Source organism: Ambystoma mexicanum, chromosome 1q (assembly GCF_040938575.1).
Source record: "Ambystoma mexicanum isolate Mex_15411 chromosome 1q, UKY_AmexF1_1, whole genome shotgun sequence".
In the NCBI taxonomy this organism is placed as follows: domain Eukaryota; kingdom Metazoa; phylum Chordata; class Amphibia; order Caudata; family Ambystomatidae; genus Ambystoma; species Ambystoma mexicanum.
In genome coordinates this window covers 1,453,450,796-1,453,522,884 of record NC_090922.1, presented here as the reverse complement: position 1 = coordinate 1,453,522,884, position 72,089 = coordinate 1,453,450,796, and the positions used below count along the sequence as shown (strand labels likewise).

The window sequence follows — 72,089 nt, the reverse complement described above, 5'->3', positions numbered from 1 at the left end:
TCATGAGGGCTCCACCTTGATATCCTAGCTTATGGGTGAGGCTCTACCAACCTCCTCCATAAATTCTCCTCAAGTGGATGGCCTAGTAGAATGATTAAATGTACCCTAAAGAGTAGTCTGTAGAAGCTGGTGACAGACACCTGGAATTGGGGAAGACCAATAACTATAGAGTACATACATAAGACACCTCAGGTTTCCATAGGATTCTCGCCATTTTAGTTAATCTATGAAAGAGAGATGAGGGACGTCCAGGATATGCAACAAAGGTAGAGTGAAAGCCAGGATGCCTGGTTAGAATACCTCCAACTTGATCCAGGATATGGACAGGAGAGTTCTCCTGGTGGTCAACACAAGACATACAGGAGAATTAGCTGTATGGCTAACATACCAGCTTGCGGGAATTTAAGGGAAACAATCTAAACTTGGCTAGTTTGGGGGTTGAGGGGAGTTGATATTTTCAACAATACCAAGTGACATGTGTTTTACAATGTGGCCGAAGTACTGGGAGAATTTAGCTACAGATTCTAGCAAGATGCCTGAAAAATGGGCCCTCACACCCGAGTTTAGCGCGTGAACTGGCTAAAGTCCTAAAAGACTCAAGGAGTTAGAAATTATGTAGATGATAAAAGACAAATCTAAAAACTTAAATAGAACAGTCTACCATGTTGAACAAGAAACAGATCTCAACCACTTACCAAAAATGTTGTAGATAATCCCATACATCTTGTATGTTTTTACTTTCAAGCCAGGAAGAGCTAGTGGTTTCACCCACGAATGGCGATGACAGCCGGGGAGGTTTGTGTAGCTACACCCATTTATTTATTTATTTTATTTCTTGTTACAAGCCACATGCCCGTAGGCTTCAGGTCATACCTCCTAACTGATGCAAAGCCGCCATCCAGGTGGAGGTAAATATAATAAACTTCAGGACACTTTAACCCTCCTAAAGCCATTGGTAGTCTCCCAAGTATTGGGAAATACTGGATCTTGGTGGAAGGACAGCTGGAGTTTCAACAAGATGAAGGTGTTGCTTATGCCACCATGCTCTAGGTGGATACAAAGACAGAGATTCCCCGAGTCAAGTTCATCTCCACATGAGATCAAATGGGAGATCCTGGCAGACCCCACTGTCCTCTGAAAACTTCCTTTGCTAGCCAGGTTATATGGTTTCTTTTTTCTTTTCACAGTTCTAGCCCTTGGCCTCCACGGTGCCCCAGCAACTTCCCAGTGTTAGAGTATATGTAACCTCACTAAACCTATGCAAGATCCAACCTAGATGACATTCATCTAGATCCAGACCTGGGCTGAACACATCCAACATCTACTCACCCAGATTGAGGAAACCAGGATTAACAGCTAATGCTGAGAATTCTCCTCTTGCCTGGACTACAGTGAAGTACCAAGGCTTTAGGTTTCGGTCGGCACCACACAGTCACACAAGGCTAAATTAGAGGCGATACAATAGATACCAAGACCCCAACCTAAAAAAAGATCCTTGGGTCTGGTAGGGTACTATCAGATATGAATCTCTAATTCTCAATGCTGGTAGGACCTTTGACCATCTTAAAGGTGTAGACAGATTTAATCAACTGGATCGCTGAACAAGAATAAGCTTCTGCTATATTAAAGAGAGGGAGGCAATTTTGGGGCAATTCTTTCACAAATACGAGGAAGTGGAACACACTACTCAGTTTATCAGCCAGAGGTTATAAATAGTCTCAACTGGCAACTAGAATTAGAATGCATATTATCTCAGCAGGTATATGTTTGCGCTTGCCATGGTTTATGCTCTTTCAGTTTACCTTTCAAAGGACATGTTATGAGGTGGTTCCTAAACTCAGACTACCGTCTTGATGAACCACTGGGGTATTGTATGGCTGTATGCAAACCTGCCCCATAGTAACACTTGAGAGATCTTTTACAATCTCTCAACCCCAGCAGACCAGTATGAGACACCAGCAGACCCTCACTGAAGGCCCAACCCAGAGAGAGGGAAGATAAGAGGTATAAAACCAGTCACGGGGAAAGCAGGAGTTAGGAAGTTTAGAGACTTGGTTTTCACAGCATTTAAGATAAGAGACTGGAGGAGCAGAGTAAAAAGGTGTCAGGCGGTGCAAAGCATGAAGGGGGAGGAGTAAGATTAGAGGATGGTAAAAGGAGCAGGGAAAGAAGTACAGTACACGTGCAGAACAGGTAAAGGTGGAGACTGAGCTGAAAAAAGATAAATCCCAAATCTACAGGGTGTTAGCAGAGGATGTGGTGGATCAAGCGGGCTGTTTTGCGAATGTGTAACATGAAATAGGCCCCTTGGGAACATGTCATGGCAACAAGAAGGAAAGCAAGATTTGATTAGGCGGCCTTCGGTTCCAGGCCCTTTGCCAGTGAGGTGCCAGACCCCCAAAAGGCAGCCTAAACCTACCTTTCCTGTAGCAGAAACTGTTAACCACTGCCAAGGCCCATGATTGCATACCCCGTCGGGCCCTGTGCTAAATGCAACGTATCACAGGGGCATTGCTCGGATCACTTTGCACACACTGATGCTACCTGTGTTCCTTCTACGAACATCATCATCAAGGTAAGACGTGATGTGGTTAATAATACTGCTGCCTTATACCTGAATGGGCTGCACAACAGCCAAGTGAATGTAGATGCGAATGGAGCCAAACTACCAAAAACACCTCTTAGAAATGGCCACTGTGATTACTACGGTGGCCTCATTTGATCTGCCACCTGAGCTCTCCACGCCCCCAAACACCCCTGATTGGCTGACCCCTACTCACCTGTGTCCCAATGCAGGAAGCGGAAGGCAAGCCTGGCCCCCATCAAAGGCTCACTGCCATTGCCCGTGATTTCTTCCCCCGTCAGGCCACATCAAGCCTTGGAAAGCCACCCGTATCTGCAGCCCCAAATGTACGTCATCAATTGTCCATCAGAGGCAAAGATTAGACTATGTCAGCAAACTTGCCACACTAATCTGCTATTCCTTGGTCCTCCTTTCTCCCCTCTGGCGCCTGTTCCCCTTGTCTCGCCTCATTCACGTTGCCTCTGAACCCTTGAAAGATCTATGCTCCGGAACCTTGCTCCAAAGTGCCACGCGCATTTCCTCACTACCATGTTGTGGTACTGCAAGGCGCGTGTTCACCTTGCTACATGCACCTCACAGCCCACTCCCCAGTCAGGCAAATACCGCCCTTTCGATCCAGAAATGGGAGTGTAGGAGCATGTGCTAAGAACATCTCCATGCAGCAGGACTACCCCTTGCCAGGTTTCACAACCACCATAGGAGACACTCATATCCCTAAGAATACACCCCCCATCCATTCCAAGATGCCTATATCCTCAAAGCTATTGGTGCCTGGCCACTTTGGTCAATGTGCAGCCCTGCCAGCTGTCCCGCCCCCCACAAACAAACTAACTCCACCATGCCGAATACTACCATCTAGCAGACCAACTACTTGCATCAAAATAGTTCTGGACCTCACCCTGGCACACACCACCCCTAATCCTAGTAACACTCTGAGCTCCGTGTCAAGCCATGTCTGCAATACTACTTTACCCACAATCACTCCCCCAACTATCCAGGAAGGAGATCCACCAACCTGCGCCAGTGCTAACTACCTGTGAAATCCACTCTTTTCATTCTGAAGGACCATTTTAGCACCCCTTCCAGCAGACCTACCTTGCTAACCAAACCTTCTCTGAACCATACTGCTACAGAGAGCCCTGGTTAATGCCAGATCCATCATTGCTCATTCATTGGAAATTCTGGACCTTATCACTACCAAAGACTTGACTTGCTTGCCATTTCTGAAACATGGCTGCACGCTGCTTCTTTTGCAAAGACAGAGCAGACACTAGAGGCTGTGGGGTTGCCATCATAGCCTAAGACTCCGTCCCTATCAGAGAAATTAGCAACACTGCCTTCCTAACAGGAGAATCGCTGACTATTAAGATAACTCATACCCACATTGCCAAGGTAACCCTACACCTGATCTATCGTGCTCCAGGCCCGCCACTATCCCTTGATGAGGATATCCTGCAACTCCTTTCATGCGAATCCAAACCATCAAAGACCACTCTTATGGGTGGCTTTAAAGATGACACTGACATGAATGCCCTCTCCTTAGCAAACTTCTTTGAGGCATTAGGCTTTACGCAACGTGTCCTCAGCCCCACCCACGCCAAAGGCTGTATCCTGGACTGGCTGGTTGACCTCAACTGCAACATCATGGTCTCTTCCAATCTGCCCTTCCACTGGACCAACCATAACATTATCTTATTCAATTTACCATCCCCTAACCACACCTCTGCCTTGGGTACACCCTTGCCTTCCACTCATATAAGGAACTTCTGGATCATAACCTCCACCTGTATCCTGCCCTGTTGAGTGAGCTTACCAACCCGCAAACCCCGACCTGTGACCCTGCCATCTTGTTAGTGTCATGGTTTTATAACACGGCACACTCCAGCCAGGGACTCCTTCCCAGACAATGAATGTGGCACACAATAAAAACGCTTTTTATTTTTAGTAAAACAGGGGTTCTTTTATTTGAGTAGGCCTCCAACTCGTCTCGCACCCAACCTTCACAAACACCCCATGTCCCAATGGACTAGGAACCAGGCCAGTGTGTATTAAGATATTTATTAATGTATTATTTAATTAAAAAGTAAAAAATATTCAAAATACAACAGCCACTAATATGTGGCAACACATATGCAATGATTCCTACAGAATAATTAGTTTCAGATATCCTGGCACAGTTTACACAGATCTTTAATGGCAAAACAGGAAAAAAAAAACAGTTTTGAATCAAGTGATAGCATCAAGGTTTAGCACTCCACCCTGCAACACTCACCCCCAAACATCAGCTAACTTAATTCCTTTGAATGGAAGGCAGTGGCAAGGAGTAAGGATAGAGAGAAAAATCAGATTTGGAATAAAGTCCACCACCCCAAGATGGGAAGTTTGAAAAGAAAAAACAGTTTTTGGAGAAAAACTGCAGAATCGGATTTTGCTTATCACTCGCACGCAACTCACAACTGCTATGGGACAGAATAAATGAAATTTGTGTCGCTACACTTGGAGATAGGGAAGCTTAGAGACTACTAATTAGTACACAGAACAACATGGAAATGAGGTAGGACAATCGATTGTGCGGAGCAAGCAAATGCAAAAGGAAAGAATACAAAGGGCAAATGGAAATTCTTTTTACACAGGTTTTACAATGACAAATAGCTAAGGAAAGGGTTTAGCTTTCAAAATCGATAATCGGTTTTCAAAGACAAGGACAGAGTCACATGACAGATGGGATTCTAGGCAAAAGAGATTTCTCTCAATGGAACTACGGTTTGAGGTTTTCAATAGTACCAATGCAAATAGGAATTTGTGGAGAATGCACACAATACACTGACACATTCGGTTTTCAGTGACAAGGAGACTAATACTTTTGAAGCAATACTTTAATGACTATAATTAATAAAAACACTCAACAAGAATGTTGATTTCGAATGGCAACAATTTTGAATGTGAATTACAATGGGGGAATTGATTTATTTCAACATGATAGTAAGGATTTATACAGACAACTGAGATTTATCAAAGGAATAAGCAACATACACAGTCTAATACAGATTCATCTATGGAAAGGTGAATTAATTATACTGGCAATTTGGGATTTACAGTGGGACTTTCAATGGGGTTATGTTGCAAAAGGAAAAGATTATGCAATTTAGGGCTGGGGTTATTTGCTACTTACAAAGTAAGCCTTGGTTTAGGATTCTGGAAAGCCAGCTGGATCTCAGGATACTCTGGACAGCTAGGGCAAAGGGTCTGGTCTCTGCACTCTCCTTGGGATCGTTCAGCTGCGTCCTCTCCTTCCTCCTTCTCCTGTCTCCCCGGATTCTTGTGTGTCTGTGTGTCTCCTTCAAGCCTAGTACAGACCCCCTTATATAGACAAAATGACATCATTCACTTTACAATCATGGGGGAGTATTCTATGATTACCCCTATCCTCTGATATGACAATCTACCCTTCCTCTCCCCCTGGCAACATTGGTTCTAGGGGAGGGAGCACCATCTGTCTGACATTTATTACAGTTCTTTGTTTCTCAAGTCAACTTTGTAGCAAAACTGAGTTATGTTTCCTACCTTCATATTTATACTAACCACCGCCATAAGAAATAGATATGCCGTTGCAGTTAGTCATTGGGAATTAGGTAAACCGATCGCCAACTCTGTGCTTTCCATCAAATCTCATGCTTGTCTCATTTTTAAATCAGCCAGAAACTCGTCTTTACTGGCCATTTCAGTCCACAGAGTCCTAGGAACACGCACTCGTCTCTAAACAACTGCCTGGAAATCACATGGATAAATAGAATAAAATGAAATTACGTCCTATTATGAGTGCTGCAGAAAATGCCTAAAATGAATCAATCCTTTAATGTCAATTTGGAGGATCTGTCACATATGGGAGGGGAGGGCGGTGCTTCATCCCCCACAGCCAATTGTCTTCCACTTTCTCAGCCGGTGACCAAATATAGGATTACACCCTTTGAAGTTTGTCCTTGGTAGTGGGTGCAGGAGGAACTCACTTCACGGGGCAAGCTCTAGCCACACTTGATTTCTTTGTCCTCCCTCCTAATACTTCCTTCAAGTCTGGCAGAGCAGGGAATTATAACGTCTTCAATCACGTGTCATTGCGGAATAGTTCACTTATAGGTGCGACTTCCAGTGGGAGGTGAGGCTTTCAATTGAGTTTTGTGCCTGAGCCCAAAAACTGTTTTTCTGGTATTTTGAGCCTCCTCCAAGGTGATTGAAGAGGGGGGAAACCTAATGTACATGGCTTTAGTCAACACCCCACCCAGAACATATTTCACAGACATTTTCTGTGCGAGCAAAGTTATCCTTTCACAGTGGCGTTTAAAAGTCATTTTTCTTTATTTCACACGTGTGCAAGCCGTTTTTTCATCTACCATTTGAAATGCTGTTCTGTAGGTCATGAAATTCTTTAATTTGTCCCTTTTGATTGAGTTTGCATTTTCTGTTGGTCCATTGACACGGAGGCATAGGCCCCCTGCACAGGGTTCTTTTGATTGGACATGGAATAAAAACAAAATCAAAAGCCAAGCTGTTTTTTTTTCATTTGCAGTGTTTTAGAGCATTGCTGTTCACATGAAAAGGAAAACAAAAGCCGTGCCGGGTTGCAATGTTGAAATCCTTGCCCCTCATGTTATTTAACAGTAAAACAAGGCCATTTTGGATGTAGTGTATAACTTTGATGTAGTGCATAACATTTTGAAATGGGGATGCCTTGCCAGATTGCAATAGAGCAAAGAGAAGTATCACAGACAATGCTGGTCCTTAAAGATACATCGGCTTTTTGGAAGGAAGATTTGGGAGAGTGCAGGACCATTTGTGGTCCAGCAATCCTCATGATGTAGGGATGCTAATAGGTGTTGGTGCAGCGAGAATAACATTGAAACCTGGTGCAATATTACCATAGGTTCGGCAGTACTCCCTGTCCAAGGAGGCAGACAAAAGGGATTTATGAGACCATTATGGCGTTGTTCAAGCAAGGCATTATACAACCCTATGGTCCCCATTCAATACGGCTATCTATCCGGTGAAGAAGGCAAAGGGGTCCAGTTGGAGGATGGTCCAGGATTTGCACCCCACAATAATGTTGAGGTGGAATTTCCAGTGGTACTGAATCCTGCCACCATTCGTAACATCCCTAACTGGGTTTACCCACTTTACGGTAGTCGATTTAAAGAATACATTTATTTTTTTACAGTTTGCTTACACCCCAATTTCAGTATCTCAAAGCATTTAGGTATCGTGGTCAGCGATTCCAATACACAAGGTTGCCCTAGGGGTACTGTATATCCGAGTATTTTAACATGGTGGTTCAGATGGATTTGGGGAATTTACATGTGTCTAGTGCCATAATTCAGTACGTGGATGATTTATTAATCTGTAGTACTTCAAATGAGCAGTGTCGAGGACACTCAATAACACTCCTCACCCTCCTTGCAGGGAAGGGGTACAAAGAGGACAAAGAAATGTAAATACTGTCAGACAGTGTTAATTTATTTGGGGCAAGTTATATCACCCACAGGTAGGAAGGTAATGCCAGAGAACCACCACTATTCAAAATACGCCTGAACCATTCACAGAGAGACAAATGTAGCAGTTTGTATGGCTGTGGCTATTGTAGATCATGGAATATTGCTTACTCTATTCAAGTCCCCTATTGCAGGGTCAAAAGGTAGCACAGAAGGCAAAAAGTCCAATAGAGTGGTCCGAGAAAATGCTTTCAGGGGAACTCAAGGGTGCAATCAGGAATGCTCCACTCCTGGCATCCCCAAATTACAAGAAGCAATTCTTTCTATTTTCCCATTCAAACTGGCAGGTAATGACAGTAGTCTTGACCCAGCATATATTGCTAGGCCACAAACCTTTCGCACATTACAGCGGACTCCTAAATCCAGTGATGCAGGGACAATGCAGTTCCCTTTCGAACAAGCTCTGGCAGCAGCGACTTTTGCAATTCAAACATCTTTAACCATTACGATGAGTTGTACAGTGACATTGTACGTAAAGCATGCAGTCTTTGTGATTCTAGAAAAATCTAAATCCACATTGACCCAAGAGTGTCAGGGTATGAGGTCATTTTATCAAATTCATCAATTCATTGCGTGCAATGTCACCTAGTAAATCCTGTAACATTTGTAGCAGATACAGTGCAGCCTAAGGATATTGCTCACAATTGCACCACGTATGGAGAAAGGTTAATTGTGAAAGCATGTACTGGAGGGGGTGCAGTGATTTTGGTTGATGGGTTTGCAACCAAGAGACAGGCGAGAGGCATGCGGCACAGCCGTCATGGGTCTTGAGGATTTGGAGTAACAGGTCAGAATGAAGAAACGGTTGCCTTCTCATTACTCTGCATAAGCAGCAGAACTTGTCACACCTATAGAGCTGATAAAAATGTAAGGCGAAGACGGTCACTGTTTATTCTGACTTCGCGTATGTCACCTCTACAGTCCATTCTGGGTTATCAAGATGGCAGAGAAGAGGATTTAGGAGATCCGACGGGTCCCCTGTCCAGCATGCTGCGCTGCTATCCCGGTTAATTGAGTCGTTAACCTTGTCAGCAGAGATAGATCTAGTGAAGTGCACTGCCCACACTCATTCAATAGCTTTTGGAAGTAATGTTGTAGACATGGCAGTGAAGGAAGCAGCATATTTTCATTTTACAGATTCCCAGAAAAGGGAAACCATGTAAAAGACAAAACTGTAAGTGCTGGCTTGGGTGGGGGGTAGAGCAATTACTCTACTCCAGAAAGCTCCTGCCACTCTCACATACCTTTCAATGGCCTGCAGTCTAATGTTAACCAGCACCATTGCCCTAGAGAACCACACTGATTAGCCTGCCCCTCATCTAGCCAGAAATGTGATTGTTAGCTTATGCCACACTTAGATGGCTTCTAATAGCCTCTCTGTGAAAGTAGAATATAGAAGTTCATTTAGAAAGTTGAATTTAGAAGTGTACCCAATAGCCTCCCTGTGAAAAGTACTATTTAGAAGTGCGCCCAATAGCCTCTCTGTGGATAGTTGAATCTAGAAGTACATTTGGAAAGTTACATTTAGAAGTATGCCCAATAGCTGTGAAATGTTGCATTTAGAATTGCGCTCAATAGCCTCTCTATGAAAAGTTGAATTTAGAAATGTGCCCAATAGCCTCTCTGTGGAAAGTTGAATTTAGAAGTGTGCCCAATAGCTGTGAAATGTTGCATTTAGAATTGCGCTCAATAGCCTCTCTATGAAAAGTTGAATTTAGAAATGTGCCCAATAGCCTCTCTGTGAAAAGTTGAATTTAGAAGTACATTTAGCTTCTCTGTGGAAAGTCTAATTTAGAAGTGTACCCGACAGCCTTCCTGTGAAAAGTAGAATTTAGAAGAGTGCCCAACTGCCTCTCTGTGAAAAATGGAATTCAGAAGTGTACCCAATAGCTCCTCTGTGGAAAGTTGAATTTAGAAGTGTGCCCAATAGCTGTGAAATGTTGCATTTAGAATTGTGCTCAATAGCTTCTCTGTGAAAAGCTGAATTAGAAATGTACCCAATAGCCTCTCTGTGGAAAGTTGAATTTAGAAGTACATCTAAAAGTGTACCCAATAGCTTCTCTGTGGAAAGTCGAATTTAGAAGTGTACCCAACAGCCTCCCTGTGAAAAGTGGAATTCAGAAGTGTACCCAATAGCTCCTCTGCGGATAGTCGAATTTAGAAATGTGCCCAATAGCCTCTGTGAAAAGTTGAAACTAGAAGTACATTTAGAAAGTTGCATTTAGAAGTGTACCCAATAGCTGTGAAATGTTGCATTTAGAATTGTGCTCAATAGCCTCTCTATGAAAAGTTGAATTTAGAAATGTGCCCAATAGCCTCTCTGCGAAAAGTTGAATTTAGAAGTACATTTAGAAAGTTGCATTTAGAAGTGTACCCAATAGCTGTGAAATGTTGCATTTAGAATTGTGCTCAATAGCCTTTCTATGAAAAGTTGAATTTAGAAATGTGCCCAATAGCCTCTCTGCGAAAAGTTGAATTTAGAAGTACATTTAGAAAGTCGCATTTAGAAGTGTACCCAACAGCTTCTCTGTAGAAAGTTGAATTTAGAAGTTACCCAATAGCTTCTCTGTGAAAAGTTGAATTTAGAAGTGTGCCCAATAGCCTCTCTGTGGAAAGTTGAATTTAGAAGTACATTTAGAAAGTTGAATTCAGAAGTGCACCCAATAGCTGTGAAATGTTGAATGTAGAAATGTGCCCAATAGCCTCTCTATGAAGTTGAATTTAGAAGTGTCCCCAATAGCCTCCCTCTGAATTAGAAGTCTCTGAAGGGCATGAAACCCATCATATCTCACCAACACGCTGACTCTCTCCTTACATCACCACTCAACTAGAACACAGAGATACTATGACACCATTCGGTATAACTGTTCTCATATCAACATTCGCTGCTCACTCCACATCATTCTAAATAATCACTGCTGGTTACACACCCCCCAGCAAGGCGTTCTCCACAGGCCTAACGCAGCCACATCCGATCTGGATTAATCCTGCCAGAACGAACACATACTCCTGACCTCCCAACCACCACACCTACCGCTAGAAAGCAGCTATTACACTGATACTGCACGAGCTGTACACATACCTGGTGCTCACACGCACCTTTTTGACTCTCTTCTCTCTCTCTACTGATACGAACTTCGGTTCCCAAGGGCGTTCAACCTACCAGCGCCTTCAGACCATACCAATGGTATATAAGGCGCTATATAAATGCAAAATAACAATAACAATGTCCCAACAAGTACAGTTACAGCCCCGTACACCGCAGTCCTGGTGCTCCAAATAATAGAAATACAAGGGAAAGCCAAAAACAGCCGCTCTGGAAAAAAAGGTGTTCTCACACCCACAGATTTGCTTTGGAGACAGGTGGGGACTGGGAAGGTAGTAATGGCTGTAGAGCTGCTTATTTTGGCCATTGAGCGACTACATTACCCGTTACATACCTCTAACAAATCGCAGCAGAGATCCAGGAGGATTGGTTTATCCCCAACTTACTAACAGGCAAGTAAATTTGTTGGGAATTGTGTAGTGTGCAAGGAGCTCAATTACAGAAATACCATGGGTCAGTCGGGGGGTGGGAGGGTAGGTTTTGCCCAGGCCCTCGGGTCCATTCAACAACCTCCAGATCCTTTTGTGGACAGGTTAAATCGGCAGTGAGATTTTTGGTGAGAGGCATTTCCGAGGTTGGTAATTTGTGAAGTTCTAAATCAAACATAGCCCACTTTAATGCTTGTGCACAGAACTCACTTTGCTACTAGGAATAAAGCGGGGGTTGTGTTCAGTGTACTGCAGGCCAACTTGGTCGTGGAGAGGCTCAATGGTGTCAATAAGGTCCAGTTTGCCAAATTGTGTGCAAAGTTAAATAAATCCTGGCTCACCTGCCTTCCACTAGCATTGGTTTCCATGCGAAATCAGCCAGAGAAGGACAACCATTTAAGCCCTCACAGAATTTGGACTGGGCATATGCCACATACACGCCTCACCTACACATACGCCATCAGATTCACACGGGACCGCAGTGCTCTTAGGGTAGGAGTTCAAGGAGAATCAAAATTATACCACCACAAGTTGGGTCTTCTCACCAACAGACAACAGGAAAAATCTGCGAGACTAATGACTATCAACATAAGATACAGATTTTCCCCGGGACAGTCTCCATCAGCACCTTCACACACCGCTGGAACGAGCAGCACTTCCACGGGCCACACATTAATCTATGCAACTCTAACTGCCATGAAGGTGGAGGGCACCAAGAGTTGGATCCATATAAAAGACACTAAGGGATACCGGCAGCCCTCCACCTGCACAGGGGTTACATTATCTATATGCGTGAAAGATGATGTATTAAATTTACCAAAATGTAAAAACATACATGTACCTATAAGAAATTCATGCACTTTACAATTAATCAGAACATAGTGGTTAGGCTCTCTTGCAAAATGCACTTTGTCATCTGAAAACCTGTTTAAAAGTCAAAGGCAGGTAAATGAGTAATCCCAATATCTTTTGCAGTCAGCATCTGCAGAAACAGCCTTGAGTGCATTGTCTGATAAGTCTCATAAATGGATATAAATCACCCGATGTTTGAGGGCGTGACCAAAAGCATTTTGTTGTTTATTCTGTCCTTTGTAAAACACAGGAGGAGCTAAATGCCTAAAGCTATTTAGGCGCTTCATTGTGTGATAGAGGGGATTCATCATTTGTTCAGTTAATGGTGGTCTGTAGCCACACAAACTTAGTTCTTGTAAAGGCGCCAGATGTCTGGAATAGAGATGGCCAGATGTCTGGAATAGAGATGGCCAGATGTCTGGAATAGAGATGGCCATCTATAGTTCAACAGAAATAATGGTTAAGCAGATCTTCCTCCATTTGCTAAAATAAGTCGAGCAATACCATGTGCAATCATGCTTGAAGTTGAAAGGTTTTAGGCCAGTTATTGCTAGCAACGAATTTGGTTTTCAATAGTAATGTTTAAACCATGCACCAACGACAGGACCTACTACAACCACTCCCAAGAAGATTTGAGTTTTAAAATATGATCTGAATATAATTAAAAGGAGTCTGACCAATGAAAATGGGAGAATTGGGGCAAGATGGGATTTCTTTGACGAGGTTTTGTCCAATCACATTTGGTTGGTGACGTATAATACATGTATTTTGGGGTGTTTTTTGTTATAAAAAAGTATATAAACTGCCAACTGATGTATTATTGTTAAGCCTTGGGTTAGTTTCACCCTGCAACACTATCCAACCACTCCCCGGAGCTTTTGTACAATAAACATACTTTATGAAACACCATGTAGGGGATGAAATGGTGGGCCACTTTTTTGGTTAAGGTGATTCAAAGTCAACCCCCACACCATCGCACTCAAATGCCTCTCAAGCCCATCCCTAGATACCTCACAGAAAGACAATATAGCTGTCTGCCAGACCTACACAGACCTCCAACTCGCATCATCTCACTACCCCAAGATTCAGATTGTGAGGGGCGGGTTTGGGCTTCCCCGTTATTACAACCAAGAATTTGAACGCTCTATTGTTGATTAAGATCTGTCCGAAAGCACCGTAAAATGCTCCCATTATACCACAAGACCTCTGGGAGACCCATTGCTTAAAGAATTTGTAATCTGATTTGTTATGCAACTGCTCTAGCTAGCGCCTTGAAGCCACTGGGTTTAATGCGCTTTATAAACGTTGAACAATCTGGACCGGCTGGCCTGTACAAAGCCAAAGAGAAGCATTTCATTGTGCCCACAAGCAACTAGAGGAAAGCCTCAAACTGTGAGAACAAGGATCAAGGACAGAGTGACACCAGGAAGACAAGACTATAGCCTTCGATTTGGCCCAGAAAGCTTTTGTTGGAGACGTGATTTCAGAAGACTGCCATTCCGACACCCCTTGAACTCACATCTGTGCTGCATTCCCCATAAATGTTTAATGTAAAACGTGTCCCAAGTCTGTGTTGACTACTTGGCCTCCTGATGGTTTCGGAAATGTAGAATCTGTGCAGGGATAGTTAAATATGTTGGGATGGGGAGGTGCCAATAAAGTTTGGACATGTGGTGAGATTGGTTTTGGCCCCTCCAATTCCTGCTCTGTAGCTCCATAGCAGTCAGCGGTACATAAGTAGCTGGAGACCCCAATCTGCCACATGACTGAAAGACTAGATAGAGCAGGTTGGTAAACCTAGCGGCTAGCTTGCTTTGGTGGCATTTGTAGGGGGAGGAGGTGGGGGCGGGGGGGATCCTGCATCTATAACGTCCAGTGTTTGAGAAGTCATTTACAGAGGTAGTGGAGCCGTTTACCAATTTTTCCACCAATCTATAACTGTCCAATCATTGCTTTTCTTCTAGAAACCATACCAACATGTCTATTTTGATTTCCCTTCCATGGTCTGAATGATGTGGATGGACCCCCCCCCCTTTGGTGGCAACTGTGTGGTGACGATCACAAGAAGTACCCTCAGGTGACGGGGCACGAAGGTGAACCAGAGTGGTGGCATTTTCTTTGCAGAAACTTAGTCTAAAGAATGCCCCAATGTATGTAGGTAATTTTTAAAATCTCATCCAGTGTCAAAGCATCCAGACTACCCAACAGGGTCATTTCTCCTCTTCCAGTATGGTACGGTGTTTGCAATCTACACTAAGGTCAGCAACTGTTTCCCAAAAAAATGAAGGGCTGTGGGGTTGGTGGGACGGGGGGGGGGGGGGACTGTACATTTGAAAGGAAGCATGGCTTTGATCTGTTTGGCTTGAGATGCTGAAGTGGAGGCGAGAATCCGGGATTGTAGCTGGTGATTTTACCATAATTTAGAAGTGATACCACCACCTCTGCTGACATGGTTGGCAAAATTTGATTTTGCAATCCTAGCATGTGGCGTCCCAAGTACTTGTCTAAGCCAGGTTTCTGAAATGAATAGTAGATCAGTCTAGTTTTGACTGAACAGGTCCAAGTGTTGTGTTCAGATAGAGCCTCAATCTGGTGCTGGGCTTGTTTTTGTCCTGTAGGGTTTCTCAGGATGGTTGGATTGGGCCAGTGTTGGATTTCTGAGCACTCAAAGAGGCCGAACAGGTGCTTTGTTCTGGGATGGTCTTCACGGCACCGTGAAGCGGCTAATGAACAGGGCCAAGTTGCCAGTTTTCGGGGGGGGGGGGGGGGGGGGGAGGGGAGGGAGTGGTAGACCGCTATACTCTTGCACAAGGTTTTGTCTTAGATGTGCTGCGCCTGGTGGTTGAGTGGTTCCCACCTAAAACCATCTGGGAATCACCCGATAGCTTGTGGGGCGTCGTGCACGGTCTGTTCTTGCAGTCGGGTCATTGGCATTATCAGAGGTTGTCACTTGTGCATGCCCAAGGTTTATGGTTTGCTAAATCTGGGAGTCTTTTCTCCCGCCTTATGTCCCTTTGCCACGGCACTGTAGGCCGCCGTGGCAGGTTTGTGGAACTGCTCCAAGTAACAATTGAGCAGTGGGACAGGAAGGGGGGGGGGGGGTAAGGATGACCATACTATGGATTGCTGACTGGAGTGTGAAACCAGAACAGTGGGTAATGTGGTAAATGGGGAGCCAGTGACGAGCAATGAGTGGGGAGTAGATTTACATTTGGATGGTGGGGCAGGTTGAGGGCCCTTCTGAAGAGCAGCCTGGAGCAGATCTTACAGAAGCGGATTAACTATGGGGGCAGAAACACAGTGAAGAACATCTACACAATAAACATGGATTGTGGCATTCGTTTGTATTATACTAAACACCGCTATTTTCATGGTCTCCAGGCACTATGGATTATCCCCAACTACTGTGGGTAACACTTGGCACCAAACCCTCATGTGGTTATTCCTGGAACGAAGCTTTGGAACCCCATAGGAGCAAATTAGTAGAAATGGCTGGGGAGCCATGGGGGACTTCGGGAAGATGCCCTTACCTGGTAGGTCAGCAGCCTGTAGCAGCAAATGGCGGTTAACAGTTATCACCCTTCTCCAGCTGCCTTGGCATATCAAGATACGAGGTCTAGATCACGTGACCAGAGGGCCAATCAGGGAACAGGAGTGTATATGGGGAGCAGGTGGCGAGGGCTTGCAGAAAAGCCATAAATGGTGCCCGCAAATCAGGAAATACAAACACCGCAGCTTTGCTCTTCTGATCTGCAAAACACTGCTCAGATAACTATGATGCAAGTAAACCGCCTCCTGTGCAATAGTGTTGCAAGCACCCGGAGATTGACACTTCCTAGTCCCAAAGTAATGCAACAGTGTCCCGGATGTTGTGTCTGTGCAAACCTATTGGGAATTACACAATTCTTAACTATTACAGAAATGTATTACGCTTCAATTTCAAAGCTCCTTTCAAGTCTACTTGTGCCAACACGTTGAGCTTTGCGCTCTTAGTCAGGGCTCCAAATCATTCTTGTCTCCACACCTTTTCACTGAAGTTGATTTACTCCTCAACTTGCATAATGTTCCCATCATGCAAATGGACATCCAGTACAATATTTTACAATGGCTTCGTTCCCTCGACTGGTTTGTCCATGCTATTGTTTATTAAAAAGGTTTCCGTTTAAGGGCGAAATCGTACAGATGCTCCGAACCCCACGTTGTCCACGAATGCTTCTCGGCGTTACTATCCCAATTTCTTAGAGTAAAGAACTTTGCAGAAAATACAGGAAGTGGTTGGCAACATTTAAAAAAAAAAAAGCCTAAGGCATCCTTTGCTGCAACAGGGAAAAGGTGCACAAGTGCAGCCAAGGCTGCTACTCTAGCCAGGGGCGTAGGCGACAAAATCTGGTGGGGGGACAGGGGACATCTTGGGGACTTTTATTTATTGTGTTTTAGTCAAAGAACTGGACTTTTCACAAAATTAGAAGATAGCAGTACATATTCAATTACTAATATCGCTGTATAAAACAAGAGAAAAGAAAACCTAAGAACATTTTAGGATGCAGCAGCAAAGAACATGTCTTTGTATGTTGCATTTCTGGATTTGTCATCCGACTGAGCTCATGGTAAGAGGAAATAAAAATTACTTCCAGTGGGCCACAGCTCGGACGCCAGCTTATCTGTAAGTGGACTCCTGCCAAATAAAGGAGTTGCAGCCTTTACCAACTGCAAGTTGCTCGTTTTTTTGTGTGGGGCAAGGAGACATGTGTGTCTCTTGGAATGGAAGGATGGGGGTTTCGAAGAAAGAGGGGGATGCCTAGTAGGCGGGGTGTATGTGGATCCAGGGGGGGTGGCCAGGGGGGTAGCCCGCTACGTGGCCTGCCCCTCTAGCGCCCCTGCGAGGGCCGGGCCAGCCTCTCACGCCGAGTCTGGTCCCTCTTATTCCATCTCATGCTGGCTTCAGAGCCTAGCCTTTCTTTGCCTTCGTTATTCTGAATGCAGAGCTGGACTCTGTTCCTTTCTCGTTTAACATTTGCTGCAAAGCCTGATCTATTTGATTCTCTCATATGTTACTAGGACGGCAGAGCATTGGTCCTCTGCCCTGTTACATATTCAAAGAGCCCATCTGGCCTTTCTTTGCCTCTCCACATACCTCCTCGCTTGAACACTCAACATATCTCCCTAACAGCAATGGCAGCTGCAGTCTGTCTTACTTCTATTTGTTCCGTGTCTTGAATTGGCCTCTTATCTCCGCTTTTCTGTCTGCAGGGGAAATTTGCCAGTCACTGCCACAGTGGTTCTACCTGGCCATAAGAGGGCATCTAGCCAATATTGGAAGAACATGGGTATATTATGCCGGAGGCTGGCAACTGCCTTCCTAATGCCTACGAGAGACAACTTGCCTTCGTTTCTAACAGCAATTCAGTGGATGAAGAAACGCGAGAACACGCATTGCTTTTAAATGAAAGCAATGATGTCACACTTGGTTAAGACATTGATCACGCCAGGAGCTACTTTCCAGCTGCAATTAAGCAATTATGGGTTTACCCTTTAGACTGGCTTTAAATAACTTTAGTATCACCTGGAAAACACAAAGGTTGCTCAACAGGGTTCCTGGAGCATCAGGGGTTCCCTACTCGTGGGCATGGATGATTGGAGGGCATTCTTGCCCTGGTTTGGAGCCTGGCCCCTACAGCCATGATGGGGGAGGGGCCAATTACTTTTGGTTTTACGTACCCTATGAGGGTGGGCAGACATTGCCTCCTGCTTTAGCCCACTAACAGCTCTGCAACTTTTTCACACATACCTGTCAGGTGGCATGTAACTCAATGATACTAATGTTCAGCCTCAGAAGTCTGGAAACCTTTGCCACATCAACTAGGGTACAGGTTTGCCACCTGAGACTTACCCATATCTGTCACCCTGTGGGGAAGACATAGAAAAAGCAGGGCACAGTGCCCTTGTCGGTTTTTCACACTTCTTCCTCAGGGCGAGCACACTTCACTCCGCAGAGAAAACACATGCTGGGCAACATTCTTCCACTTTTACAATGTCACCCAAAGAGCGAAATTGGCCATTTGAAATACCTGTGTTGACTTATTGCGCAATCCACACTGATTAGTTTAAGCACCTGCTTATGGCAAGCGCATTGACACCCTGTTACCAGCGACATGCCATGCTCAATCATTCTGATCACGAATTGCCATTTATCTGGGATCATGTTGTGTACCATCACACAAAACCCCCAAGCATCAAGGCCCAAAGTAAACTGCATGAGTGGACCACATCCATTGGCGCACGTTTTTACTTTTCCGCCACAAAATGGAAGATTAGTGTAAAGGGCAGGTGAAATCCCATTGCTTTTCCACTTTGGAAGAGTGTAAATACCTTGGGGAATTGACAGTGGCTTCCTCTGGACTCTGCCTGCTTTTACCAGGTTTCATTTCCAAGCAGATCCCAGAGGAATCCCTTTCCTTATTTCCAGCATGAGAATCCATGCTGGCATTAAGGCCACATTTGTCTGGTGGAGGGAGAAATACAAGGGGTCCTGGTGTGTCCAATCAGCTCCCGAATTCCACCCAGAAAATGAACGAAAATCTGGCCAATTAGAAAATGCGACAGTAATAGTGTTTTCCACCACTTTTTCTGAACCAATTGACCTGGAAAATGCTGTGTTGCATCGGAAGCTGAATGCATTCACTCTGCCCATTATCCCACCGGAAGATTAAGCCAGGTACTGAACACAGGTGTTACGTATTCCTGTGCACAATCTGCATTTGGAGCATTAACTAACTGAGCTACCTTACAAATTATATCTCCCCTGGGGCTTTACCGTCTTGGGTATTTCCCCCCAGTGCCAAGGCCTTTTTGGTGATTTTGGTATGTTGCCATTCAATCCCTTGTAACCTTTGTTACATGAGATCTCAGCCAAAGATGGCCCCCTTTTTTCCCCCCCACATGCAGTTGTAACGCCACCCAGGAATCCTAGTTTGCTGTGGGGAGGTGAGAGAAAATGACCAAAAAGGAGAACATGTGTTTTTTTTCTTCAGAAAATGCCAATAAAATGTTGTACAACGAAGCCTGTGGTGTTTTCCTTGTAATAGCTAGGAACAAATGGTTTGCTGTGCAGGATTTGCCATTTTCCAGGCTTTCAAGAACAGATTGAGTGGAAACTAAAATAACATTTTGATATGCTAATCAGCAGTTGAGAGGTAGGCGATTGGTGTTTTGTCCAATAGGACATGCGTGGACGGAATGGAAGAAAAGGGTAGGAAAGCTGAATGGGAAGCCAGAAAGGCAAACATTTCTGAAAAGCAGACAATAGTCCAAGTTCAGGAAGGGGCGATTTGCATGGGTCAGGCAACAACTATGTAGGGAAAGATTCCATATTTTGGGGGAAATCAGGAAAATGACAACTTTTTGCACATTTTTGCACATTTCACTTTGGTCACCCACCAAAACACAGCCAACACCACATGGCCTACCTTCCTGTGTTCCCGATGAAAATGGTACCTCGTGTGGGTGCACCTGCCTGGGTGCAAAGGGAAAAGCCTAAAACACTGTTAACCCGCCCCCCCGTCTTTTCGCGCAGCAGATTCAGGAATATTGCTCATGTGGACAACTTCAGATTTGGGCCCAAGGTGTCGAAGCCACGGAGGAAAACAGGGAACTCCATGTATTTCCGAAAGGAAGACACCCGTGGGAATTCACAGAGGCCTGACTTGCGCGAATCGCCCCATAATTTATGACCCACAATCCCTGACAAAGTCTGACATTTGGTGGAAAACACAATTTTCATAATTGCATGCATCCAGTGATGTTGCTACTCTTCAAAGAAGGCAATAGGTCTGCTAGACATGCTCGGACCCAGTCAGGTTTCCGTTCAGAATTCACACCCTATTTTGGGAAAGTGATGGTATGCTACTCGGGGAGCTTAAGCACAATCTACACACCGTTGTATACGTCCACATAGTGGGGTGGGGCTAGAGGGGGCAGATGGCTACTTCAAATAGATGGCGATCAAGTGAGGGGAGTGTTAAGTCAAGGGTCCTCACACCATCAGGTCAGTATTACCGTAGGGAGACGTCTGGGTGTCTAGTCAATTTAGTGGGAAAACTGGGGGCTAGTCTTAAGGTGGCAAGACTAATCATGTGCACTAAAGGGTCCACGGATTCTGTTGTCAGTTTTGGGTTAGTGGCAGCTAGAGAGAAAGTATGCCTACCTGATTACTTTGAGTTTCCAGGTAATGTGGGCTTACAACTTCCTCAAAATGCAATGGGGCAGTGTATTGTAGAGGTCAGGCAGGATTGAAGAGTTCAGTCCCGTCACAACACCTCTTCACCCCCCACGGAAAGGGCAGTGCTCTTCAGAGGCTACAAAGCAAGACCAGCCACTAGGTGAACAAACTAGAAGCTTGGATTAATATGAAGGGCTAGTGCCAGGCACCCTTTGTCCAAGATTGCCAAAGTAAAGGCTTGGTCACGTGTGGTTGTGGAGTGCAGGGACATGGACTACAGAATGAGAGATTTGGTGACAGAAGGAACAAGACCACCAAGGCCAATGGGCAGGTAACGAGACCTCTGCGTAGTATGACGCCATCTACCCAAATCAACCCTACTGCATGCCAACTATCTGTACATTTAAAAAGGCACCTGATGCCACCTTGTTGGATTAATGGGAGCTGGGGTACAAGTTCGACTTTGCAAGCTTTTAGCAAGGCATAAAAAGTCACACCATTTCATTTCTACACAGCAACCCATTTCTTGCCCACCAAGAGTCAATTACACCAGCTACAGGAGATGTCAAATTGACCCCGACAGGAGGGAATCAGGAAGTATTAACACGTGTGTGCAATTATGAGCAGTTCTTGCTACAAGTGAACCAAGTGGTTTAGAAGGCCTGGAAAATCAGCTGTGGGCACAGTCAATATGCACATGGACAAGAGTCAGTGCTAGGCCATTGGTAGTGTTGCCCACCACATTACCCCAAAATCCCCACCCCTCCTGTCCCACCACCTCAAGCGTTACTTGGAGCAGTTCCACAAACCTGCCATGGTGGCCTACAGCATCATGGCAAAGGGACAAGGAAGCAGAACCAGAGAAGATCTAGCTTTTCTTTTAAGCGACCCATAAACTGGACAAGCGCAAGTGGTTGCCAATGACCCGACTCATGAACGGGCAGTGCAAGACAGCACACAAGACATTTGGCGATTCCCAAATGGGAATATGGTGAATCTCTCCCAATAAAGTACTGTATCCTGCCCCAGTGGTGAGGCTGTGGAGCGAGAACTTCACCCCCGCACTTGGTATGTAGGAGGCTACTGTGATTCGTCATTGTGGCAACATCGGGCATGGGGGGGTGGGGAGATCAGGTTAATTACCCCAGCAATTAGTATGACAAAAGCAAAACATTAAAATTGATTCTGGAGCCCTCTAGGCATGAGCTGCTAGGTCCAACTTAACACCTTTTTCCTTAGTCCTGGAAGGGGGTGGGGGTGTGAAGGCCTAGTGGTGTAATACGCGAGCGAAATATTCACTTCATCTATTCATCAGTGAGTGCAATACAAATTAATCCCATCTGACACCAGCTACACCATTGGTACCAAGGGCTACTACAGGGAGGGCATTCACGTGGCTTGAGGCAACTCAGAATAGGGGGTATACCAACTCAGCCCTCAGATGTTCCTGCTCAAGCAAGCCACATTCAAGGGTGGCATATGGGGGGGGGGGGGGGAATACCACAAATCAAGATCCAACAATACATACTAATATATAAAGCAAGGACAACCAGTTAAGAAACACTAGTTCGATTCTTCATTTTATTTTTAAATATAAAAACATTTTAAATCTGAAAATCTTCCAGATCCAACATAACAAAAAAGTGCAATATAAATAATCCAGTATAAATACATAAATATTTATGCAGATGACGCATAAAGTCATCTCAGTCATGCGTTGTACCACGTTTCTTTGATGCAAATGTTCCCAACGCTCGGGGAATCCATCCCCAATGAACCCCCACCCCTGGATTAATCTCGTTCGTGGCAAGACACTCTTGCACTTAATATACAATCACAGTTCAGAGCAGCAGCATACACAGGCAGTCTCGCGACATCCTGCGGGTGGGGCAAGTTATTTCACTTACCCCTTAAAGCCGAGTTCAAGACTCGGCTACAAAGATGGAGATGGTGGGGGATTAACAAACAGGCTTAGTGCAAAACATAGATAAGGACAAAAGCAAGGGTAGGGGGTGCAACAAGAGAAACCATCTACGGGCCCGTTAGCCGCGTGTTTATGGTTTAGTTAAAGGCGCAGCTTCAAACAGTATCCTGGTTCAAGATTAACAGTGAAGTCAACCCGATTTTTGGCAATGGCACATTTGGTAGTCCATTACGAGCACAACAGGCCATCTGTTTGGGCCACCAAGACACTTCAGGTTTTAAAGCAAAAAGTGTGCCTAGGGAGGAGTGGTCACCCCCCAGGCACTAGACGAAAATTCGATATAGAATTGAAGGGTTGACTGGCAACTAGCATCACAAATGTTGGTGATCAATGCCACGCGTTGATATTGGCTGCTTCCTCGGCATTGAGTGGAGGAAAAAAAATATGTTGGTGAAGAAAAACAATTGAAGCTTAAAGGTCTCTTGGTGCACTTCAGTCTGCATGCTAGCCTCCTAGTCCCGAGGTAGGCTGTCACCATACAGATAGCTGGAAGCTTCAGCTTTTGACACAAGTTCTTAGAAGGCTGACAGAATGGGTTTAAAACCAGCCTTCGACTACTTAATATTCAGTACCCAGAAAACAGCTTTGAGGTCAGGAAGTCTTTTCTTCCTGCTGGGCACGCCTCCCTTTAGGCTAAACCTCGTCCATCCACTGCACAATTGGGCCACGGTCTGCACCTTCATATTCAAGGATCACCGGAGGCAAAGTACCCTGTGGCAAGCCCAGCTATGCAGGCCACGGTTTGGTTATTCTGCTCACAGACCGGCATGTGCCCAAATCATTGGTCCTGCCACTCGACCAGTTGGTGCGGAGCAGCATCCAGCAAGTCCATATCTGGCAGAGGGTAAACCCTGCTTCAGAGCCCAGATGCAGTCACTGAATACCTGCTCATCTACGACTCTGCCTTCTGCTGCAAAAGTTTCAGAGTGTACTTTAATCGGTGCTGCAGCTCCAGCGAACAGCCACGATCCACCAGTGAGCTGAGCCGGTAGGTGTAAGACGTGCGATCTCGGTTGATGTACGTGAGGAGGAAGGACTCTTCAGGTTTGCTTAGTATGATCTTTGTGTGGTCGTTGTAAAAGTTAACCTGTAATAAAAAGGTTAACATTTTCATTAAGACACATAAGGCAGTTGCTACTCCACAACACCACCTCTTCACCAATCACAAATGCCCTGCAAGACCAATGACCACTGCACCCCTCCAAAGGCCCACCCATCACCCTCCCCCACCAAGGAGGGCCACCAATCAACACTGTATTCCGGGCATACCTGCCAACCACTACATGCCAACAGCTCAATGTCTCATCGCTGCTGAAGACCTCTAGGAAGGCTCCTGGAGCCCCACATGGTGGTGTGCATGGAAGGCTTAGGAGGAAATAAGCCAGGAGCCCCTTATGGATTTAGTGTAGAAGCAGCACTTGTGTTACCCCCAAAATGGTGGGAAGACTGGGTTACTGATGCAATGTTGATAACCCCGTCACCCAAATATCAATACCTCTTGCAATTTAGTTAACCTGCCCAACGCTGCCTAAAAGTCCCCGCCACCTCCAATTCTCCTTCACTCACCTCTAAACGTCATTCAGCCCAACTTCCAGCAAGTTATTTCTAAGTTTGCTTCAACCCCCAGTCTACACCATAAATCCGACCACCCGAGGACCTTTAACAGCACTCAAACGTCCCACACCACAGTATAACAAGGCTTTTTGTGTGGCCACATCCCAGTCACAGCAGTCTGTCCTAGTTGGCTAGGAGCCCATAGCTGTGCCACGTCTTTGCAGAGGGTGGGGCTGCTGGCACTCAGCAATCTTTACCTGCAGGGTGCCATTACTGAACAGCATCAGCAAGGCATGGTCAGTCTTCACCCACTGCAAGAGCAGCAGTGGGGCTTGACCAGCTTCCTCGATACTAGGCAGGTCCCCTCCCTACAGAAAAAATAAAAATTAGTACATTGTGTCCTCCCAAAACATTCCAACAAGCAACGATGCTGTGCGCGACAGTAAGACAAACCGGTCCTGCCACATTCTCAAGACAGCCACACCAATGTCTGCGTGGCACGCTCAGGGGCAGGGTTAAGCAACGCAACAGTCAAGGTGTCCATTAAATACGCCCTCAAGATTTGCCATCAGTCAGCATGAAACTACTGGTGTCTTCAGAGGGGGCGGGAGGAGTTTAGGAGCACTTCACCAAGCCCTACTTACTTCCCTGCGCCCTCTTGCTCGGACCACACCATAAGGGGTGGCAGAGTAGGCACCACACACACTAGTGCACCGATATATTATGCCCCTTGAGTAAAAATATATAGTTCACCCACCTCCACACAAGTGAAGCGCTTGTTGGTTTTATTAAAAGCAGTCACTGGAAGCCTTCTAGAGAGCTTTACGCCCCCTGCACATCCTTGTGCCCACAGGTTTACAGTGGTCTGCAGTCCATTTCCCACAGACTATGAAGGAGGTACTGCAGCTACCCCAAACATGATCACTGCCCACTTCCCAAACCCACAATAAAGGTGAAGTGCTTGCCAGTCACTAGCATAGATCGAAGCACACATTCGACAGGTAGGGCTATAGATTTCAGAAACCATTTCAGGATACTCTGGATTGTGGAGCCCGTCTGTGCTCCAGAAACAGAGTTTAGCCCGTCTGAAGACAACAGCCCATAAGCTCAAAACCCAACGATCCAAGCTTGCATGACAACCAATCGCTAGGTCATTACATAATTCACCTGTGACCGATGTCACCAACCCAATTTCTAAACCACCCCTTTAAGTGAACAGGCGGTCTGTGCCGCAAGCTGCGTTTGGCACCCCAGAAGCCACCCGCCAGTCTTACCTTCATTAGATTCTTCTCCATGTACGAGGCAAAGTAATGCACAATGCTCATCTGGGCCTGCAGCGGCTCCGGGACGGCCGAAGCCTGGAAGGCAAAGTGTTTGCTGTTGGTGAGGTTGTAGTGGACCATCCTGGAAAGGGAGAAGACATCAGTATTACTTCAGCAGCCACATTGACCGTTGGTACAAACACATGACGGGTCCCGTTGTGGTTGGAGTAAGCTACCCTTGGCCCCCAGATGCCAACACAACACTCACCTGCGGTTGGGTGAAAGGCTCATGTGTGTCCCATCGTTGAACAATACGCCAATGCTCTGGTTGGACAGCTGGTAGCCAAAGCCATACTTGTTGGAGTAGTCCACCCACTTGCTGACCCAGACGAAGGGCTCGTATCGTGCCAGGCACGCAGGGTTCTTCTCGGCTGCAGAGAAGAAAAACAGAAAAGGATTATGGCTTTGGTCGGAGGGGTGGCAAACTATGGTGACCCATTAACATAAATGCATCTCCTTTAAACAATGGTTTACCAAAGCAGTGCCTAAAGAATTCCTGAAAGCCTCCAGCTCTTTTGCACAGGTTTACCCAAAAATCCATGTCTACACTGCATACACTGCAGTTCTAAAATGAGAAACGCTGGATCTGGGGAAGAAAGGCCCAAGTTACCTGTTGGCATAGAAGACAAGCAGTTTTTCAAGACTCGGATGACAGATCCCATCATGGCAGAGGAGGAGATGCAGTCTTCCAGCACTAAATGGGACAGAGGAATAAAACAGTCATTAAACGCCTCACAGGGTACCATGTACCAGAATTTAAGCAAAGTCAAAACTCCACATAACATGTGTTGTATGCTTTCATCAATGGCCATTATTGGCGACAAAACCAGTGTTAAGTCTTCTTTTTTGGGGTGCCCCCTGTAAAAGCCCCCGCCACAACCTATTTTATTTATTATTGCCAACCCTTCCCAACCACTATATTTTTCCTGGCAAAAAGGTTTCATAAAAACCTCTCCAAAAAAAATAGCCACTGAAAGTAGGATAAGAATCACGCCCATAGCAAAAGAGTACCACCAACTGCAACATGGTGCTATCTGTATATCCAGTTCTCAAACCGACAGCCCCAGATTAAAACTATGATGAACTCGTGCACCAAAAATGGTATTAGAACCCTATCCCAACACCAAGCATATCAATAATCTTCTCTGGAGGCCCACCTCTATCCACAAGAACCTAGACGGTGCAGTTGAATGGGAAACCTTTGGCCAAATTGCAGGAAAAAGATAAAAAGGTATCTCAAACCCAGGACTTTATTCCCAGAAGATGTCACAAGACTGCCGTCCACTCACCATCACTGCTGCTGCTGGCCATGGTACCACGTATGGATCTAGAGACAGATTTCGCAGAGGTCTCTTCTGCCAGAGTCTCCACGGGACTAGAACTGGAGCCACTCAACGGTGTGACCTAGGGAGGAGGTCCAATGCAGGCAAATCAGAACTCCCATTTACTAAACCGTGCGTGCCTCAACACACAAGGTTCGCAGTCAGACCACAGCAAAGCAACAGATACTGACCTCGTTTCCTTCCACAGTTTTGTAGCTCATCTGCCGGCAGATGGAGGTCTTCATAAAGCCGCTCACCAACTTGGAGAGGTCATCTTGTTCTTCATCAGGATTTTTTGCTGCAAGGAAGACTGACATTTAGGATCACCCGAAACTTTAGGCCAGGTCATAGCAAAACACAGAAACTGCCGTGTTAGAGGCAAAACCTTGGTCTATATGACCAGGTTAGACCAAAAGCTACGTAATAGCCAGTCCAGAGACCAGCTACAGTCCTGCACAGCTAAAGATAGAGAAAATGTTCTGACCCAAACATTAACTGGTCCAATAAACGGACCACCATTTTAAAAAGGATTCCTCAAATTTTAGTGAACACTGACGCTAAAGCCAGATGACCACGATCAAACGTTTGCCTAGGAGACACTTAGTATTTGGGGACTAATCACTCACAAGGCACGTTTGCCTAACATTTAAAGCTAAACTGCAGTGTTCACTTTTCAGACCACAGTGGGAATGGTCACTACCTAAACCAGAGACTGGGGGTCCAATGCAAGCACCCCTTTTGATAATAGCCCCAATCTGCAGCTTGTATTCTATATGGAAATATGGAGCAAATGGACCAAAATCTGATGCTCAGAAAAGCACCGTGCCCAGAAAGGGTTAAACCAAGTAGCTTAGCTATTCACCTTTCAGTTTCTTCTTCCCAAACAGGCTCTTGGAAAATTTGGCAAACAGACTCTTGGCTGGATTGGGTTGGCGCAGCTCCGGGACCATGACACAGCTACTGGGCGGCAGCTTATCTGGCGTGTAACCCTGGAAGAGTAATAAGGCATTAGATTAAACCATTGCAGCCACATAAACTGTACATACGCTAGGCAATCAGCACAAGATCTAGATGGGCGCGCACACTCTAGGAGTTTCCATATTAGTACGTGCGACTGTAGCAGGATTTAACAAATAACCACAAGCAGTCACTTGAAGGACAGCTGCACACAATGCATGGACCTGTGGGCAGATAGTGTGTGAAAGAGGAGAGGTGATCACCTTGGAAAAGAAGGGGTGGTCCAGGATCTCCTCCAGTGTCGGGCGCTCCTGAGGGTTGCGTTTCAAGATGCCCATGAGTAGCTGCTTCGCTGGCGTGGACAGAGATGCGGGCAGTGTGTACTCCACTTGCTTAATGCACCGGTAAGTCTCCTTCAGGTCCGAGGTCTCGAAAGGTGGATTCCCACAAAGTAGGGTATACCTAGAGAAAAGGGCACACAGAATAAGAACGCGAGCTTGCTGCACGCAAGGGACACTGATTAAGGCATCCATGTTTTTGAGCAGGCGCTGCAACCTTGTTCATTCCAGACACAGGGGCAATCTCCATCAGCCCTAGTTGGCACAGTGAATGCTGAAGCATCATGGAAGGTGTAGTCCCATCCGAGGACTGAATCCCTAGGGGGGTGCAACTTTAAGCCCTCCAGATGTTTAAGATTCAGGATACCTCACATGAGCTATGCCGATGGCAGCCGAGAGCTTAACATCTGGCGAGCCAAAGGTTTTCAGCTAAAGACATCCCAACATTCTAGAAACTTTAGAAAACTTGTGGAAAACCCATTTCCCTCCCTCAGATAAGGAAAACCCATTTCCCTCCCTCAGATAAGCTCTGGGTCATCAGAGCACCATACAATAGTCGTGGGCTTGCTCAGCCAAGCAACTGAGCACTATAGGAAAAAACACAAGTACCACGAAGCAGAAGCCAGTGTCCACAAGAACAAAGCAGCAGGGACAGTTCTAACAGATTCCACCCCCGCGTTAGAGCGGTCGGAAAAAAAGCGGCAGGATGTCAGTGGCCAACCAGGCCCAGCAAGTAGCGGCTGATAAGCCGGAAGCAACGAGGGATATATTTAGTTGCAAACATTGGCGGTTCTGTGGTCAAGCAACCTCATTTACTCCTAAGCAACAGGGGAGAAAAGCCAATTGGTTACTTACATAACACAGCCAAGTGACCAAACATCAGACTCTGGTCCATGGCCTTGCCGGTGAAGCACTTCAGGGGCCAGGTAATTGGGGGTCCCACATATCGTCCTGTAATGAGAAGAAAAGTGTAGGTCAGAACTGTGCCAAGATTATTCAATGGAAGACATTTTTTGCAGGCAAAAAGCCCAAAGTAATGGACTATAGCTCTAGCGCCAAACACTATAGGTCGTGTGTCGTGAGGGAGTAGGAGCTGGACCAGCAGGTTGTTTTCACAGCACTATCCCTATGGGAGTGAGAAGGAGCTGGACCAGCAGGTTGCTTTTACAGCACTATCCCTACGGGAGGGAGTAGGAGCTGGACCAGCAGGTTGCTTTTACAGCACTATCCCTACGGGAGGGAGTAGGAGCTGGACCAGCAGGTTGTTTTCACAGCACTATCCCTATGGGAGTGAGAAGGAGCTGGACCAGCAGGTTGCTTTTACAGCACTATCCCTACGGGAGGGAGTAGGAGCTGGACCAGCAGGTTTCTTTTACAGCACTATCCCTACGGGAGGGAGTAGGAGCTGGACCAGCAGGTTGCTTTTACAGCACTATCCCCACTGGTGCCCAGTATAGCGAGACTGGCTACCAGCCCACAAACGGCAATGGTTTAAATAAAAAAAAATACCAAGTGCAAGGATGGAAGAGAGGTTTACTTTTTGCGCAGCTCCACAGGCTCAAGGCGGGCTGCAAGTCCAAAGTCGCCAACTTTTAATTCCATATTCTCATTGATGAAAAAATTACCTGCAAATAAAAAATAACTGTAAATACATGGTGTGTTGTTCACAACATAAGTGCCTCAATAACTCAAGCACCAATGGGAAAGGTGAAATGTCACTGGACCAGGCTTCGAATTGCTAGAGCATGCCTCCAATTTCTCTCCTACGGTTGCCCAACATCAGCCATACCCGTGCCCACAGAAGCACATTAACTTCAGGGAGCTATGCCACATCAATCGATCAGCCATCCCTAAATTATCAAGGACAAAGCCCGTGGGCGTGCAGTGTTGAGGCGTACCTAGCTTGAGGTCGCGGTGGAGGATGCCTTTGTGGTGCAGGTACTTCAGGCCGGATATGATCTGCTTGAGGTAATACCGGACCTCGGGCTCCAACAGGGTGTGCCTGGCTTTCCAGATGTGTGCCAGAGACTGGGGAAGAAAACAGTGCAATGAAAAACCTCGCTAAACAAGTTCACAAAATTATCAGATCAGAAGCAGCCCAGGTAGTGCTGAACGAACACGCATGCCAAGTGCAGGCAACACTAGCCCATTGCGATTCAGGGAGCACCCCATCACACATACACCCAACATGGAAGACCAGCTACCCCCCCCCCCCCATTGAACAGATGGGAAATCATAAATCACAAGACGAGTCTTACCTTCCTACTGCAGTGCTCCAGGAAGATGTAAATGTTCTCCGAATCCTCAAAATGGTGAGAAAACTTGACAATGTGCCGCTGGTGAAGGTCTCTGTGCAGGTCAATCTCATTCAAGATCTGCAAGGACAAGAGGTGTGCCATGAGGTGGGTGCCAACTTCAGAGCAAGCAGGTGCATTAAGAGTCAACGGCACCATCATGGCCTCAGGTTCTGGGCATCTGTGGCATCCTGGGGGGCACATTCCAACTGCCTTAAAACAAGGGGGCCAGGAGAATCAAACCCAACACTGCTGGGCAGCTATGGAGTCTACCCCCTTGGCCCCCCATGTTAGCCTATTTTACACTCAGCAGCGCATGGTACTCTGGCTGCAGGTCGCACTCCCAATTGTTGCAGAGGGCAAACAGATTAAGAGCTGGACACCAGGCCTCGACGGTACTGCCAGCTAGACCCAACAGGGGTCTACCAACAGAAGCTGCAGAGCAAGGCGGGTATGGGGCTCAGTGGACCAATACATCCACTACAGGGCCCTGGGATAACCTCAGTCACAAATCCCGGCAGGTCCACTCACCCATTCATCCTGAGGTCGAGCAAAGGAACACCATTAAGCTGGTTAACAACTCAGACAATAGCGCAAAGATACCCCCCTGGGGGTGAACGTGAGCTGTACAGAGGTATACATTGGCAATACCTCAACACCAGGGCCCATCAAGATGCTGTGGCGGTCAGTAAAGCAATCTGGGATGCCACCAGCAGAAGTGGAGAGCAATGCGCGCTTACCTTCTCCCTCTGGTGAGGCTTGGCCACCCTGCTGTGCGGGATCACCTTCACGGCGTAGGTTTTGTTGCTTGTAACATCGGTCATTTCATAGCACCTTGCAAAGCCCCCCTGCAAATGATAAAGAAAAAAAACTTTAAATATAGTCAGACTGAGAAACTCCCCAGAGTCAGGAACGACCCCACCCCCGGTCATTAGACGTGTGCAAGTTCTGCCTATGTGTCCTGGCATAGGCATGCCACCAGCCCGAAATCCCCAACTGGCAGAGCCTGTTGAGATACCGTTCCTGCTGCTTGCCAGCACAAGGTCACCCTCTGTGGAACCCAGGTCTAAGATTGCAAAGCCAGTTACTGCGAGGCCCTTGGGGCGATTTACATGCGTTCATACACCTTTCAAACTCTAAACAAACAACCACCACTCTATAGCACAACAAACTGCACAAACTTCACAGACTCACAACAGTACATGACGGCTACTTAATGGAAAGCACCCCAAGCCCAGCCAACGGACCCACCGGGCTGAGGCAGCCAACAGCACATTGCACTTTTCCAGCTTATTCCCCGCTAACTCGCCCCCATCCTTCCCTTTTTTTCCAGAGCCGCCAGAGCGCCAGGGGACCACATCAGCCGGAAGGCCAGCTCCCAGAGTGGAGGACCTGCACGCCGAAGCAAAATAACCAACCCCTCCCCCTGTAGCCTTCGGCGTCCAACCAAAGACACTTGTGTAGTGCTTCATGATAAATGATCGAGGAAAGCGCTGAGCAAGTCATGTAGAAAATCCAACACATCGGACAGAGGCCATCATAATTCTGGGCAATACTATTACCATTAACGATTACAATCTATAGGACTATGGCTAAGACAAAGTTATCCACCACGACATGACGCCACCCAGAAATGCAGTATGAACGGATACAGGCCGCAAAGACCGGCCAATGGCACGCAGGGCACGCCACAGGGCGCCTTCCAACACCACTAAGCGCCTTACAAATGCCCAAAACATAAATTGCTAGGAGTCGCTCGGCGTCAGCCCAAGAACCAGCGTATGGCATACCAACTTTGGGGCATTAACTGGGGGAACGTGTACAAAAGGCAGCATTTAACACATGCAACAACAAGTAGGTTATGGATGAAGGATGACAGTGAATCGCTTCGTCTCGTGCAACCATAGACTTGTTGCACGCACTAGGTCGTCGTTCTGTAGCGCTACGCGCTTCCTGGCGGGGGCCGGAAGGCCAGGAGCTACAGTTAACGCCACCTGATCACATGTGCAGCCTGCTGCACCGGCGAAAGTCTCGGTTCAGACGAATTATACCGCGTCCCTTAAACCACGAGATAACTCGTTATTTAGCCTGGGATGGGGCAGCGACAGCCATACGGCCCACGCTTCAGGCCAACGCCATCTTCTCAAGTCTCAAAGCGGGGGCAATTGCGCATTCATGACACGGGCTCTGCGACATGGTAAATATGACCCACTTAACCAGGCCTGAAGTGTCCTGAAACTGGGCTCGCAATGACAGCGGCGCTACATTAACACAACTATACATGTCTGCATGACAAGTAAGCGCATTCAAATCGCCAAGGAGCAGTCGCCCGAAAGCCCTCTAGCCGCCCGCGCACCATTGCCCAAGGCCGGAATCTCGAAGCTGGGAATGCAGGCGTCTGCGACCTGGGCAGGGGTTGCCGAGCACAGAGTCCAGGCAACGGCGTGTTTGCAGAAGGCAGCCCTGGCAGAGGCTGCAGCGATACCGCGGGACACGCACTCCCGCGCGAGCAGCGGGTCAGACAGGCTGTCTGAGGCTTTCAGAATCCAATGCGGGCCGGCGCCAGTGGGAGGTCTCCCGAGGGTCCCACTCGACTAACCCACACGCCTGCTCCACTGCAAATCAGATGTGCGAGGACATGGGAAACATACAAAGCGTGTCATGATTGGTGCTGTAAGCTCCTGTCATTAATAGTACACGCATGTACAAAATAATGGGGCCAACAGTTTATAATAGCAGAAATCACCCCTCTCTCCAAACAAAGGCGTAGTTGTGTCAGGCCCACCCACAGTACTGTTCCACAACTCAGTAGGCCACTCCAACGATTTCGTTTGTATACGGATATTCAATCTAAAAAACGCGCACATAGTACTAAACGCAGCTATTGTGGACTGAATTTACCTGCTAGCATGGTCGGACTGGCCGATCACAATAGCCGAACCAAAGAGCAAAATGCTAGTGTGCCCGTTTTTAAATTAACAAAAAAAATCAAAGGGGCCTACATTTTGGATCAATGTGAGCCAGTTTGATGCGAGTTACCACAGTTCTAACCATTGTTGCGGAATAATTATTTAAATTGCAGAGTTTGCGTCACATTTTATCACAACGACCTCCCCATGGGTACCGTTCAAATAGTGTCACAAAAGGAATGACTTGCCATTTGCAACTGTGGGCCCATTTCCCTGGTGCGCGAGAGAATTGAACGCCCCCCGTCTGCCCCTGCAGCTTCTAAGAGTGGAATCTGCAGCTTCGCGATAATGCCCGCAGCGAGCGCTTAACGGCGGAGCCATCATATCGGCGCATACTATGCTTGCACTGATGCAGTGAGGCAACAAGTCCAGAGCCGTCTTCAGACCATGCATGTGGGTGGCCACAGTAGTGGCAGCGACAGACTGAGCATAGACAGTTGAGTGCCCGGCAGTCCCATGGCACCTTACGGGACAGTGCATGCAGGTTTAATGAACACAGCGGGTATGGTGAATTTTGAGAGACATTAAGCGCTTTAGACAACACTGGTGAGAGCTGTCGGCCCTGATGCGATGAGCTCGCGGAGCCACACGTGCCTCCAGCCCCATGACTAGAGGCCTAGATAGTCCTTCCATCAGTCACCCCACAGCGCTCCCCGTGACTCAGATCCGCGCAGGCAGGCAAGGGTAAGCGTCCACCGACTGCCCATGGGGCGGCCGGGCTCGCCCAGTGCCTAGAGGACCTGCTCCCACGCGCTGCCAACGAGGAGCGCAGGACGGAGGAGCCCGGAGCGGCAGGAAGAAGAGGGAGACACAGGAAGAGCGCTGCGGTGACTCAGCCCTGAGCCAACAGCTGGGATCCATGTGGCGGAAAAGCCCTCTCCCTTCACAGGCATGCAGCGAGCAGCCAGGCCCGGGCATGCCGGCCGGCAGAGGCATTCCCGATGCACAAGGCCGACACTCACAGGGTGGAGAGCACAGAAACCAGCGACAAAAGCAGGCTGCATGCATCCACACAGACGAACACAAACCCAATCGTGATGTGGAAGGAAACCGGTGCAACTTTAAAGCTGCTCCAACTCTCTGAGCAGACAAAGTGCCTCGGAAGAGTCGTGCACAGAAGGATGACCTAAACGCACTATTCGGCTTGCCAGATCGCAGGCAAGTGAAGGAAGACAGGACGCATGGAGGCAGCACTGGACGCCCAACAGATCAGGGCAACCAGCAGAACAGGGCGGCCAACCCCACATCAACAGCAAACATACCCACTGCAGAAACAACCCGGGCCTCCAATGCGACCCCCAAGCTGCAATGCACTGGCATGACGAGTCCTTCCAGTGCAGGAGGATCCGCCGTGGGCACCCTGCCCATCCATGATGGCCCATGTCACCACCCCCACATGATGGGCCATGTCACCACCCCCACATGATGGGCCATGTCACCACCCCCACATGATGGGCCATGTCACCACCCCCACCTCCCCACATGATGGGCCATGTCACCACCCCCTCTACCCCCCCCACTCTTCTAGGAGTGCAATGACATCATTCAGAACTAGCAGGCCGACACCTGGGTCCTACACAAAATGCCTTTCAAGTGAAAGGATGACGGGGCGTCTGTACAAAATTCAATGCCAGGGGTCACTGAAGTGATACGTTCACACGTACACCCCCAACCATCCAAGGAGCCCGTTGCAGACCAGCCGCCCACTGCAGCCAGAGAACCCTCCCCCCCGCGGCCACTGCCACGCCGCCCCCTCACCTTGCCGAGCAGCCTCCCCTTGCAATAGCTCCGGCCGCTTCGGGGGTCGCTGATAATCCTTCGGGGCTCAGCCTGCCGCTGTGGTTGTTGTGGTGGGGTCTCCCGGGGTTCAGGTGCAGGGGCCACCACGGGCCGGTACAGTTCCGGGTGAGGTAAAAGGTAGCAGGCGGACTCCATGGTAACGGCGCGGCAAAGGACGGGTCACCGCGAGGGACACGCGAGGGAAGAGACGGGGCGAGCCGGCGCGCGCTGACACATCCAGGGCGCGAGACGAGCGTGAGAGCGAGCGCGCGAGCCACGTCCAAGGCAGAGCAGACACTTGTCGTCCAGCACGAGGAAATAGCGAGCGTTCTTATCAATGAGCCGCGCGACGTCACGTCAGCAGTGGCGACGCGGCCACGCCCACCCCCCAGAAGCCACGCCCCGCGTCTTAAAGGGGAAGTCTGACCTCGTGGGCAGTCTACAAAGGGCGCTCTGGAGAGGGCTTTGTTTTACCCGCATAAAAGAACACATGGACACCCTACCCTGTGTGTCCGAATACACCGACCCGAGTACACACCGCTCAATACACAAAGAGATACGTTGATTGCCTGCGGTGCTGTAGCGCATGTGTATTGGATTTATTTGTGATTTGTCAAACGCCGGGGCTCTGACCGTGCCCACTTTGTGTATCGCTTAAAAGTTCGATAGGATATCTACTATAGTTGGAATGGTAAAAATAAGAGCATCACAAGAAGGAGGACGCCAGCAAAACGTGTTAACGGCCCCCTGTTATTTCTGCCACCCAGGGACATACACAGTATGCAACATGGGGCTTGAGTCGGGTGCTCTGCTCCAGAAGATGTGCCGCCGGTTATTATAATGGAGAGCTAAAGGAATGCAGGGGTGGTGTTAATAGCTGCAGATGACCATGTTAGAGGCAGCCATAGGGGAGCTGAAACACTGTCCACGCTGTTAAGCTCTTTGCCTACAATATGCTAAAGTGAAAATCAGAATACAAAGGGAACAAGGTGATGAGAACACTTCTGGATCCTGCCAGAGATCCAACAGAAGTGCACATTTAATGTACTGTATTAACAAAGCATTTTGCTTTATGATAAAACCGGCAGCCTGGTGCAGCTGCTCAGGGCCCGCTAGGGCTTGAGGCCCATTTCAACTGAAAAAGAAGAAAGGTCCTGGCGCCATCCCTGCACAATTGCAGCCCTCCTGTTTGGCGTGGAATGCCCTCTCTAATATTTTCAGGTGGCACTGCAGCAGGAGAGCGCGCAGAGCGATCAAAGGCTGCAGTGAGGCGTAGAGCAGTGCTAGTGGACCAGCTCAGGATCAACAGAGCACTGTACACGCCTTACATCAGAGAGAACAGGATAGATACATTTACAAGATAATCCCACAGCTGTGGTTATATATTGCATTGTTTTCCTGTGAAATTACTTTTCAGTGGCGGCGATGGATGGGCAGAACATTCCCAGAGAAGTGGCAACACATATTTTCACCACAGAACACGCAGGGCTAAGTTTAGCAGAGGGGTGAACAACACCACTGTTACTAAGTACCAAGCAATGGCCTGCACTGTCTTTTCTTCAATCCCCATAGGTTCCTCCAGGGCCATAGACCAGTGGAATCACACTTTTGCAACTACATTGAGGCACACGGGTGGCTAACTCACTGAGGCGCGGAAAACGGCCATTTTTAGTTTGCACTATTATCTGACACTTTGCCCCAACTATCAGTCAAAACTATTGCAGATGCAGAGAAATAGCAAATGAGGAGGGACGCAAACCTTTGAGCTGCCTTTAAAGAAGCCTTAACATCAAACTTTACTCTTCAAGTGAATGCTAGTGTTTTTTCAAAACAGTCTTATGAGACTTAAATACTTAGTTGGAGCTGGAAATCCACTAATGGTTTAATACAAAGGTTTTAAGCAGGTCTGCCTTCAGCCACTTGATTTATAAGCACTATGCATGCCCTGGTCAAAACAAGCCTTGGCAAAGCTAGCAGTTTTGGCTTGTGTATAAGTATTAGGGATTTGCCAGGCACTACCATTAGATGTCCTGGTACACAGTGGTGGAAATGGAAACAATGTGGTGGGGGATCCCACAAGGGCAGGGGTGGGGGAGGAGTTTGTTGGTGGTGGGGGCGGTGCCAGATAGGGGTGTGGTGTAGAGGGGGCAGGGCTTTCATTGGACCTCTGATCAAATTAATACTTGTTCATGGGCGGCTGACTCTGGCCAGATCCCGAGATCCGGCTACACATCTGGTGCCGGATCTTGGATCCGCCGAGAGCCGGCCCAATGACCAGCACTGCTGGTACATGCACCATTTTGCACCTGCTCCCATCAATCGCCAATTAGAAGTGGGGTTGCTTGTGTTTCCGTGCAGAGGGGACTTGGCCAGGCAGTTCGGGCAGGGCTGCTCCCATTGGTGGCAGTATCTGACTGATTTGCATATTGTTGGGACACTTTTGCAATGGCACAGATGGACCAAAACAGTGGTGTGGAAGGTTGCTCACAGCAGTGCCGGTGGTTCAGGTTAATTCCAAACCTTCCACCCATCACTTTTTTGGTTTTAATTTGTCTCCCTATGTGAGAGAGGGTATGCCCAGATGTGGGTCCCTTACTCACGATGACATAGGGAACTGTATGTGCCAGGAAAGGAAGGATACAATGTGTTTACGGATGGTTCAAAGGATCCTGTGTCTGGGAGAGTGGGAATGGCGTATTATCTAGAAAGCATTGGGGAGTATAAAGTAGGACGACTGACGAATGATGTGTCTATTTGTATGGCTGAGTTGGTGGCGATTGCATTGGTGATTGATAGGGTGTGTGAGTTGGGGTATGAGAAAGTGGTGGTGTTCTCGGATTCATTGAGTGGGTTGCAGGCGATTGTGGCAGGGGATGGTGATAGGAAGGATGTGATTTTGGACATTAGGATGAAGATTGATCGGTGTGTGCGTATGGATTTGGAGTTGGCGTGGGTTCCCAGTCACAGTGGAATTTTGGGAAATGAGTTGGTGGATCTGGCAGCGGGTGAGGATATGAGAAGGGGAGCGATTGATGTGAGGTTGCTTTTGAGTGTGGATGAGGTGAAGGCTGTGATGGTGAGATGGGTCCTGGATGAGTAGCAGGAGAGGAGGGTGAGTGGGGTGAAGGGCAGGTGGATGTTCGGTGTTCGTGGGAAAGTGTCAGTAAAGGTGGATGCAGGGAGTTCAGAATGGAGGAGGGGGGAGGAGGGGATGCTGAATCGGTTGAGGATAGGTCATGTGGGGCTGAATGACTGTCTATTTCGAATAGGGAAGCGTGAATCAAGGGACTGTGCGGTGTGTGGGGTGCCTGAAACGGTGGGACATTTTTTGATTAGGTGTGAGAGACATGTTGCAGAGAGAGAATTGATGAGGGTTCGGTTGACTGCGTTGGGTGTGGCTGAGCTGAGCGGGAGGGCTTTGCTGGGAGGTGATGGGGAGAGAGGCAGGAGGAGGAGTAGTGTGTTGTTGGATTTTGTGAGGCAGACGGGGAGGTGGGAGGAGTTGTGAGTTTAAATGGAGCTAAATAATAATTACTGGGTACGGTGCACATCATCCTATAGGATGGGGAAGCGCCTGTGTGGGTCCGCCCACGCCTCCGATAATTAAGAAGAAGAAGAAGACATAGGGAACCCAGCTGCACCTCACTGAGGAGGCCCAACAAAGCCAAAACATATCAAGGGCTGCTTGTGTTTCCATGCAGGGACGACCAGGCCTGGCAGTTTGCGCAGGGCTGCTCCCATTGGTGGCAGTACCTGACTGATTTACACATTGTTGGAGCCCTTTTGCAATGCACAGACAGGATAAAAAACGGTGGTGTAAAAGGTTACCCAGAGCAATTCCAGTGGTTCGGATTAATTCAAAACCTTCCATTCATCACTTTTTTGGTTTCAGTTAGTACCATAACAGAAGTGCTGGGTAAGGGCCTTTTCCATGCCTACACACAAACCTAAACTGTTGGCCTAGCATTGGGTACTGCAGATCAGTGACTGCTTTTACTGGCAGTGCCTGATAAGAATGTTGCTCGGGCATCGGTCTGTTGGTACTGCATGTACCTGATCATGGGAAGAGCACTACATGGAGTCCTAGTGCGATGTCCCTTTGGGTGCTGTGCAAATGACACTGATAGCACGCCAATGCTCTCTGTTGGCCCCAATTCCTTTAGGTGCACACACACACTCACACACACACAAACACACACACACAGCAAGACACCTCACACATAACAGGTCACATCGCACTCGCCTCGTATTCTCTTACAACCTCTCTCTGTGAGCCCTGCCACACTATCCCATTATTACCAGAGTCATTGTACACAGTTCCCACACACACAAAGTATTCCCCAGCACTCTCTCGTTGTATGCCTCTACATTACCACTATAACATACGGTGCCAAAATGGCCCACACACAGTCCCTGTATGTGTAACCACCATCAATACAACCCTCAAACCTCTCCCTCTATGCTCCAGACACTCACACTATACTCTCACATCCCACCTGAATGCCCCCCTCGTACACTCTGAGAATGGCCACATACACTCACACTATGATGCAGCACACACGCACCTGCAATACCCCATGCACATGACCTGTACGCTCCATCTCCTTCTGTGCCCCGCGTATGCTCCTCGTGAATGAGACTTGCACAGACGGCATGCCAGCTAAACCCCTCCATGTGCCAATGAAATGCTGCTTGTATCCTTTCCAGCACATTCCATGGAGCCCCCACAATCCCTGTATTCTCCAAATAGTCGCAACAGTCTCGGGAGGATAGCTCATGGGCAACATGCTCGCCTTGGAAGCAAGACGACGTGGAGCAACTCCGGTTCGATCCCCGGGTCCGCGCTTAGAAATCTCTGGGCATTAAGCGCGTTGTAAATAACCTATCATGTCATATCAACAGGTCCCCACTATCACTGCAAGTATATCCCACTGAAACCCAAGGTACACACTCCCAGTAAGTCTCTTACACACGTACACTTATTTCCAGTACACCTCTCACACAAACACCATGATATACATCCACACACTCAGTGTGCCCAGCCGCCTGCAGTATATGCACACATGCAAACCTCGCCTGCAAATTATCACATGACCTGACTGTCTGTGCACACAGATACACAGCCCCCTACTAGGCCCAGCATATCTGCACCCAGAGAACAATGCTCTGGGCGAGTTATGCAAGGACCTGATATTCTACAGAGAAATGTTTGCCAATATTTTATAGAGAAATCCGGAGGCAGCTAATGAAATGCGGAGCATTTTCCTACGGAGGTTCTACAGACACTTCCCTCCCAGGTTTCCGCACTATATTTGGCTGCACACTGTGTCCACACTGTCACTCACCGGGTACAAGCCCTGGCAACAAATGCTTGCAGACACCTAATAATCAGGGCGACACAGTCCAAAATAGAAGCAGAGAAAACAATCGCCCACAGAGTGGTTTCGACTGGGAGTGGCCATGCGGCTCCGCCATCCTCTTCCCAATCCGGCAGCACGTGGCAGGTCCTGGGCACACTGACCAGAGCTGGCAGCTCCCAAGGCACTGATCAGCCTGAGGGGCCTCTGGAGTGCCCATCGCCCGAAGCCGCACAGACTGCGCCCTACCTATCTGCAGGTTCGCTTTAGAGGGTAGGCAGCACAACGATTAAGTGGGACAAGTCTGTCCATAGTTGGCCTGTAGCGCACGGCCGAAGTGGGCACCACCTGCCTGCAGGTTCACCATAGCGCGACAGGCAGGACAGGGCTGAAGTGGACCCCTTCTGTCTCACGGTTCACTGGAGGGAACAGGAGAACAGGAAGTACCAGGCTGAAGTGGGGCTTATCTGTCTGCTTGTTTTCCATGGTGGGCTAGCAGGACAAGACCAGAGTGGGCCCTCTCTGTCTGCCTGTTTACCATAGCGGGGCCTGCAGCACAAAACTAGAGTGGGACCTATCTGTCTGCTTGTTTACCATAGTGAAGCCTGCAGCACAATGCTAGAGTGGGCCTATCTGTCTGCTTGTTTACCATAGTGGGACCTGCAGCACACACCTACAGTGGGCCCTAACTATCTATTTGTTTACCATAGTGGACCTGCACTACAAGACCAGAGTGGGCCCTATCTGTCTGCTTGTTTTCCATGGTGGGCCAGCAGCAGAAGACCAGAGTAGGCCCTATCTGTTTGCTTATTTACCAAAGTGGGGCCTACAGCACAATGCTAGAGTCGTCCCTTTCTGTCTGCCTGTTTACCATAGTGGGGCCTGCAGCACAAAGCTAGAGTGGGACCTATCTGTCTGCTTGTTTACCATAGTGAAGCCTGCAGCACAATGCTAGAGTGGGCCTATCTGTCTGCCTGTTTACCACAGTGGGACCTGCAGCACACACCTACAGTGGGCCCTAACTATCTATTTGTTTACCATAGTGGACCTGCACTACAAGACCAGAGTGGGCCCTATCTGTCTGCTTGTTTTCCATGGTGGGCCAGCAGCAGAAGACCAGAGTAGGCCCTATCTGTTTGCTTATTTACCAAAGTGGGGCCTACAGCACAATGCTAGAGTCGTCCCTTTCTGTCTGCCTGTTTACCATAGTGGGGCCTGCAGCACAAAGCTAGAGTGGGACCTATCTGTTTGCTTGTTTACCATAGTAAGGCTGCATCACAAAACTAGAGTGGGGTCTGTCTGCCTGTTTACCATAGTGGGACCTGCCGCACACATGTACAGTGGGCCCTATATGTCTGCTTGTTTACCATAGTGGGACCACAGTGGAATTCCGGATTGTACACTATGTGTCTGCTTTTTACCATAGTGGGACCTGCAGAACACACCTTGAGTGAGCTTTGGCTGTCTGCTTGTTTGCCTTGTTTACCATAGTGGGACCACAGTGGAATTCCGGATTGTACCCTATATTTCTGCTTTTTACCATAGTGGGACCTGCAGAACACACCTTGAGTGAGCTTTGGCTGTCTGCTTGTTTGCCATAGTGGGACCTGCAGCACACGTCCAGAGTGGGCCCTATCTGTCTGCTTGTTTTCCATGGTGGGCCAGCAGCAGAAGACCAGAGTAGGCCCTATCTGTTTGCTTATTTACCAAAGTGGGGCCTACAGCACAATGCTAGAGTCGTCCCTTTCTGTCTGCCTGTTTACCATAGTGGGACCTGCCGCACACATGTACAGTGGGCCCTATATGTCTGCTTGTTTACAATAGTGGCGCCTGCAGCACAATACCAGAGTGGTCCCTATCTGCTTTTTTTTTTTATACAATAGTGAGGCCTGTAACACAAGGTTAGAGAGGGCCCATTATGTCTGCTTTTTAACCACAGTGATGCCTGCACCACAAAGCAAGAGTGGGCCCTGACTGTCTAATTGTTGCCTTAGTGGGGCCAGAAGCGCCAGACCATAGTTGGCCCCACTGTCTGCTTTTTCTTTTAACATAGTGGGTCCAAAGCACAATACCAGAGTGTGCCCTATATGTCTGCTTTTTACCATAGTGTGGCCTGCAGCACACATCTAGAGTGAGCCCTATATGTGTGCTTTTTTTTTTTATCATAGTGGGACCTGTAGCACACACCTAGAGTGAGCCCTAGTTGTCTGCTTTTTTGCCATAGTGGGACCTGCAGCAAATTTCTAGGCTGGCCCCTGTCTGTCTGCATGTTTACCATAGTGGGACATGCAGCACACATCTAGAATGGGCCCTATCTGCTTGTTTACCACAGTGGACCTGCAGCACACATCTAGAGTGGGCCCAATCTGTCTGCCTGTTTACCATAGTGGGACCTGCCGCACACGTCCAGAGTGGGCCCTATCTGTCTGATTGTTTGCCATAGTGGTACCTGCAGCTCATATTTAGAGTGAGCCCTATCTACCTGGTCGGTAACCATGGTGAGACCTGCAGCACACATCTATGGTGGGCCCTATCTGTCTACTTGTTTACCATAGTTGGGTCTGTAGCACAATGCCAGAGTGGTCCCTATCTGCTTTTTTACCATGGTGAAGCCTGCAACACTAGACCAGAGTGGGACCAGCAGCACACATCTAGAGCGAGACCCAGCTGTCTGCTTGTTTGCCATAGTGGGACCTGCAGCACACATCTAGGTTTGGGCCCTATCTGTCTGCTTGTTTACAATAGTGGGACCTGCAGCACACATCTAGAGTGGGCCATATCTGTGTGCTTGTTTACAATAGTGGGACCTGCAGCACCCATCTAGAGTGGGCCATATCTGTCTGCTTGTTTACCATAGTGGACCTGCAGCACACATCTAGAGTGAGCCCTATCTGTCTGCTTATTTACCATAGTGGGAGGTGCAGCACACGTCTAGAGTGGGCCCTTTCTGGCTGCTAGTTTACCACAGTGGAACCTGCAGCAAACATCTAGGGTGGGCCCTGTCTGTCTGCGTGTTTACCAAATTGGGACCAGCAGCACACATCTAGAGTGGGCCCTATCTGTCTGCTTGTTTATCACAGTGGACCCGCAGCACACACCTATAGTGGGCCCTATCTGTCTGCTTGTTTACCACAGTGGGACCTGCAGCACACACGGGCCCTATCTGTCTGCTTGTTTACCATAGTGGTACCTGCAGCACACATTTAGAGTGATCCCTATCTATATGGTCGGTTACCATAGTGAGACCTGCAGCACACATCTATGGTGGGCCCTATCTGTCTGCTTGCTTACCATAGTTGGGCCTGTAGCACAATGCCAGAGTTGTCGCTATCTGCTTTTTTACCATGGCGAGGCTTGCAACACTAGACCAGAGTGGGCCCTATCTGTCTGCATTTTAACCAGAGTGTAGCCTGCAGCACAAAGCCAGAATAGACCGTATCTGTCTGCTCGTTTACCTTAGTGGGGCCAGCAGCGCAAGACCGCAGTGGGCCCTACTGTTTGCTTTTTTACCATAGTGGGCCCGCAGCAGAATGCCAGAGTGTGCCCTATATGTCTGCTTTTTACAATAGTGGGACCTGTAGCACACATCTAGAGCAAGCCCTAGCTGTCTGCTTATTTGCCAAAGTGGGACCTGCAGCACACATCTAGGTTTGGGACCTGTCTGTCCACTTGTTTAGAATAGTGGGACCTGCAGCACACATCTAGAGTGAGCCCTATCTGTCTGCTTGTTTACCATAGTGGGGCCTGCAACATACATCTAGAGTGGACCATTTCTGTTTGCTTGTTTACCATAGTGGGATCTGCAGCACACGTCTAGAGTGGGCCCTGTCTGTCTGCTTGTTTACCACAGTGGGACCTGCAGCACGTCTAGAGTGGACCCTATCTGTCTGCTTGTTTACCATAGTAATACCTGCAGCACACATCTGGATTAAGCCCTGTCTGTCCGCTAGTTTACAATAGTGGGAGCTGCAGCACACATCTAGACTGGGACCTATCTGTCTGCTTGTTTACCTTAGTAGGGCCAGCAGCGCAAGACCGTAGTGGGCCCTACTGTCTGCTTTTTTACCATAGTGGGCCCACAGTGGAATTCCGGATTGTACCCTATATGTCTGCTTTTTACCATAGTGGGACCTGCAGAACACACCTTGAGTGAGCTTTGGCTGTCTGCTTGTTTGCCATAGTGGGACCTGCAGCACACATCTAGAGTGGGCCCTAGTTGTCTGCTTTTTTGCCATAGTGGGACCTGCAGCAAATTTCTAGGCTGGCCCCTGTATGTCTGCGTGTTTACCATATTGGGACATGCAGCACACATCTAGAGTGGGCCCTATCTGCTTGTTTACCACAGTGGACCTGCAGCACACATCTAGAGTGGGCCCTATCTGTCTGCCTGTTTACCATAGTGGGACCTGCCGCACACGTCCAGAGTGGGCCCTATCTGTCTAATTACTTGCCATAGGGGTACCTGCAGCTCATATTTAGAGTGAGCCCTATCTATCTGGTCGGTAACCATAGTGAGACCTGCAGCACACATCTATGGTGGGCCCTATCTGTCTACTTGTTTACCATAGTTGGGTCTGTAGCACAATGTCAGAGTGGTCCCTATCTGCTTTTTTACCATGGTGAAGCCTGCAACACTAGACCAGAGTGGGACCAGCAACAGACATCTAGAGCGAGACCCAGCTGTCTGCTTGTTTGCCATAGTGGGACCTGCAGCACACATCTTGGTTTGGGCCCTATCTGTCTGCTTGTTTACAATAGTGGGACCTGCAGCACACATCTAGAGTGGGCCATATCTGTCTGCTTGTTTACCATAGTGGGACCTGCAGAACACACCTTGAGTGAGCTTTGGCTGTCTGCTTGTTTGCCATAGTGGGACCTGCAGCACACATCTCGAGTGGGCCCTATCTGTCTGCTTGTTTGCCACAGTGCAACCTGTAGCACACATCTAGAGTGAGTTCTATCTGTCTGCTTGTTTACCATAGTGGGGCCTGCAGCACACATCTAGAGTGGACCCCATCTGTTTGCTTGTTTCCCATTGTGGGACCTCCAGCACACGTCTAGAGTGGGCCCTATATGTCTGCTTGTTTACCATAGTGGTACCTGCAGCACACATCGATAGTGGGTCTTGTCAGTCTGCTTGTTTACCATAGTTGAGCCTGCAGCACAATGCCATAGTGGTCCATATCTGCTTTTTTACCATAGTGAAGCCTGCAACACTAGGCCGAGTGGGCCCTATCCGTCTGCTTTTTAACCAGAGTGAGGCCTGCAGCAAAAGCAAGAGTGGGCCCTATCTGTCTGCTTGTTTAGCTTAGTGGGGCCAGCAGTGCAAGAGCGATAGTGGGCCCTATATGTCTGCTTTTTACCATAGTGGGACCTGCAGAACACACCTTGAGTGAGCTTTGGCTGTCTGCTTGTTTGCCATAGTGGGACCTGCAGCACACGTCCAGAGTGGGCCCTATCTGTCTGCTTGTTTTCCATGGTGGGCCAGCAGCAGAAGACCAGAGTAGGCCCTATCTGTTTGCTTATTTACCAAAGTGGGGCCTACAGCACAATGCTAGAGTCGTCCCTTTCTGTCTGCCTGTTTACCATAGTGGGACCTGCCGCACACATGTACAGTGGGCCCTATATGTCTGCTTGTTTACAATAGTGGCGCCTGCAGCACAATACCAGAGTGGTCCCTATCTGCTTTTTTTTTTTATACAATAGTGAGGCCTGTAACACAAGGTTAGAGAGGGCCCATTATGTCTGCTTTTTAACCACAGTGATGCCTGCACCACAAAGCAAGAGTGGGCCCTGACTGTCTAATTGTTGCCTTAGTGGGGCCAGAAGCGCCAGACCATAGTTGGCCCCACTGTCTGCTTTTTCTTTTAACATAGTGGGTCCAAAGCACAATACCAGAGTGTGCCCTATATGTCTGCTTTTACCATAGTGTGGCCTGCAGCACACATCTAGAGTGAGCCCTATATGTGTGCTTTTTTTTTATCATAGTGGGACCTGTAGCACACACCTAGAGTGAGCCCTAGTTGTCTGCTTTTTTGCCATAGTGGGACCTGCAGCAAATTTCTAGGCTGGCCCCTGTCTGTCTGCATGTTTACCATAGTGGGACATGCAGCACACATCTAGAATGGGCCCTATCTGCTTGTTTACCACAGTGGACCTGCAGCACACATCCAGAGTGGGCCCTATCTGTCTGATTACTTGCCATAGTGGTACCTGCAGCTCATATTTAGAGTGAGCCCTATCTATCTGGTCGGTAACCATAGTGAGACCTGCAGCACACATCTATGGTGGGCCCTATCTGTCTACTTGTTTACCATAGTTGGGTCTGTAGCACAATGTCAGAGTGGTCCCTATCTGCTTTTTTACCATGGTGAAGCCTGCAACACTAGACCAGAGTGGGACCAGCAACAGACATCTAGAGCGAGACCCAGCTGTCTGCTTGTTTGCCATAGTGGGACCTGCAGCACACATCTTGGTTTGGGCCATATCTGTCTGCTTGTTTACCATAGTGGGACCTGCAGAACACACCTTGAGTGAGCTTTGGCTGTCTGCTTGTTTTCCATAGTGGGACCTGCAGCACACATCTCGAGTGGGCCCTATCTGTCTGCTTGTTTGCCACAGTGCAACCTGTAGCACACATCTAGAGTGAGTTCTATCTGTCTGCTTGTTTACCATAGTGGGGCCTGCAGGACACATCTAGAGTGGACCCCATCTGTTTGCTTGTTTCCCATTGTGGGACCTCCAGCACACGTCTAGAGTGGGCCCTATATGTCTGCTTGTTTACCATAGTGGTACCTGCAGCACACATCGATAGTGGGTCTTGTCAGTCTGCTTGTTTACCACAGTGGGACTCACAGCACACATTTAGAGTTAGCCCTATCTAGCTGATTGGTTACCAGAGTGAGACCTGCAGCACACATCTATAGTGGGCCCTATCTGTCTGCTTGTTTACCATAGTTGAGCCTGCAGCACAATGCCATAGTGGTCCCTATCTGCTTTTTTACCATAGTGAAGCCTGCAACACTAGGCCGAGTGGGCCCTATCCGTCTGCTTTTTAACCAGAGTGAGGCCTGCAGCAAAAGCAAGAGTGGGCCCTATCTGTCTGCTTGTTTAGCTTAGTGGGGCCAGCAGTGCAAGAGCGATAGTGGGCCCTACTGTCTGCTTTTTTAATATAGTGGTCCCACAGCAGAATGCCAGAGTGTGCCCTATATGTCTGCTTTTTACCATAGTGGGACCTGCAGCACACATCTAGGGTGAGCCCTAGCTGTCTGCTTGCTTGCCATAGTTGGACCTGCAGCACACATCTAGAGTGGGCCCTGTCTGTCTGTTTGTTCATCATAGTGGGACCTGCAGCGCACATCTAGTGTGTATTGAGCCCTATCTGTCTGCTTGTTTACTACAGTGGGGCCCGCAGCACACATCTAGAGTGGGCCCTATATGTCTGCCCTTTTACCATAGCGTGACCTGCAACACACATTAAGATTGAGCCCTATCTGTCTGCTTGTTTACCATAGTGGGGCCTGCAGCACAGATCTAGAGTGGACCCTGTTTTGCTTCTTTACCTTGGTGGGACCTGCAGCACACATGTAGAGCGGCCCTATCTGTCTGCTTGTTTAACATAGTGGTACCTGTAGCACACATCTCGAGTGGGCCCTGCCTGTCTGCTTGCTTACCTTAGTGGGACGTGCAACACTCATCTAGAGTGGGTCCTATCAGTCTGCTTTTTTACCATTGTGGGACCTGCAGCAGACATCTAGAGTTGGCCTTATCTGTCTGCTTGTTTGCCTTAGTGGGGCCAGCACCGCAAGTCCGTAGTGGGCCGTATCTGTCTGCTTTTTTACCATATTGAGCCAGCAGCATACTGCCAGAGTGTGCCCTATATGTCTGCTTTTTCCCCATAGTGGAACCGGCAGCACAATGCCAGAGTGGGACCTACCTGTCTGCTTCTTTCTATAGTGAGGCCTGCAGCAAAAGCAAGAGTGGGCCCTATCTGACTGCTTGTTTCTCATGGCCGGGCAGGCAGCACAAGACCTGAGTGGATCCTAACAGTCTACATTTTTTACCATAGATGGGCAGGCAACATAAAGGAGGAGTGGGCCCTATTTGTCTGCTTGTTTACCATACCGTGACATGCATCAGCAGGGCAGAGATGGCCATATCTTTCTGCTTGATCATCAGAGCAGGGCAAACCGCAAACGGTAGCAATTGGGCCCTATCTGACTGCTTGTTTAACATAGCAGGTGAGACATCAGAGGGCCAGAGGTGGCTCTGTCTGCCTTTTCACCATGGCGAGGCAGACAGCACAAGGCTAGATTAAGAATGCAGTAGGCCCTATCTGTTTGCCAGGTTGCTTGTCTGATTGTTTACTAGACGGGGCAGGCAGCAACCAAACTGGATGGGACCCTGTATGCCTGCTGGTTCATAGGACCATGTCGAGCTTGCATAACATATATGTCCCATAATTCAGCGCTTCACCTTTTTAACTCTGCTTTACTGACTGCTATGATATGATATGATATGGCATTTATAACGCACCTATACACAAGTATTTCAAGGCACAACAAGACAAGGGAGAGGGATAGAGGGTGGACAGAGAGAAACTATCCTACTAGGCCAAGTGACATTGAGATTGCGCAAGTGCAGGCTGCCGAGTTCACGGGGGCACAGGGGACAGTTGGCCCTATACTCCTTGAACTGTGGGGGCAGGAGTGTCATTTTGTGCCCCGAGGATATTCTGTATGTATTTGGATGGGGACAACCAAAAATAAAAACAGAAAAAAAGATTCAGTGCCATAGGCTTTTAAATCGCCCATTGCAACAGTGCCTCCTGCTGGGCTGAGGCTCAGTGAAGTGTTCTATGCATCTTGAACAATGAGCAAGTGCTGCTCGCTTTAAAGTGCGAAGGTGGCTCACCAATGGACCACCTGAGCCTTGATTGTGGGGTGGAGGGGGAAGGAGAGGATTGGATGGGCCAAAGCTATTTGACAGTCACAGAAATAAGGGCAAGGTGGAGATCCAAAAGCAGAATGCTGAGGAAAAACAGCTCAGCAGGTTAGGAAACTGTTGCTGAAATGTTATATGTTTAGACCTGCCTGTAAATCCTACGGCTTTTTTTTTACAATTCCTCCTGCGAAATGTGTTCTAAAATGAGTTGTTTTCGACATGGGAATGGGTAGGTTTCCCTCGCTTCTGACGGTGTGGGGATTTCTGCCCCCTTCGCAAAAATCAAAAGTTGGCACCCATACTGCCATCTCTGTTAACAATTGTAATTCGCCTGCAATCGTTAAAGTATTGAAGCATGTGATGTCCTCCTCCTGCAGTACAATGTATTGTTTCCATCTACCAATCTCCCAGACAACCTAAAGTGCTTCGAGGCCATGGCAGTTAAGCACTAGGCACATATTATGGAATATAACACTGAAAGTTCACCAAAGTATGGAGAAAAGGTGCTGCGAGCAGAACCGGGGGAGTAGCCTGAGAACGGGTGAAAGGTCGCTGGAGGGCCAGCAATACATTCTCAGGATGAACAAAGTGTTCGGGCGACGCATGCCAGTGGGAACAGTCTTCGAGCATTTTAAATGTAGTTTCTTATTGTGGGGAATTGGCCGCTAGACAAAAACTGCATTTCCTGATTGAATGCATGTAGGAAAACACCATTATCGATCAACAGTGGATAATACAGTGCGACGGGCGGGCTCTAATGGGAAGGAGTTGGGCGCTCAGGGGCAGAGTGCTCCGACCCGGAGCAGCACAAGTTCGATCCCCGGGTCCGCACTTAGAAACCTCTGGCTATTAAGCGCGTTATAAATAACCTATAATTTCAGCGACTGGACGGCGCTTCTTTTTTCCTTCCCTGGAATGTTAGTTTTGCGACCCAGGAGGGGGGCGGTGTTAATTCATTTTACCAGGCTGTCGGGTGCCCTCCCACCTATGTTAATTCTGGGTTACTACTCTATTGCCCCTACCAGCATCTAAGACTTCTGGCACTCCCTGTGTGGGCAGATAAGGACTGAGGCACAGCGCCAAAAGTTTTAATTGCCCAGGATCACACAGTGTGGTCAAGTGCAGAGGTTGGTAATTGGACTCCAGTGATTCGCCCTATTGCAGTAGGACCAGTGGCCAACATTGGCCAGAAGATTTCGTGTTCACAAGCCATTAGGTTGCAAGATCCGCCCTTCAGATAGCTCGGTGGGTTAAGCTCTGATTCCTCTACGATCCAAATGTTCATGCAGTCGGCCGGGTCGATCTCTGCGCTTTCGTCTTTCTCAGAACGTGGAGCAATGTGTCCGTGACAGTCCCATGAGCTTCTGGAATTCAATAACAGTTGTTTTTTTAGTTTGTGGGTGGGGGAGGGTTATGCTGTCTGTTGTTAATGCAAAATACCAATAAAAATAAGAAAAATAAATAAAGCTGTTTTTCTAACACAGATGTGTTTCCACATCGTAATACATGTCGTATTAACAGGTAGGGCAGTGGCACAGATTTCGTCTTATTAATATTATTATACGCAATTCAATTGCAACGCAGGGTCTGGCATCATTTTGAACGGTGTTGTTATTCACCAGCGTATCCGCCAGTAGCTGGCAGTTGTGTAAGACAGACTGACTCTATTTCCTTCTGCTGGTCATTGCTGCCCCCTGGCGGCTACATTAGAGCACGCACCCTGTCTGACCGACGCCGGAGCTTGAGTGAATGTTCAACCCAGGAACAGCCATTTCACGAGTTGGATCATTTCTTCCACATCTGTCGGGCACCTGCTGATTTTCTATTTACTGAAGTATATATGCGTGTAGTTCACGATAATTAACAATATGATGTCATCTCAATGGTTCAGTTATGACTTTTTTTGGGACAAATTAAACAAAATGTCACTTTTTCAACGAATCGTTTATTTTCTTAAGCGCACACACCTGGTGTCATGATGAAAATGGGAAAAGGCAAGCACAGGTAGAGATAAATAGAGGGTCGGAGGTGTAGGGTCGGAAAGCCGCTCAGCCATCAGCTAACCCACCCTGACCTCCTGGCGATCCCTTGTCCAAAGAGCCCCCGCATCCCCACCCTCGTTAATACAGTCTCTGTCACCTGGCATTTCCCTGGCGTGCCATAATGAGGCCCCACGCATTTCCATCTTGAAAAAAACGCTGCTGACGTGATCCTCACGAACCCTCAGTCCATCTCCTAGCTCCCTGCACCAAAGTCCTTGAGTGCGCTGCTTGCAGCCCGTTGCGCACTAACTTGATTCCAGTGCGGTATGTGACCCTCTCCAAACCTGCGCTCCACAGCACAGATGCTGCGCAGAACCTGCTTTGGTTCATGTCTCTAACTTTCTTGAAACAAAAACCTTAGGAAAAACACTGGACAAAAGACAGGGGGGTGGAGGGTCATACCCAGAAAGAAAAGGTTATGATTTACAATAGGGATCCCGCCCCCTATAAGTGAATAAACCCAAGCAAAAGTTGGCAGGTATAACTTTAATAAAACACCTGTCTAAACTAAACAACAGGACAGCAAAGGTTCCAGATCCAGAGAGCAACATGGAATACAGGAACACATTTTATTAGCAATTTCTTTATAAAATCACATAACAATATTGCATAATTGAATAAAGTCAGGGGTAAGATTATTAAAATGACTTGTACATAACATCACAAAGTGTATACAGATAAAACCCTAAAAACAAACAACAGAGAACCTGGGTAAATACAACCAAAACCCTCAAAACGCCAAATTACAATTAGGTGCACACAAAATCGTGCTTGCGCAGAAAGGTCTTACAGTGCCACAGCTATGTAGCTCATATACACATCAATGTTAGATTGAGAAAACAGCTAGTTAATGCTGGCAGCAGTAACCCAACATGTTTCGCTCTGCTAAAGACATTGATGAAAATGGCAGAACTTTTTCAGGGGACCAATTTAGCGCACTTTCTTGCTACAGCGCGCGGCTTCCACCTCTCTACCATCCTCATTCTACTTGCTCTCTCTGATGCCTTTGACACTGTGGCTCATCCCTCCCTCCTCCTAACTCTTTCCTCGTTTGGCTTTCAGGGCATGGTTATTGAATGGGTGGCCTGTTATCTTCCTGATCACTGCTACTCCAACTCCTGGAACTCCAATATACCCTGCCTCACACTCCGTCCTGTGAGAGTCCCTCAAGGATCCGACCTCGGCCCACTCCTTTTTATCTGCACACCTCCTTACTGGGTAAACTCATGTAACCCTTTGACTCCTCTTACCAGTTCTTTGCCAACTGTGGCCCGATCTTCTTCACCTCTCACTCCTTCACCCTGGACTTCTCTCAGTACATCACTAACTGCCACTCCACTCTCTGTCACGGATGGCACTATGCCAATTCCTGCTCAACTCCTCTACGATGGAAAATGGACAAAGCCGGGATAACCTATCTCGATTGATGCGCTTGACAGCTAATCGATAATCTCAGTTTATATTGCATGAAACATGAGTATGGTATGAAACGCTTCCCTAGCGTTGCATGTAAAAAGGGGTATCCATTGTGTGTTCAAGTTTCTAATACGCTCAACCTTCCACTTTGTGGTGGTGTGGATACAGATAATGGTCTATCATACAAAATGCATCGTCAAATTAATGTATATATAGTAGTCATATTTTATTGATTCATATTCTGAATCTTATCAAACATCTGGATCAACACAGAGAACCAAATAAGGAGTTGTTATCAAAATGTTCGCAAATAATTGGATCAGAGATGTCTGAGGACAGATGAAGAAATGTGTGCAAGACTGTGGCTCTGACATCATTAAATCAGGGAGGGCAAAGTCGTCAAATTAAAATTCTAAACAGAGTTTTTTGGACGCCACAAAGACTTCATTCAAGGGGTCTGGTTGATTCAGATGCATGTTGGAGGTGTAAACATGATGTTGGATCTTTTGAACATATGATTTGGGACTGTTATGAACTAAGGTCCTTCTGGAGTAAGGTCACAATGAAGATAAATGGCACCCTAATGTTGCATGAAGATTTCGACTATAATACAGTTATCTTGGGTGAGGATGACATGGTGGAAGAACTTACTTACCCTCAGAAGTGTTGGTTTTTCAGAGCAGTGAATTCTGCGAAGGAAGTCGTCTTGAGGAAATGGAAATTTGTAGAAAGACCAACATTCTCAGAATGGATGGATGATTTAAAGCAAGTGTTCAGATTTGAGAAGATAATCCTTTACAGAGATAAAAAGTTGAATTTGCTTGATCAAATATGGGGCAGATTTTTAGAATTGTAATATTGATATCTCTTTGATGTTTCCTGATATGTGATGAAATTGTAAATTTTCCATTTGGAGGTTGGATGGAGGGTTTTGTGGTACCGAATGTGATGAACTTGATTGTTAATGGTTTTTCCTTCTTTTTCTTTTTGTTTGTTATGTACATAAAATTAATAAACATGTAAATAAAAATAATAAAAAAAGGATATGAATCAATAAAATATGACTAAAATAGGACACCATTTTATGGTGTGTTTCACTATGATAATCAGTAAAATATCACCAGAAAGGTGTAAAAGGGCTATTCTAGAGTCTTGTCGTAGAAAGAATGAGCTTGACCACATATCCAGTGAGCGGTTGTTGGCTGGTATTGCAGCTCCTCAGACCAATATGACCTGCTCTTCTCTCTATACCAATTTGATGACAAAACTGCAAAACAACTGTGATGTTACTGCTCCGTGGAAGATTCTTAAACAATCTCCTGTGAGGGAAAATCAGTGGCACAATGATGAACTGAAGATCCACAAGGGACTTTATCGGAAAAAGAAAACAGATGGTGTCAGACCGGGTATTTGAGCAGCCACATTGAGGGGAAATCCCACATTGAGGGGAAATCTTCCTGGAAGACATACAAGGCTGCGATTCTTAAGGCCAAGTCGGTATGTCTTCAAAGCCAGATAAGCCTGGCTGATAGCAGACCTAAAGCTCTGTTCAGTGTCATTAAACACTTTATCAATCCTTCCTGTATCAAAGCCAGTCTCCAAACATCTCAAAAAGTGCTCAATAGCTTCAATATTTTCTTTAAAGGAGAAAATTGAGTCCATTAGGATGAATATTGAGGCTCAATGTGTACTTCCCACTCCTATATAACTCCCAAGGTGGCATCCCTTGGAAATCAGAAGTCACTATCTAAATTTGCCTTTTCACCGGTCAGTTTGGATGATGTGACTAATCTAAAATGTGATCTGAAACCCAATAACTATTCATCTGAACCGATTCCTGCCTATCACGCGAAGCAACATGCAATGGCTCTTAGTGAAAACGTTCAAGTTTTGATCAATGCTTCACTATCCCAAGGCTGTGCACCGCCAGTATTGAAGAAGTCGTACCTCACCCCCTGTGCTAAAAAATCCAACTCTGGACTACACAATCCTATCCAACTATCACCCCATTGCTGGTCTTTTGTGGCCGGGGAAAATTCTGGAAGTCGTGACGGTACAACTCCAGAAGATTCTTGAGGAGAATAATATCCTTGACTCCTATCAGTCAGGATTCAGGCCGGTCGTTGCACTGAGGCGGCATTTAACTGCTGTCTGGGATGATCTGCTTGAGGCTGCCGATGATGTTGATGTCTGCATGCTTGTCATGCTGGATCTAGCGGCAGCTTTCGACACTGTAGATTTTAATATCCTAAGGTTCAGTCTATCATCAGTGGCCCGAGTATCTGATGAGACACTGAGCTGGTTTATTTCCTTTTTGGCCGACTCTGTGCAGCAGGTTAAAGTCGGTTCATATTTGTCTGATCCTCTCCCTGTCACCTGTGGAGTTCCCCAGAGCTCTTCTTTGTCGCCGTTGCTATTTATTTTGTTCATTTGCCCTCTGCTCAACATTTATTCTCAATGTAATCTCTTTTATCACTCCTATGCTGACGATACACAGATCTATGTCAGGTTAAAAGATCCTCTGGAGGCGCGCGACCAAATTATGTCTTGTGCTGATAAAATCCAAGAGTGCATGTTGGAGAACACACACCAACTAAATCCGCCAAAATAGTGATCACTGTTTTTGGTGCAAAGACTAAAGTGGCAAATGTGCTAAAAACATTCCCTGTCCCACCCAATTTGGAGCCCCAAATTAATAAACTCAAAAAGTCAAAAAGCTAGGCTGCATTTGGCAGTCTAGTCTGAGTTGCAATCTACAGGTTAGACAGACGGTGAAGTTTGAGCTCAAACTATTAAAACCACTGTTGCCTCTTAGCTCAGAGAAAAACTGTCCGATAGTAGTGGGAAGATTAGTCAATGCCAGGATAGACTACTGTAATGCCCTTCTGGCTGGCATTCCTAAATACCAACTTCGGAGGCTGCAAGTAGCCTACAATTCGGCGGTCCGATTGATGTTCAATCTACCTTGAAAACCCACCACCCCTCCCTTCCAAAAGAACCTTCATTGGCTCCCCGTACATCAAAGGATTGTGTTCAAGATCCTACGCATGGTCTTTAGGAGTGTCCATGATCTGGCCCCAGTTTACCTATCATCCAGGATTACTACATACTGCCCCAACCGTATGTTACGATCTGTTGGACAAGGTCTATTGGTGGTTCCCTCTTCCTGAACCTCTAGAAGGGGCAACAGGCGTTTCTCCTGCATAGGACACCCGAACATGGAACTCACTCCCAGAAAGCTTACGACAAATCCAGTCACTGAGCATGTTTAGGAAACAACTGAAGACCTGCTTGTTCCTGTAAACCATTCTCTAGAAAGTTCCTCAATTCTGCATGATTTGCGGTCACTGATCATCTGCGCCCAGATGCAGGTTTCTGCCAGGTCTCCATGGGTAGGCGCTATATAAATGTACAAATCAAAACGAATCACTACTATGGATACATTAATTTGGCGGTGTATTACGCCATCATCTGATTCTGTTCCTTTCCCATACTAGTCCCCCACCACTGCACAGCTTTCCCCCTGGCATCAAAGCAGCTCAGTCAGGGCATGTATAAACGACCAGGGTCAAGCTCCACATGCGAGCCACCATAGGTGCAGCCTCTTACTCCCTACCCTGCCCTACTCCCAGATTTCGCAATGCCCACCCTCATTTCCACACCTGCTAATATATAAATCTATATCCTTTGATATGTAAATATGTTTTGACTAAGCTCCACATGCCCGTGTTGACATTCCTCACTTCAACCTGTTGTTTGCAACTGATATGATGTAAATATGCATCCCCGTGACTGTTGGCGCATGACCCAACAGGGTTTTACCATTTGCAAGTTGCAAGGCATTCAGAATCCCGCCCATAGTAGATCGGGACAGGGTGACAACAAAAGAGCTACTCTCTCTCACCAAATGATACCTACCAGTACTCAGGATATCTAACATCAACGCAACCTGCGGTACACAGCCCTCAACTCAGGGACGTCTTTTAGCGGTCGCCAGATGTCGCAACTGCGACCTCTGAGGACTCCCTTGCGACCTCGGTGGTCACCCTTGCGACCTCTAGAAAAAGATAAAAAAAGAAGAAAAGGAGTGCCACAAGTCTAACACTTTCAGCACTGACCCTACATAAGAAAGATTAGGAATATCAAATAATGTGTCTTTCTGGAATTCTATACTTTCATTACTAGACTCCTTAAAGGTTTATTTCAGGCACACTTCAGGGGGTGAGTCACTGATTTAGTCTGTTCTTAAACGCCTCAACTCAGCCTTTCATCCTTCTGAGGTCGATAAATGAGTACCAACACAGGTTGGGTGATATTGGGTGTATATTTTTTTCTATATAAAGCGCTTAAGTGTAAGTGCTATACAATAACACATCATTATCATTTGGCCTTGGGCGTCTGCTTGCATTCACAGTAATTTGGTAATATGGACCTATACACACTGATCTTAACGATACATATGGCGATCCATTCTTGTATGAAATATACATCACATTATAGTGATGTTGTAACCATATTTTTTGTAGTGTACAATGCTATGTGATAGCACTTCCTGTTTTCTCAACAGGTGAAAGGTCGCATTCCATCGCATCCCGCGATATGACTTCGGGGAGGGGTCAAATGGCATCACTTCCTGTGATGTCACCAGGGGTCAAGGGTCGTGTGATGTCGCTTCCGCTACCCCTGGCATTTTGGTGAAATGACGTCCCTGCCTCAACTTACAGAAGGCTGGCTGTCGGAAAAGATTATATCTTATTCCTAGTCCTCGCTCAGAATTAACAACTGCGGTACCTGCTGATGAGACGCGTTTAGGTAGCATGCACTGACCAATAAGACACAGAAGCCCCTGATGAAAACCCCCACACTTACCAGTGGGAGTGAAACATGTAGGCTCAGCTGGACGCTCACTAAGAAAACGTTAGGAGCACTTTTTTCCTATCTGACCTGGAAGATTTATAAGAATAGGAGTGTACATCGTCAGTCACACAAGTAACTGTATAAAGGTGCTAGGAACTGTTGTGAATACACAAATCAATGGGTTTATCTGTTTTGTACTAAATCATATTAGTCAATGTATAGTTACTGCCTTGTATTAATATGCAAGTATTTTTTATTTCTGATATGTATTTTTGATATTATTATCAATGTATTAAAATAGCAAGGCGATAAGCGTTTTTTTGTGGGGGGTGGGGGTACCCGCCAAGCCCCTCCTCCCGCACCTATTTTTTACTATTACCGACCCCCGAACCCCTTAACTGCCCTTTCCCAACCCCCCTAAAAAAATTCGATTAACCTTTTCGTTATTATTTCCACGTTTAAAAGGTAGGCGTTAGAAAGTCTGGCAACGAAAGGACGCTGTACCAAAATAAAACACGCATATTTTCTGAACACTGTGTGGTTTGTCCTAGATACATCACAGGGCACAGTGATATAGGGTATTTCTTCCACCCTTACCCATTTCACATAGGTTGGGGCTGTAAGATGCTTCTGACTTAACGTTTTTTGTTGATAATGAAGCAGGGCCCAACATGTGCACTATATTTATGTATGATTCCTCTGTCATCAGCTGTCCCCTTTCTATGTCCACATGCCCTAACCCTGCAACGCCCAGCTCAGTGACCTGCACCAACATCCTCAATGCAGCTACACACCGGAACCTGAAAGGGCACTTCCCCTGTGTTCAGTTATTTTCTTTCCTGTACGGCACTTTTGGTTGAAGTGCCAACGCAATCTTAGTTTGTCTTCTTAAGTGGGAGGGGTATGCCAAGTCGTGTACAGAGGTTGGCGAGACAGGTGGGGCTCTTGCCATTACAAGTCCAGTGACTGGCTTGAGAACCACTGCCGGGTCCAAACGCAGTCTGAGCCCCGCCTTCTGGCACAGACTAGATTATCTGGCTTTTCTCCTAGGGGTATTTAATCTGTACTCATTGCCTCCAGGTGGGGAAACTCACAATCCTTTTCACACATTCCACTGGGAAGCTCTGGCAGCAGAGCCACATGGGATTGTTATTAATTAATAGGAACCACAGAAGCATATTTTTCTCTCCAACCGCCCCCAATCCATCCACTCTGTGGCTTCTTCCAAGATAATGAAAATGACTCACAAAATGGCCCCAACGGACCTACTCTTGTTTAAACTATCTAATATATTTCCATGATACTTTCTGGTTTGACACAAACAAAACAATAATTTGATTTTCTGTGAAATCCTGCATTTTCTTCACATCTTGCAAGCGCCATGTCTGTATCCAAGATTGACCACAAGCAGCTGACCTTGTCGCAAAGTAACACTTTCTGTGAGTCTTAAAAATGCAGTTCCAAAATCCAGAGGAGGTTTAACAGGCTGAGAGTCTTTAGCAATCTGGTACTTGTAGTGTTCATTCAGGATCGGCAAAATAAACACTACAATCATACTCTTCTTACTGAGCATAAATATTTACATACGTGTCAGATTGGTCTATAATCTGATTTGTGTACTTTTTCTGAAGTCACCTCTCTGTCAGTGCATTCTAAAGCTTTGAAAATATAACCATTACCATATTTAGAGACATGCCAACATGGCCCATTCCATTTGAGAAATGGAAATCCAGTCCCAGTTTTCAAATTGTATTCTGGGATGGTTAGTCCTCGGCGCGTCTAGTAGTCACCCATCATTCAAGTCCCAGAATGCAGAGAAAAATAGGTCTGGGCTAGCATGTCCAGAATGGAGTTGGTTATGCCATTTATATCATCAAGGTCTGAGAATATCTGTGAGGTCAAGGTTCAAAAGTGTAAGCTGGACTCAAATCCCAGCTTCAGCACTTAGCTAAAGTGTGCGATCCTGGTCCAATCGTTTGCCCAAAATGGAGTCACAGGTATGAGTTATGTGTTGTGAACAGTTGGGAATGAGGCATAATGCCAGGTATGGGGTTTGTGTTGAGTTGTGAGGAGTGGGGAGACAGAACGGCAAGAATTAGGTTTGTGTTTTGGGGAGGGGGCTGGAGTATGAAGTTAGTTATGGCTTTGGTGGTGTAGGGAGTGGGATGCAGGGTGCCATGTATGTGCCTCAGATTGTGGGGGGTGGAGAGGCAGAACGTCAATATGGGCCTTGTGTTTGGAGTGTGGTGTGGGCGCAGCACACTAGTTATGGGTTTGTGGCAGGGTAGGCACTAGGCCAGGTATGGGCCTTGTGTTTGGAGTGCGGTGTGGGGAGGCAGCACACTAGGTATGGGTTTGTGGCAGGGTAGGCACTAGGCCAGGTATGGGCCTTGTGTTTGGAGTGCGGTGTGGGGAGCCAGCACACTAGGTATGGGTTTGTGGCAGGGTAGGCACTAGGCCAGGTATGGGCGTTGTGTTTGGAGTGCGGTGTGGGGAGGCAGCACACTAGGTATGGGTTTGTGGCAGGGTAGGCACTAGGTCAGGTATGGGCCTTGTGTTTGGAGTGTGGTGTGGGGAGGCTGCACACTAGGTATGGGTTTGTGGGAGGGTAGGCACTAGGCCAGGTGTGTATCTTGTGTTTGGACTGTGGTGTGGGGAGGCAGCACACTAGGTATGGGTTTGTGGCAGGGTAGGCACTAGGCCAGGTATGGGCCTTGTGTTTGGAGTGTGGTGTGGGGAGGCAGCACACCAGGTATGGGGTTGTGACAAGGAGGCACTAGGCCAGGTATGGGCCTTGTGTTTGGAGTGTGGTGTGGGGAGGCAGCACACTAGGTATGGGTTTGTGGCAGGGTGGGCACTAGGCCAGGTATGGGCCTTGTGTTTGGAGTGTGGTGTGGGGAGGCAGCACACTAGGTGTGGGTTTGTGGCAGGGTAGGCACTAGGCCAGGTATGGGCCTTGTGTTTGGAGTGTGGTGTGGGGAGGCAGCACACTAGCTGTGGGTTTGTGGCAGGGTAGGCACTAGGCCAGGTATGGGCCTTGTGTTTGGAGTGTGGTGTGGGGAGGCAGCACACTAGGTGTGGGTTTGTGGCAGGGTGGGCACTAGGCCAGGTATGGGCCTTGTGTTTGGAGTGTGGTGTGGGGAGGCAGCACACTATGTATGGGTTTGTGGCAGGGTGGGCACTAGGCCAGGTATGGGCCTTGTGTTTGGAGTGTGGTGTGGGGAGGCAGCACACTAGGTGTGGGTTTGTGGCAGGGTAGGCACTAGGCCAGGTATGGGCCTTGTGTTTGGAGTGTGGTGTGGGGAGGCAGCACACTAGCTATGGGTTTGTGGCAGGGTAGGCACTAGGCCAGGTATGGGCCTTGTGTTTGGAGTGTGGTGTGGGGAGGCAGCAGACCAGGTATGGGGTTGTGACAAGGAGGCACTAGGCCAGGTATGGGCCTTGTGTTTGGAGTGTGGTGTGGGGAGGCAGCACACTAGGTATGGGTTTGTGGCAGGGTGGGCACTAGGCCAGGTATGGGCCTTGTGTTTGGAGTGTGGTGTGGGGAGGCAGCACACTAGGTGTGGGTTTGTGGCAGGGTAGGCACTAGGCCAGGTATGGGCCTTGTGTTTGGAGTGTGGTGTGGGGAGGCAGCACGCCAGGTATGGGGTTGTGACAAGGAGGCACTAGGCCAGGTATGGGCCTTGTGTTTGGAGTGTGGTGCGGGGAGGCAGCACACTAGGTATGGGTTTGTGGCAGGGTGGGCACTAGGCCAGGTATGGGCCTTGTGTTTGGAGTGTGGTGTGGGGAGGCAGCACACTAGGTGTGGGTTTGTGGCAGGGTTGGCACTAGGCCAGGTATGGGCCTTGTGTTTGGAGTGTGGTGTGGGGAGGCAGCACACTAGCTATGGGTTTGTGGCAGGGTAGGCACTAGGCCAGGTATGGGCCTTGTGTTTGGAGTGTGGTGTGGGGAGGCAGCACACTAGGTGTGGGTTTGTGGCAGGGTGGGCACTAGGCCAGGTATGGGCCTTGTGTTTGGAGTGTGGTGTGGGGAGGCAGCACACTATGTATGGGTTTGTGGCAGGGTGGGCACTAGGCCAGGTATGGGCCTTGTGTTTGGAGTGTGGTGTGGGGAGGCAGCACACTAGGTGTGGGTTTGTGGCAGGGTAGGCACTAGGCCAGGTATGGGCCTTGTGTTTGGAGTGTGGTATGGGGAGGCAGCACACTAGCTATGGGTTTGTGGCAGGGTAGGCACTAGGCCAGGTATGGGCCTTGTGTTTGGAGTGTGGTGTGGGGAGGCAGCACACCAGGTATGGGGTTGTGACAAGGAGGCACTAGGCCAGGTATGGGCCTTGTGTTTGGAGTGTGGTGTGGGGAGGCAGCACACTAGGTATGGGTTTGTGGCAGGGTGGGCACTAGGCCAGGTATGGGCCTTGTGTTTGGAGTGTGGTGTGGGGAGGCAGCACACTAGGTCTGTGTTTGTAGGAGGGTAGGCACAAGCCCAGGTTTGGTACTTGTGTTTGGAGTGTGGTGGGGGGAGGCAGCACACCAGGTATGCGTTTGTGGGAGGGTAGGCACTAGGCCAGGTATGGATCTTTTGTATGGAGTGTGGTGTTGGGAGGCAGCACACTAGCTATGGGTTTTGGGGGCGGTAGGGACTAGGCCAGGTATGGGCCTTGTGTTTTCGGGCTTCGCATGGGGAGGCAGCAGACTAGGTATGGGATTGTGGGAGGGTGGGCACTAGGCAGGTATGGGCCTTGTGTTTGGAGTGTGATGTGGGGAGGCAGCACACTAGGTATGGGTTTGTGGGAGGTTGGGCACTAGGCCAGGTGTGTATCTTGTGTTTGGAGTGTGGTGTGGGGAGGCAGCACACTAGGTATGGGTTTGTGGGAGGTTGGGCACTAGGCCAGGTGTGTATCTTGTGTTTGGAGTGTGGTGTGGGGAGGCAGCACACTAGGTATGGGTTTGTAGGAGGGTAGGCCCTAGGCCAGATATGGGCCTTGTGTTTGGAGTGTGGCGTGGGGAGGCATCACACTAGGTATGGGTTTGTAGGAGGATAGGCAGTAGGCCAGGTATGGGCCTTGTGTTTGTGCCAGACACATGGCTCAGCTCTGACTCAGCACTATCCACAAATTGTCTGGCTTCCCTACCTCGAGACGTGCTTTACCTGACTTCCTGTGCCAAACTGCACATCACTAATGAGGCCCAGCAAGACCAAAACATGGTCAGGTGTGCTTGTGATCCTGTGCATGGGGATAGGGTCTTCCATTTCATGCTGGACTGTTCCCACTAGTGTCAGGACCATGACCACTTTACACACAACAAAGGTTTCCCCGGACGACATTTGCCAGAATGCACACTGTCTCACTCATCCCACAAGTCCTCGCTGAACTTCGCATCAGAAATTGCACTCAACCTCCTTCTGTAAAGGAATCTTAAAATGATGAAAAGTCTCATAGTGCACCCTCCCTAACTTAATCATCATGGCCCACAGAAGTACAGGTCCCAAAGATCACGCTGCTTAACCCTGTGCATATTCCTCAGAGGACTACTGTGCTAAATCCTATTCTTCAGAGAAGAAGTCCAAATGGGAACTAAGGCTTCAATGAGCTAGGCATCAACTTGCATCATAACTCTCCAGGGATGCAGGGTATACTCTATAGGGATGTCAGTCAGCACCAGAAGCCTTTAAATAACATTCATGCGAAAGTAACAGCATAAAAGGAATGGACAAGCAATATTCTATAAAAATATCCAGCAATATAATAAAAGGCCAGATGTATGTTTGTCCGATGCAGATATCATAGCAGACATTTTTACCCCAAGGTTTTTTACTACCTTTTTCAGGAGTAGGAAGCAGGCCAGGATCCAACAATGAGGGGAAGCAGAGGGACCTACCATAAGTATCTCTGTTTTGTCCCGGTTTAGTTTGAGCCAATTTAGGCTCATCCAGTTGCCAACTGCTTCTAAGCAAGTTTTTAAACGGGCAGCATGACCAGAATCTAATCTGAAGAGAACCTGCGTATCAACTGCATAACAGAAAAAACAGAAATCAAAAGAACGGATAAGATGAGCCAGGGGTTGAACAGAAATATTAAAAATAAGTGGGAAAGAGCTGAACCCTGGGGAACTCCACAGGTAGCAGTCATGGGCGAGGACAGTGAAATGATTTGTTTACAAGAAGGAGGAAAGAGTACAAACCAATCGAAAACACAACCACTGATACCAACGTTTTGTGATCTGGACAGAAGGATCGAAGGATCAATAGTATAGAAAGCGGCGTACAGGTCTAATAAAATCCGACCCGCCACGCCACCTTCGTCCCTAATCTGGACCAAATAATCAAGCACTGAAACTAGTACAGATTCAGCGCCCATGAGTGAGCGAAAACCAAATTGTTCGGAATCCAGAATTTGATTGTCCTCCAAAAAGTCTCAGAGCTGTGGAGTGACCACAGCTTCCAACATTTTCATAATAAACGGTAACGGAGATATGGGACGATGATTAGAAAGTGCTGCCACATCTAGATTAGGCTTTTTCTTTTAGCAATGGGACAACCAATGCATGCTTTAAACCTGCAGGTCAGGGCTGAAGTCGAGGGTACATGCGGGGGACACAGTCCCCCAACTTTTTTCAGAGGGTGGACTCAGTCCCCACCAGCTAAAATGAGAAACATTGTATGTCCTCTTTGAATTTATGCATTAAAGGCAAACACGTGGATCGAACCACAGTAGTCAGGGTTGTAGGCCGGACACTTCATCACTGCACTATTTAACCTCATGAAAAATGACAAACTACTAAAGGTAAATAAAATGTTGCATTTGGGTACTGCAAGTCCCAGGGAAAACATTTGTATCGGTTCTTGGAGTTTAAAACATGCACACCTTTTTAACGTTTTCAAAAACACTATAAAATGAAAATATCCTCTCTTGGTTTTTTGTGTGTGTTGATTTTATGAAAGACAGATGCCATTCGCCCTATGCAATTTGGGTGATTCTGCAGAGCCAATTTAATGAAATGTGCATATTTCACCATGGTAGGCTAAGTTCTGGCGACGTCACATCCCATTGCATTTGCTGACGAGCCCCCCAGTTTAATTTTTAGGACTTGACCCCTGCTGCAGGTGGAGATCCAAACGTAAGGAATGACGTTAAATCTTCTGCAAACAGTTCACTTGCATCTCCCACCAACATTTTTTAAGCTGGGAAAATGGGGACTGCAGCCACAGCGAATGCTGATTTCAGTTGTTGAGATGCTCTTATAATGTCTGGAGAATCAAAAGGCTGAAAAGAGTCAACGCTACCAGAGAACGGAGAATTTTAAAAACAGTGCCATAATGCAGATGGCATAGATGAACTAGTGACAGTTGACAAAAAAAGAGGACGTCCAATATTTGTTCCAGTAGTTTCTAGTCAGCTAGTCTAGTCACATTACACAATGTCTGTGAGGCAGGTGCGGCCGAAAACAGTTTAGGGGCTAAGAGGTGCCTTACCACCTGCAACAGTTTTCTTGTGGTGTTTTCCGCAGATCTAATGCTTTCCTTAAAACCCCTTAAGTGCCAAGGACGAGTATGCTCGTCCTTTTTGCATAAAGTTGCATAATAGCCCGGCACTTAAGATTAAATTACATGCTCTTAGCAGATTCAATAGCAGGGTGGTAAGAGGCTAACGTTGTTTTATAGCGGGATTTTAATACAGGGTCGGGCTTGGAACGTCTTTGGGACTCAGCACGGCGAACCTTCACTCTAAATAGGCGGAATTCAGAGGAAATCCAGTGAGCAGAGAGGCGGACAGTTTTCCTTGCTTGCTTTAAAGGTGCTGGCTGGTCCGCGGCCTTGGAACCAGCTGGAGCCAGTCGTGTCAATAATAGTGGCGGCTGTAGCAGGCGCTTTTTCTGAATCTGAGCATCTGATGTGGCCGTTTGCACAAGCACAGAAGAACGAACCAGATGCCTGCCTCTTAGCAATGATGTATCCGGTGCCGCCCTTTTATTTATTTATTTATTTATTTAGTTTAATGCTTATTACGCACCACGTGCCCATAGGCCTCAGAGCGCACATGAAAAACAGACAGAAACGAGATAGCAAAAGTCATTTGTCAGACAGGGGAATCAGGCAGGAAGACGAGGAGTACCGGCAACAGAAGATGAAAAGGGATTACATAGTGGTTAGTCCAAGGTAAACTCTGTCTGGGGCTAAAACGCAAAGATTAAATGAAGGGTGTGACCTTTGATATGTGTCGGTTTCGTGATAAGCGGAGCAGAAAAGGGGAAGACAGAATGCAAGGCGACTAAACCAATTCAAGAAAATCCCTCCACATGGCCTTGCCTCAATACATCAGTTTACACCTCAGTACATATGCCGAAACAGAGCTTCACCACATAAAACGTACATGTTTCTCGAGTGGAACAAGTTAACATGGCTGATTCTCTGTGTGAGCTCTGGGTTCCCCGGTGATGGGAGAACCACATACTAGATTATTCTGACATTCATTGGGACTCTTGCCCCCCTAGGAGTGCATCGTAGGGCCACCGTGTAGCAATACTTGGTTTTGCTTTCTGTCAGAGGACTGACTTCACCTCGCTCCATGCACAGGCTCCCCCGCCGCAGATAGGGCTGGATGCGAAAGCGTGCACAGCAACCACTCTGGGGCTCCTTCAGAGTTCAGCGGAATAAAGGCTACTTCAAGATATCGCTTCACCAGCATTCGCCGGCGGAAAGCGGGCCGATAATTTGCCGGTCCACATTGCAATGCATGGGGCCCTTTGGATTTTCCGCCGGCTTGCCGCCGAAGGGAAACGGGAGTAAAGCTGGTGGAGTGATATCCTTACATAGCCTTCGCTACGTCGACGGAGAGCCTGCGGATTTGAGCATCCACCGAACCCCAAATGAGCCCCTATTTGTGCCGCAATTCACAGAGGCAGCATTCTCTCCATATGCATGTCCCCACAGGATTACAGGCACCTGAACATGCTTTTCCTCACCCAGTACAGAACCCCATAGGAAAGGCTTCCACAGAATACTCTCTTACCCCGCGTGGTGAATCATTCCTCAGAGGACTACATGTCCAAGAGGACAACTTCTGCATTCACGGTGGAGGGCCTACTCTTTTACATTTGCTGGAATGTATTCTGCGTCACTCAATGCAGAAAACCCACACAACTACATGTCCCACAATTCACTCTGCATCACGCAACATCGATATCGCCAGGTTTACTTCTTGTCCCATAATGCACTTGGGGAGGACTGCTAACCAGCAATGATGAAGTCAGCTCCACAGCCTCCTGGGCCTCTACCTATGCCCAGCTACCTTAATTGCATTGATTTTAGCCGGAGCTTAAGATTAATTCTAAACCTTCCAGCCATTACCTCTTTTGTTTTGCTCTTGCTTTAAGCCTGGCAGGTGGGCCTCAGGTCAGGCCTGCTGTGCCTCTGAGGAAGCGGCTTCTCACTGAGTTGTCTGATGGCTGGCCCTATCCTTCTGCTTTCCACACTGCTTGACAGACCCCTTTCCATGTCAATGTAATGGCAAATTGAACTTTCCCTCCAGTGAAAGAACTCTGTCATCATGTGACTTCCTTTTGTCTAGTTCATTAGGTCTGACTTTGAGTTAAAGTTATGCTTAGCCAAACCCATAAATGCAATAACTGCTCTGATGTCACAGTGAACATTTCAGACAATCCTTACGAATCTCTTAACGTTTTATTTCTTTGCAACATGTAAAGAACACAATTGAAACATGCAATCTAGCATAGTTCATGTAATTTAATGTAATTTAGCATTTGTACAGCACCTTTTCCCATTGATATGGCCTCAAAGCATGGTAGGATTAATGCCCTCGGGGGACCGAAGTCCGTAGCATGGGAGATTCATCAGAGGAGTTAGAATGCGTGTGTGCATTTTAGCCAATACGAAGGTAGGTAGGGGTGGCCAAGTCCCTGCTAGCGACCCACGTCGAGCTGCTTGTGGATGGGTGCTGAGAGGTTGCCGGGCGAGTATGCGCGTGCAGGCGACTGATTATTTGTGTCATGGGACATAACTGCTTTCTAATGGCAGAGGTGTTGTGCGATGTGTCTTCATGTAGCGTATGATTGCAGATGCGTTTGGGTGGATGGGTGGCGTGGCTTCGGCTATCTACCATCGACATGGAGTGCGAAACCGTACATACCCATGTGTCCTGACTAGTTTCTTGTATCGTCAGCGTGGTGAGGATCCTGTCCTGCGGTCTGCTTGAGCCTATTCTCTGCATTGCTCAGTGCGTTCTTTGAGGGACTCATTGCGGCCTCGGCCTACCTGACCGGGAGTTAAAATAACCAGAGCAGCAGGATGTAAGCGGGAAAAGCCAGGTCTTGAGGGCCTTCGGGAAGACAAGGTGTTCCTCTAAATGGTAGATGCTAAGAGGAAATGCATTCCATATTGTGGGCGCTTGGGTGGAGATCCGGTTGCTTGAATCAAGCCACTAGGTAGATTTTAAAAAGCAGCTCTATTGAAAAAAGTGGCTAGGTTCAAAGGCGCATCTAGGTTAAAAAATGTGGCAAGATTCAAAACACAGCTTGATTTAAACAGTAGCTAGTTTCAAGAATTCAGTTAGGTTCAAGACGGATTAGTTTAGTTTAGTTTGATCCATAACGCAGCTCGATTCAAGGCAGTGACACGATTAAAAAGGCAGCTAGCTTCAGAACAGTGGCAAGATTGAAAAGCAGCTACATTTAAACAGTGGCTAGAGTCAACACGTTGCCAGATTCAGTGGATAGGGTCGAAAAGCACCGGTAGATTAAAAAGTGTAGCTAAATTCAAGACAGTGGCTATAGAGTCAGAAGCGCAGCTAGATTCCAAATGCACCACGCTTCAAAACAGTGTCTAGAGTCAGGAGGGCAGCAAGAACCAGCCCGATTTACATTGTGTAGTCCATATTGGCCCTCCCCATCTAGGAGTACATTCTGAGCAACCATAACTCTGTAATATTACATAGGGCGTTAGGGGCGCATAACCAGCTGTGTGTACCCGCCTAGGATAGTCATGACCGCTTTCCTATGTAAAGTCCGATGTTTATATATACTAATATGGGATATTATCGATTCGGTCAGGGCTCGAAATTTTACTTAAAATGACCCTCTATCCCCACATTTTTTACTTTTTTCTGGAATTCAGAATTCAAATGTCAAGGTCATAAGCCAACCGGTCCTGATTCACAGAGCGGTGCAGAGTGTATTTTTGCAGAGGAAAGTCACTTTGCACTGAAAAAGTACTCTGAGGAGAAAGGGCGAGCTGACACTGTTTGGCTGTGGCGAGTGGAGACTGCTTTGGAGACTGCTTTAACCTGCCTTCCTACACTCCTACACTCCTTGTTTCCTGCTGTTTCCTGCTGGAGGTACCTGGAGGTGCGTGTGCCTTTAAGATCTCTTGTGGGTCAGCCGACCATAAAAGGCCGCCTCCCGCACCCTTGCAGCATAAGCCCTGAGGAGAAAGGGCGAGCTGACACTGTTTGGCTGTTTAGCGAGTGGTGTGTGGGGCCAGTGAAGAAATCGCTTCACCTTTGCATCTCGCATGACGTCCACTGAGCCAGCTGAACCGGTGCTGGAGGTAATGACATCACCACGGACTAGAGCGCAAACAAAACGCTCTGTCAGACTTGAAGAACGGGTAATAAAGCGCTCCAGACAGCACCAAGTAAGTCGTTACTTCTCGTGTGCTTCTGTTATCGAGGACTTACACAAGCCTGATGAACAGGGTGACTCGGAGATACCAGTTTTTGTTGTAAATATTGCGAAAGACTTAAATGACCCAAGTGGTACCTCCCTATACTCCCCCCAGAATAAGGATATGTTGGTAGTCAACCCTCCACAGGCTCGCACTTTGCCTCCCACTGCAGCCCAAGTAGCTCCTCCCTCGGGACCATCCTGCTGACAGGCTTACCTTGGCAGCCTCGGTGGGTCTGGGAGTGCTGTTTTCCGCGGCGGGTCACGCTGCTGTTGCGCATTCGCTAGGCGGCGTTGGGGGCCTGGGTGTCAGCGTGCTGTCTCTGCGCAGCTTGGCGCGGCGGGCGGCCGCGTCGTCTTCCTCCTCCTCTGCTCCTTTTGCCATGGCCGCGAGGCTCGTCGTGGGTTCGACGGCCGCGGCCGCTGTAGTGGAGGGGCGGGGCTCTGGTGTGGCTCCTTCGCTCGGGGCTGACGACGAGATCAACGTGGGACACGCTGAGCCGAGACCACGCCCTGTTGTCTGCGAGGCTCACTCTTCTCAATACAAGACACCACTCAATCGGTCCGACCCCAGTCGATCAGACAGCAGTACGACAATAGGCACTGATGAAATTACGTGCCAACAAGAAGCGCATACTGCAAACAAGAAAGTCTTATTGGCATCAGCTCAAGCTATACCCATGTTTGAAAACCTCCCTAAGCCACAACTTCAAGATGAGGTGTTCGATATAGGGCCACCATTGGACCTTTGCACAGCCTGTATTGCTACTGCACTTACAGCTCCTACTTCAGCTAATAGTGGTGCAGCTGCGCCACCCAGTGGATTTTTTCAGGAGGACGTTATGCCAGGAGAGGCTCATCCTGACAGGAGAAACTCATTAGAAGTAGTAAATAATGTCTTACAAAACCTTCTCGTTATAAATAAAGCTTGTTCACTAAAACAACCCCAGGACTCTATTCTTGAAAATGATTCCCATGCAAAAATCTCCCTGAAGAGAAACTGCAATAAACGAAGCTAACGGTGCTTCGAAGACATCTGGGCGTCAGTAAATTACAAACGCGCTAGAATGGCAGACGCTTTGCCTACAGGCGAATGAACCCAAGTGTCACCTGCCAATCTGCTGGAATCTCAGAAAATTCCAGTCCCCACCATCAACTGGGCCATTGTCGATCAAAGAAATCGCATCATCAGCCAAGTTCAGCGTTTACCACGGAGGAGTCTTCAACCTCGGATTCTTCTTTTGTTGATCACCCATTCCCTAAAGTCAGAAGGGCCAATATTGTTACTGGCCGTCCCACACGCCCAATTGAAGTGCCTTGGACAGTCAAAGGAGACCGAGTGGCCTCATGTGGGCATGTGCCTATGAACGAACTGCAAGAGCCTTTAATTTCTTCAATGGCTATTTCTTTGGTGCCTTTCACCAAACTTTATGAGGCTATCAATGAAAACACAAAAGACTTAACGACCTTAGTAGCCTTAATGAATTCAAAGTTGCTGCGTTTAGAGGCGTTGCACAGCTTGCACAATAATAAACAGGACGAGGTAACTCAAAAATTGCTGGCAGCTCTTTCTTCAGCAAACGACCAAAAACGCAATGACTCCATTGATAAAAAACTATTCGCAGAAGTGGCAAAAGAGGCATTGGCCCTCTTCCGTAAGAATCATATGGACGCAGTAGTTAATGTTCAATCTAATCACTTAAAGGTCTTGTGTACTACACCAATTGATCTACCTCTGCTCTCAAAGGTACAGCCTCAGCTGCCAATTCCTACACCGGGCTTGGAGGCTGAAGTCTTTAAACAATTGTTAGTTCTCCCAGAAGAAAACACAAGCCTTAAAGTCAACAGCCCGGTGATTCCAAGGCCCTCGGAGCCTAAGAGGGGTGTAGAAATGGGCTCCTCAACTGATGACCTTCCATCATCTCCATCCAAATGTGATCAAGCCTCTGATAATCACACATTGGAAAACACTGCAGAAATGTCATTCAATACTGCTTTTCATCAATCAAGAAGCTCTGCCAATATGGCACGGCTCAATGATCAGGTTGCGGGCAGCTCTGCACTTCGAATACCAGTTTGCGATTCGATTAGTGCCACTAAAGTTCTTGCTGTTCACCTAGTCAAGTCAGCAGGTGTCTTTCCTATATTTAGTGGTGCAGATTGCACCCCATAGAAAATCATGAATCAGAAGAAACAACAGCTGCCGCAAAGAAAGACAACATGGCTTGGCCTAAACATTATCGCCCAGTGGCACTGCTGGATGTCTTGGGAAAAATCTATGCAACCGTGCTTCAAAAAAAGCTGATCAAATGGTCCCAAACAGCAAAACGAGGAGACTAAAGGCAAGCTGGATTTGTGAAAAATGTGGGATGCTCTTTAAACCTATTAATCCTGAATGTGTTGAAGATGGAAGCCTTACGTACTAATACAAAAGTATATCTTGCTTTCGTCGATTTTTCTTACGCGTTTGATATGATAGACCATGAGATACTCTGGCAAAAGCTGAGCTCCTGGGGCCGCCCTGCTGGTTTGTTAGAGGCAATCAAAGAGCT

At 47.6% G+C, this 72,089-nt stretch overlaps 1 protein-coding gene across 1 annotated transcript; it reads right to left on the bottom strand.

Annotated features, from left to right (window-relative positions):
* Nucleotides 1–22,281: 22,281 nt before the first annotated feature.
* On the bottom strand, nt 22,282–35,554 carry PLK3 (polo like kinase 3). Its single transcript, XM_069642349.1, has 15 exons — nt 35,227–35,554; nt 31,240–31,347; nt 30,464–30,580; nt 30,104–30,233; nt 29,743–29,830; nt 29,061–29,156; nt 28,131–28,329; nt 27,773–27,899; nt 27,102–27,208; nt 26,878–26,992; nt 26,199–26,282; nt 25,797–25,959; nt 25,541–25,670; nt 24,524–24,634; nt 22,282–23,799 (listed from the first exon to the last, which is right to left on the bottom strand). Exons 1-15 carry the CDS (start codon nt 35,401–35,403, stop codon nt 23,605–23,607), a joined length of 1,947 nt encoding a protein of 648 aa, XP_069498450.1. The 5' UTR covers nt 35,404–35,554; the 3' UTR covers nt 22,282–23,604.
* Between the last annotated feature and the right edge of the window lie 36,535 nt (nt 35,555–72,089).

Excerpts from the sequence above, each read along its gene's own strand:
- PLK3 (XM_069642349.1), bottom strand. The coding sequence starts at position 35,403 with ATGGAGTCCGCCTGCTACCTTTTACCTCACCCGGAACTGTACCGGCCC. Across the intron at positions 27,209-27,772 it reads TGGGAAGAAGAAACTGAAAG|CAAAAAATCCTGATGAAGAA; the intron begins GTGAATAGCTAA and ends TCTTCCTTGCAG. Across the intron at positions 25,960-26,198 it reads CTTGTCTTCTATGCCAACAG|CCGAGAAGAACCCTGCGTGC; the intron begins GTAACTTGGGCC and ends TCTTCTCTGCAG.